The sequence below is a fragment of the Macaca nemestrina genome, chromosome 5, assembly GCF_043159975.1.
Source record: "Macaca nemestrina isolate mMacNem1 chromosome 5, mMacNem.hap1, whole genome shotgun sequence".
Taxonomy (NCBI): Eukaryota; Metazoa; Chordata; class Mammalia; order Primates; family Cercopithecidae; genus Macaca; species Macaca nemestrina.
In genome coordinates, this window is record NC_092129.1 from 31,082,423 (window position 1) to 31,154,511 (window position 72,089).

The 72,089-nt window shown below is 35.7% G+C and overlaps 1 long non-coding RNA gene across 1 annotated transcript; it reads left to right on the forward strand.

Annotated features, from left to right (window-relative positions):
* Window positions 1-5,857: 5,857 nt before the first annotated feature.
* Window positions 5,858-50,480, forward strand: LOC105465561 (uncharacterized). The gene is made up of 5 exons (XR_003014364.2): window positions 5,858-6,023; window positions 10,481-10,636; window positions 11,141-11,375; window positions 12,705-12,747; window positions 48,272-50,480. It is a non-coding gene; the product is annotated as an uncharacterized lncRNA (long non-coding RNA).
* The last annotated feature ends 21,609 nt before the right edge of the window (window positions 50,481-72,089 follow it).

The following is a 72,089-nucleotide window of genomic DNA, read 5'->3' on the forward strand; positions in this document are numbered from 1 at the left end:
GAATCTATAGTGTCTTTTGAGGTCCCAGCTTTAGTGAGGACTGTGGACACAACTCTACTTATTAATATCACCCAGATATGATATTTGCTTCTAAATATGAGACATTGATGGCATTGCAGGGAGATATATTTTAAATACTTCCACGATGTTAAGGATGCAGTTTGGGGTTCAAGCTCCTGAAATATGAAGCACAATACCAAAGATGAACACTTTTAAAACTATTTTAGATCAATGACCTCACAAAATTTTTCACTTTCCTTCAGAATGTTTAAAATCTATTTATTTTTTGTTAATATCTAATCATAACTCCCCTTTTCACCATGTGTCATTAGGCTAAATAAATAAAAATAAATCAGCTGAATTTTGTTTGCTAATAGAAATAAAAGAAAAATAGAACTTATAGATATGCTATCTGATTTCTTTTAGGCATATGGCCTGGTTTCTTTCTGGCCCTAGATTAATGTATTAGTTCACATGGCTGTTATTTATTAAGGTGTATGAATTAATAGTTTACATTGGAGAGTTAGTATTCTAATGCCACATGATGAAAAGTTCTGTAATGGGCATTGAAGCTTTTTTTTTTTTTTTTTTTTTGTATTCATAGGGTGTGACTTGCTAATTGGTAAACTACAGTCAACCTGTATATGAGTCATTTAAAAGTTTTCATTGATTATGCACAACAGAAGGAGGTCTGTAGACAGTAATTTTTATTTTAATGCCAAACTAAATGGCTTATTTCTTTTAAGCAAAGTTTCTTAAACAAATGTGTTTAAAATTGCCTGGCATGAAAAAAGGAAGCTAAATTTGTCAGAAAATTAAAATAGAAAGTAAAGCCAGTTTACACTTAGATATTTCTCAAAATTAATCTTTCCATACCATATGTTCTTATATAAAACAATCAGATATGTCTGTATCATGCTCATTTTTGACTCTGGCCCAGTTGAAATTGGTTTTCCACCAACTCTGCTGAAGGCCAAGGCCATGGCCCTTATAACTTAAGCCAAATCAGACAACAAGCAGCCTCTTTGGCTCCTTGGTTGGTGGAAAGACTTTGTAACGTTATAACCTCAGTTTGAGCAAAAATACAACTTGAAATTATAGTGTCTTCTGGATTTCTTCACCCAGTTTTGTCTACAAATGGAAATAAATTTATATACTCACTAAGTAATGGAGACATACTTTAAGAATGTGCTTTTTAATGTTTCCAAGAATAAAAAATTAATAATTGTAGGGAAGTTACTATAACAATTTTAAGCTCATTGACCTTTTATTTTTTTCAAATTATCAATTTTGGTTTTGTTCTACTCTCATTTTATTCCCATATGGCAGCTAGGGCCTGAAATGTACATTTTCTAGTGTTGAGTGTTTGGTTTATAATGCTAATATTTCTGCAGGGTCGAAAATAAAGTGAAATCAGTTGATAGTAGAAGGTTAGCTTTAGAAAACATTATGCTAATTGTCTCTATTTAAGGAGCTAGTGCTGGAGTGTAGATTCCGTAAATAAAATTAGAATTGAAATATAAAAACACTTTTCTATAGTGAATATTTATTGATCAATTGGAAAACAATGGGAGATTGACTTTTTTTTTCTTCCAACAGAGAGACCTTTAAAATTGCCATGACTTTGTATTATTCTCTCATTATTAGTAATCACCCTGGAAGAAAATGTGATGTTAATGCCCAGTAAAATGTAGTCTCTCTCACTCTCTCTCTCTCCCCCCTTTTCAGACATTCTCTTTTTATTTACTTTTCACATTTTATTTTATAAATTGCAAATTGAATACCTTTCTTAAGCACTTTTCTTATTATATAAACCTAAATTGGGCTTAACAAATTAAGAAACATATATGAAGTATTTCATTTGGCTATAAACCTTAAATAAAAATGTCGCTGAATGATATGTGACCGATTGAAAACTAAATAAAGTTAGGGCTCCAAATGACTAAGGTAAAGTACAGAAAGGGAATTATCTGATCTCAACATGACACAGAAAGAAACCTATTTGTTGATAGAAAAAATTAATCACATATTAACATCTGGACTTCATGTGGATACAGTGTTTGTTTAACAATTAGCAGCAGTGCCTGTTCAGCTACATTCCTACATCTGGGAACAAAACAACATAGGAACTAAAAATAAAGACAAAGAGAAAATAAAAAATTGCCTGCTGTAAAATAGCACAGTTACTCTACATTATAAATTAAAGGGATCTTGTCACCCTCTTTGGGAGTACAAACACAGTTTCTGCAATAGATACACCCCAGATACTACCCAGAGATGCCCTATAAACTGATATTTATTATATATACAGGGGAAAAGATTATAATTTTATATCATGATGAAATGAGTTAGGACTTAAAGATTCATTGAAAATATTTTAAAGCACTTGCATACTGATGCACTTTTAATTAAAAAAAATATAGCAATATCAATTGATAGAATAATTATGTTTCTTTAAGACATAGTACACAAGAACTGTTTAAACTGTATTACATACTTTGAAGAAGGTGGCTTACATAGATACAAAAGAGTATACATTGGTAATTTATGTTTACGAGGAGAAAAATTATGGAATACCAACTACACTGGATGATCTGGATTTTTTTTTCTCCTATTAAGAAGAGCAAAATAAATATTTACTTATGCCTAAGAACAATCTAATACTGGCAGTTTTCCTGAGACTGTAACGCAGGTTTGTATTCTCTGTTAAATTGTAGATTCTATGGAAGATACATTCTATAGTTTCTCCAAAGTATTGTAGAATATGTACCACATGTTTTCTGATGCTGCTTATCTTTTAATTGGCTGGAGAATAAGCCCATATGGTAAACACAAGCATGGCCTATAGTTCATCGTAGGGATGAAAATATTCTCCAGATATTTGAACTTTGCTTGTCAGATGCCTCTGGGCCCACTTGAAAGAGGTTGCTTATTGCCTCTGACATTGGCCCAATAACCTTAGAGCAAGAAGGAAGCCTGAAAACTTTGGCCTATAATACTTGGTTATGCATGCATGAGGGTTTTCTCTGGGACTTCTCAGGGAAAGAGGAGTTTTTTCCTCTTCCTTGGTTTTAGCTATTATTTCTTTATTATATTGAAAAGTTTCAGTCTATCAATCGTTACTGTTGTGAACAACTGATCACTAATATTTGTACATGAATGTTTGTACCAAATTGATTATTTTGCAGTTGAAGATGACTGTAGTTTATCAAAGCTAAGAAACTTTGAAATATACCTGCTTTAGGCCAATGGAGCCAAAGATTTCTAACCACTCTCTCTAGGCTTTCTTATACTTCAGGCCATTTCCGAATTCTATAGCCAAGATCATGGTGTTCCCCTGGAATCATTAAACTACTTGTTCTTCATGACTTTCCATATCATATTCAAACCATTCATCCATAACTTCAAGTAATTCCTAACCTCTACCTTCATCTCTTTCCACACGTCCCTATTTTTTCAGCTCATAGACTTTCACAAATTTTATTTTTCCATTTGATTTATTTACCATTTTGATTGCAAACAGAATTATGAAATGTCTAAGTCAGATCATTTTTGGTAGTCAACCTTTGATGAGCAGATGCATTTATTAACACATCTACTTCTAGAAGACAAAAGTCTCTCACTCTTCATTGGGTCTACTTATATTTAAATGATTTTACATGTATGTATGTATGACTGCCTAGTAAGAAGGAAGAAGAGTTTTAAGGAAGGGGGATTCATTCATAGGTGACAGCGTGAATAAATATAGTTTGTGTAATTTCTTAAGCTCTAAAAGTAGCCATAAGCAATATATAATTTGTATAATTCCTTAAACTCTAAAAGTGGCCATAAGCAATGAACATTGAACTAAAAAGAGAAAAGACAGTATACCTTCCGTCTCAAAGAATGGGAATTTCAGAATCTGACTCTATTGTATTGCAAGTGCCACTGGGGGTTATTATTTCATTAAAAAGTAATTTAGTAACATTTATGTTGTTTTACTCTTTTTAAAAGTAGTATCTAACATATTCTAAATATTCATCAAAATATAATTATTTTTCTTAATTTTAATGAATTTAAAAGGTAATTTAGAATTCAACTATAGATCTAATTAAAGAGTATATGCTAATATATAGAGAACATGTTATAGATGTCTACAGAAAAAAGCATCATATCAAACAAATTGAACAGGTATCTGCAAAATCAACTTATTTTCATAAAGGTCAGAATATAGTGGGGTATTTTAGCAGATATATACCTTCTAAAAAAGTCATCCTTCTGCTATATTTGGCATTAATTAGATAAATTTGATTGTAGGGCCTAGCTTAATAACGTTTTAATGGAGGATTTGAAAGGACTGGAGAATCCTAGTGAAGATGATTAAAGGTATTCAGAAAGAATGGTCCATTTGAGGAGGGTCAGAAGTGTTAGCTATATTTGTATTAGAGAGGGAAAACATAGGTTGCTTTTAAGTACTTTGGAACATAATGGAAGATATTTATTTGAGTTTACCTGGTAAGAATTTGACTCCCTTCTAACATAATTTTTGTACAATAGAAACTAGAAGACTAATGTCACACTTCTCAGAATCCTTTGCAGCATGGCAGATTCTGTTCATGGTCTACATTCTGCCAAGCAGATATACCCAATTAAGATTGGCAGGTGAAAGTGAGCGGTAGTGGTTATGTAAATGAGATCTGATCAGCTGGCAGTCCTGATGGCGCATTTAGTTCTGTTATGGCTAGCAATGATCTAAGTTTCTGGTAACCAGTCCCTGGTGACTTAGGTGTTAAGCAGCAAGATGATAGCTGTTTAGCTGTCATGTGGACACTAGAATAGCCTATAGAAATTTGGGCATTTTTCCTTGGATGCTCTGTTCCTGACTCTAGTAACCAAACAGAATTTTTTGTTCTTCCAGAGATTCTGTAAACTTCCTAACTTCACTCTATTCCCTGTCACAATAATCCCCTTTCTTCTAAAACTGGGATAGTGGATTACTTGAAAAAAAAAGGTTTAAAAATTTCTATAGGTTTTGGGGGAACAGGTGGTGTTTGGTTACATGAATAAGTTTAGTGGTGATTTCTGAGATTTTGGTGAACCTATCACCCGAGTAGTGTACACTGTGCCCAGTTTAGTCTTTTGTCACTCACCCCTCTCCCACCCTTTCCCCCAAGTTCCTAAAGTCCCTTGTATCATTCTCATGCCTTTGCGTCCTCATAGGTTAGCTCCCACTTATGAGTGAGAACATACAATGTATGGTTTTTCCATTCCTGAGTTACTTCACTTAGAATAATTGTCTCCAATTCCATCCAGGTTGCTGTGAATGCCATTATTTTGTTCCTTTCATGGCTGAGTAGTATTCCATGGTATATATATGCCATGTTTTCTTTATCTACTCATTGATTAATGGGCATTCGGGCTGATTCCATATTTTTACAGTTGTGAATTGTGCTGCTATAAACATGCATGTGCAAGCATCTTTTTCATATAATGATTTCTTTTCCTCTGGATAGTACCCAGTAGTGGGACTGCTGGATCAAATAGTAGTTCCACTTTGAGTTCTTTAAGGAATCTCCACAGTATTTTCCTTAGTGGTTGTAGTAGTTTACATACCCCCTAACTGTAAAAGTGTTCGCTTTTTACCACTTCCATGCCAACATCTATTAATTTTTGAATTTTTGGTTATGGCCACTCTTGCAGGAGTAAGGTGAGATCAAAACCACGTTGTGGTTTTGATTTGCATTTCTCTGACAATTAGCGATGTTGAGCATTTTTTCATATGTTTCTTGGCCATTTGTATAGCTTCTTTTGAGTATTGTCTATTCATGATCTTAGCCCTTTTTTTGATGGGATTGTTTGTTTTATTCTTGCTCATTTGTTTTAGTTCCTTGTGGATTCTGGATGTTAGTCCTTAAATAGATGGGACATAATTACACTAAAAGCTTTCTGCACAGCAAAAGAAATAATCAGTAGAGTAAACAGACAACCCACAGAGTGGGAGAAAATCTTCACAATCTATACATCCAGCATGGATTACTTTTCCTGTGAGTAAGTTTTCTGCTTGTTACTGCCATTAATCAAATTTCTTTGTAATAATAACTAATGAATATTTTTTACATGTCGCCATTTAAAATATTATCTCACTTAATCTTTACATCTGCTTTATGAGCTTCTAAGTTTCCCCAAAACACCCCGTGGTTACTTACAAAAAGATAGTCAGATCCAGGTCTCTTTTAATATGACCACTTCTAAGAAGGATGAATAAAGAAAGTGGGTTCAAATGTAAGTCAAAAAGAGGTCATTTTAGGCATAAAAATAAGCAGTTTAATAGAATACTAATTGTATCTATGGAATAGACTAATCAGTGAACTCAAAGTTTTATCACTGAACATCCTTAAAATGACAGGGTTGGGGCCAAGGAATCGTTTGTTAGACTAGACCTCATTTGACATACGTTTTTAGCATTTCGGTTCTTTACTTTTGTACATAGAATTTCTAAATTTCTATTTGATCACTGTGATCTGATGTTATGGTCTTCATAGTGACAATGTAATTTTATGACAATACGATTATTTAATAGAATTATGAGATTTTTATTGTCAGCTGTTTATTTTTTCTAAGAAACAGAACTACAAAATATTTAAAATTTTGTAGTAATTCCTTAACATCATTATATATCCAAAAAGTGTTAAAATTTTCTCAATTGCTTCATCAATTTTTTAAGAATTAGTTTTTTCAAATCAGAATTCAAAGTATATATATTACAATGTTTTGACATGTATCTTGAGTCTCTGTTGATCTTTAAGCCTCCTTTACTCCTAATTCCTCCTTGCAATTTATTTGTAGAAGAAACTGCATAATTTGTCCAGAAGAATTTCTCACAGTCTGGATTTTACTCATTGCATTCCTCTAGAGTTATTCAATATGTTCTTCTTTTCTCTGTGTTTTCTGTAAACTAGTGGGATTTAGAAACTTTTTCAAATTCAGGTTTGATTTATTCTGCATAACAAAAGCACTTCATAGATGGTAATGTGTACTTTTATCAGGAGGCCTGGTTGTTTCTCTTAGATCCTTTATTTCATTAAGGACTGGTGATATTCTAACTCTGTGGTACCTTCATTTATTATCTAACAACTTCTCTAAGGTAATTAGTATGTTTATTCTATTTTCTATATTATCTTTTCTTTCTCCCTGCACTTCTTAATAACTGTGCTATATCAACATTATCATGACATATAGCCATTATATACTATAATGCTTTCCTTGCATTTATTATTTAACCTTGGTTCTATAGGTAAATAAGAATTTAATTATTACTACTGCTCCTTATGTGTGATCCTTATTGCCTACTCTCCAGTCATTTTGGTATCTGAAGTTTGTTCTGCAGTAGAATACTATGGAAGAGCTCTATGGGGCAATATTTCTTGAGTTCTTGTGTGTTCACAAAAAGTTCAACACTTTTATTTGTAGGTCACTTAAACTGCATCTAAAGTCCTTGGCTCACGTTTTCTTTCCTTGAGACTCTCAAATATGTTAAGATATTTCATTATCTTCTATCATAAAGCATTTCTCTTAAAAAACATGACGTCAATCAGGTCTTTTTTTTTTTTATTTTTATTTTTCCTGTATCAGTGACTTGGTCTTTTTGTTTAGACACCGAAAGGATCTTAATTTTTTCTTAAAAGTTGTTTTTACTAGAATATGTTTCCCTGTGTTCTCTTCTGGTTAATTTTTTTCTAGGTATATGGTTTGTTCTTTCTGTATATATGTAGCTTGAAGTTTTTATTTATTTCAGAAAAGTTTTCTTGAATTTACATTTTGGTCTGGATTCTATTCTATTGCTTTAGGTCTCTTCTTTGGAGACTTCTACTACATATGTGTTTGGGTTTTTTTTTTTTTTTTGCCTTCTTCTATCTCTCATTACTTTCTTTTAAGTTGTTTTTCTATATTTACTTTTATATTTTACTTAAATTTCCCTTTTTCTATATTCTGTTTTATAAGGCATTATCCATGTATCCAAATGCTTTTTTCACTATTCAAATCCATTTATTTGTTCTTGTATTCCTTTAGGTTTAGTCATCATTTCTGAAATGATTTTTCTTTTATTTCTAAGTCTTTCTTGAGTTTTGTTCCCTTTCTTTACAAATATATTTTTTTCTTCCCTTCAGCTCATTTCTGTTTCTAATTTTTCTGCTATTCTTTCATAGTTTCTATTATTTTACAAAATTCTTTTAGATTGTTTTGAAATATTAGGAAATATTTTTATCTGTTTTATGGGATGTTTCCTGGCATGCCTCTATTATCTCCATGACTATTATCCTTATTTCCTTACAAAAACTTTACATGTGATCTGTCCACAATACATTCCTCTTGCTGATTTTAAGTGAGAAGTGTTTTCTTGTATTCAAAGAAAGGGAGGGTCAGATGAGCCTTCCCAGTTTCATGGCTCTGGACTTCTTCTCCATACTTCTATCCTGGAGCTTCTCTTTTCTTTGCCATTAATGTTTCCACCCTGCTTCTACTTAGATTTTCCTCCAAGGTATTTCTTCTTAGGTTGAGCATTTGTTTTGAAAGGGTCCTTTCACAACAAATTATGTTGGTCGAGACTCCTCTGCATGATCTTTCTGTTCTGTGGTCCCTTGAACTCACTCATGAATTGTAGCCTTTGAATGCCTTCAAATTGACTCACTGAGCTGTCACCACTAGAGAGGACACTTTATTTTGAGGGTAAATATCTGTTCGGAATTTGGTTTCTGGATCTCAAACTCATCAGAAGTACTTTTCTCTTCTCTGCTTTCTCCCATACAGGAGCTGATACCATGTGGGCCTGATACAAGGTCAAGTTTTGGTATTGCAGGAACACCCTTTTTGTGAATTCAGCCATAGATGTTGACATAACATTTTGTTTTGTCATTCTAGCTTCTTTGTTTTATTGAAGGTTTGGAAAGATTAAAATACCAGGCCAGTGTAGCCTATACTATCCTGCTAGAAATCAGTAATCAGTTTATTCTTAATCTTATTTCATGACTCTAAGAGGATTTGAACTCTTTTCCTTGAAGATTTAATTAGCAATCATTTTGCATATTCAGGGCAGAAGTCTAAAAATTTAACTATCTGCTTTTTTGAGGTCTTTGCCATTGTTATATCCTACTATGCAATTTAGTCACTTCAGAAAAGCAGTTACCTAAATAAATTCTTAATAGAAAATGTGCTCTTTGTAAACATGTATGTATACACAAAAATTTACAGTATATAATACATATCTATGCAGTATATATGTTAATAAAAACACATTAAAATTGACTTAGTTTACAAATTATTTTAAAGAGTTTCTTTAAATTAAAAAAATGTGAATTTATTTTGCTTATAAAAGACTCAGGAATGCATTCCCATTTTAATCGTTTTGCTTTTATCCTAAATGTTTTCTTCTCACCTAATAAAAAGGGGAAGGAATGTTTTGCCAAGCTCAAGACCCATTTGGATATGTGGTTTCTAAACATCAAGCCCAAATTGAACACTTTTGAGTTTAACCTTGTTTGATTTTAGCTAAAATGGCTTCCTGTTTCTAAGAAAGGATAAAAAAAAAAAATTCCAAAACTCAATTGAAACTATCACAATTATTTTCCAAAACCCAGTGGCTCACATGACAAAACACTTCGATGAATTAAGTACAAATGAACTGGAATATGTAAATTAAATTTACCTGTAAAATATAGTTGGTTTTACAAATTCAGAAAGGGAGTAGTAAACTGAGACAAATGTCCTCGGGAAAAAGGCTGCTAGGACTTGGCCAAAGAGTGTTTGAAAAACACTGCTGCTAGAGATATTATAATGAATCCAGAATACGTGCAGTTTTGGTGTTTTTCCTTCGTGTAATTTTGTTGTACTTATTCCCACAGCCAACTTCAAATGACCCCCTCCCTACCCCCCCAAGAAAAAAACAGGGCAGCTGAAAAGTTTGCTTAAACTTCTTAATACTTTTAATCCTTACTTGTTATAATTTGATTACTGAGACAGATTTTCTCTGTGGGCCTCCTATTAAATCACTTTCAAGTTGAAACAAACCAGAAATCCTTTTAAATAACAGAGCTAGTATTCACTTTAAGCTGCTCAGAATTTATACAGAAACTGTAGACTGTCTCTCCTAAAATGTTGTAAATATGCCCAGAGGCTACTGTGATGGGTTTATCCTTCCAACCTAACCAAAAATAAAATAAGTAAATGAAGATACTTGATGTTCTGGGTTATAAAGTAGAGGATGATGTTACTCAGGCTTATATCTGATTTTATTTATTTCCATATTATTAGATATCAACATAGATAAAGTTACTTCAAATTAACATTGTAGGTAGTTTTTTCTCTATGTACTCAATAGTATGTCTGTTTGGTTTGATATTCTGAGGATCTGGTTCAAAACAATCTTTATATTATATATTTAAACATGGAAAATAAACTATTTAATAATGTTTAAATGATTTTTTTTCTCTCTATTTTGGGGTAGCGTCAGATCAGAATATCCAAGTTTGATATTGATCTTATGCCTCTAAGAAGCTATTTTGAACTATTCACCTGGAAGGAGTAACCCAAACTAGAAAATTTATAACAGCTGAGGCCTACCTGCTGTTATAGGGGGACAGGGTGTAGAGTGGAAAGAACAGTAAGTACAGTAATTCTCAACTTTTTGTGTGCGTAGATATTTTCAGGAGGACCTCTTAAAAATACAGAGGCTTAGCTCCAGAGATTCAGATTCAGTAAGCTTAGAATAATGCCCAGGAATCTGCATTTTACATGTGTGATACTGTAAGTTGTCTTCAGACCTTAATTTGATAAATAACTTTATTAGAATTTTAGATGCCAGGTAAATAATCCAAGCACAATTTGTGAACTTTAGTGGTCAGGAGAGAATTGTTTTTTGAAAAAGAAAATTGTCAATTGTGCTGTAAACAGTGGCAAATAGAAAGTTGGGACAAATAGAAGCAAAAATTATGAAAATGACAGGTAGCTTGATGGTTGAAGAAGACTGATTACATACAGAATGGAAGTATGTATGGTAAACAATAAGGAACTCACACTAATTTCACATGAAACAGAAAGAGGGATTTGTAGGTATTAGTACTGAAATAGATACAGTGTTTTAAATGTCCATGTTCACTTCACTCAGTTCTTCCAGGTATGATGTCAGACCAGCCACTACAATATCCAGTTGGGCCTTTGTCCTGAGCAGCTTGCTCTGACTGCTTTACATTTGGCTTGTCATTCCATGTTTCATTTCTCTACCAACTGCTCTGGCTCTATGATTGCCATCCATTGCCTTGGTCAGATCCTGCTCCCTCTATCCACCACTCCCGAACCAAGTAATACCTTGAAGAGCTAGGCCGCCTGGAACTGGAGTCAAGGTTGGTCCTGTTCCTATGTGTTTACAACTACCTCTTATCTCCACTCACTGTTCTACTTCTTGTGTTGCTCCTCCGGGCATTGACTGAAGGAAAACTTTGCTTTCATGAAAATGTATTATTTGCTTCCTGTTCCAGGGTCAGCCCCCTATATATAGCCAGGCGAGTCTCTATTGAATTTTACAGTCTTCAAATTTTTATGTTCACTATAATTATCAGCAGAGTATGTTAAAAATAAGATTGCTCAGATTAGCAGTTATGGAGAGCAAAGGAGATTAGTGTTACCCCAAGTGTCATCCTTAGACAGGTAGCATCAGCATCACCTGGGAGCTTGTTAGGAATGTAAATTCTTGGGTTTGATCCAACACTTACTGAATTAGGATCTGTGGCGGTGCAGCCCAGCCATCTATGTTTTATCGAGGTAAGCCCCAGCCTAACTTACTGATTCTGAGTGATACCAGTGCCCACCTCTGGTACTTAATATGTAGTCTGATCTCAGACCTACTGAAACAGAACCTGTATTTTAACAACATATGTGGGCTTTCAAAAGTACTGGCCTGATAACTGTTTTTAATAAGTTGCTTCCGTGGATTTAGGCATCAGAAAGTTGGAGAACATGTGCACTAACACATGATCTACAATCAAGTATGGGGCAGTACTGTTCAGTCTCAGCTTGATGTTTCTTGAAACATTTTCTGTTTAAATATATTTATCGTAGTGCCCCATGGTTCATAGCAACAACTCTGGGTAATATCCATGTTTCAGAGCTGATCTGAGGCTTGACTACTTAATACCTATAAAACCTGTGGAGATCTTCCGGTAAATCCTAGGGTCAAGGAAGCATCCATATATTTGAAGCTTTGCTGTCACTGGTACTATAATAGGTTTTTTACCATGACATTCATATAACTCCCTGCAAAGGATAAATCCACTCTCAAATCAGGTTCTATGACAAAAGAAATAAACCAAAAAAAAAGAAATAAAACAACACTAAGCCTATACCCACCTGTCTCCCCCAAAAGTAAGTTAAGAACCAATGAAGTGTTCATATATATTCTTTCATTATTCATTCAAACTAAATATTCAAACTTAATGTTCGTTCAAACTATCTTGCTGCTAACCAAGAAGCTCTGCTGTTTGCCATGTCTTATCTGCCATTACCATAAATTCCCAAGCACAAACTATAATTTCTGAATAATAGGTCAACTGATGCCATGTTGTCTTTAGAGATATTAATACAAATATTTACCTCACAATGTATGTAAAAAAACAAACCTTCTTTGATCTCTTTTAAAGATATCTAAACCTTTTATTACATTTTCTTAAAAACAGAAATGAGACCAAATATACTCCGCCTCCACTGGGTGCTGTTTGGGTGAGTAGACATATTCATTTCATTAGAGATGATATTAAAGTTATAACCCTTATCACACCATCTACCTTGTAATGTAATTACTTGTGCATGTATCTGTTTTCTCACTAAATTGTTAGCCTCTAGAGAACAAAAACTGGAACTTATTTATATTTGAAATTCCCACTGTCTAGTGGTGCCTTGCAAAATCTTGATAAATATTTATAGAATGAAAAAATGAATGATCTCCTTACTCCTTCCTAATACTGGAAATTGGTTCATTCTGTGTCTCTTTAGTGTATTGCCAACCAAACTTCTGGCTAACCAGTAAGACAACTCAGAGCTCAAATCTTAAGAAGCTACTTGACTGCTATGATAGGGACCAGTTAATTCCTGCAGATTTATCCATTTTTCTCTGCTCTGTCAGAAGAGACTGTGGATTAGGTGAAACTAGTAAATAGGTTCACAAAGAAAATAACTAAAAAAAAAAAAAAAAAAGAAAATAACTAACATTGATTTTTATCACCAGCACAAACATAACCTTCTCAACTCTTAAAATTAATGACCTAAAAACCTCATAATAATTTCCTATCCATCAGGCCTTCTATAAATATCCTTCTCACAACATAGGGAATAGTACAGAAATACTGAAAAGAATTATGCCAACTAATCTATGGGAAAGGGTAAACTAAAAGAAAATGACCTTAGTTAAACAGTAGGAAATTGCAGTTTTGTAGGTGAAAAATGATTGAATATTAACAATTTCCTATGTTTCAACCTAAAAACTTTTTGCACTTCCCAGCCACATTGTATTTGAAATTTCCACAGTGCCCAGTAATGTTTTTCAAGTAAAAGTAGTTCTTTCAAGTAAAAGATTCAATTTCTGTCAACTCCAACTGTTCAGGAGATTCATGAGTTTTGTAAACCAAGGTTTAAAGAACTGATAGTTAAAAGCTCTGTGGATTAAAAATTGAGTTCTGGTTTTATTTGTTTTCTAATAAAAAGGCTCAAGATAAGACCAAATAGAAATTGGAATATTTTACTATATATTCTAAGTTGTAGCTGTTAAACAATAGGTATTAAATCACTTTTGGCATTTGTTAAAATGTAAATTTGTAAGACTGAGTTACGGAATCAGAATCTTGGGGTAAAGCTACTGAAGTCATAATTTTTACTAAGTATTAAAGATAAATCTTATACTAAATCTGGTGAGAAACACTGAATTATAGAGCAACCTTTCCATCAATGAGATAATTGAAGTTGGAAGACATTAAGTGATATATTCTGATGTCATACAACCAGTAAGTACTAGAGTTGGTTTTCTCATTCAGGCCTTTTGATTCATAGTTCCATCTTTTCTTCTACCACATGAACTAAGCAGAAAAAGGTTTTTGACTTACTGATTTTTCAGATATCCTTTGCTTTTTTTTTTTTTTCATTTTGTTGTATTTGTTACACTCTAAATGAAAATGAGAAGCAACTTACAGAAAGGCATGCTCATGTAGTGATTTTTCCTGTAAAGGCATGGATTTTCCACAGTGTTATTCAAGTTTGTTTACTATTAGATTTACAGAATGTTATATATTAATTTACATAATCCACTTTGTAGTTTTAGTGGCTGCATCTAACAATTGTCAAATTTATTTTTCTCCTTAATAGGTAAGGAGAAAAACTTATAGGTAAATTTTAGAAAAACTAACAAGACAACGTTTAACCTAGAAAGTTTTAATGGTGAATTCTCATGTTCAGTGAATGAATAATTCATGTTATTTGAACTTCAGAAAAATGAAATATATCAAAGACAGTATACAAAGCTGCAACAATTCTATGTAAGCCAGAAGAAAGAAAAGAAAACTATGGAAGCAATTATACTTAAGAGCATAAATGCAAAATTTCTAGTTAACATATTAGTAATTCTGTTTCAGCAAATATTAAGAGAATAAAATGCACCAACTTTGAATGGGCTTAATATTAGGAGTATAGTCAAAGTTAAATATTAGAAATTTTTCTACATCTTTCTTTTAAAATTTAATGGATTCTGCTTTGGAGCACAATAGAGTAGTCACACCCTACCTGTCTCTCCCACTGATAGCAACTGTAAAACTTTGATGGAATGCATGGAAAATAATTGAGTACTCAGAAGGAAATATTAGCAAGCAGAGTAGGAAAGAAGACTAGAATTCAATATACTAAGAAAAAGCCTACAGGTTTATCATTTTTCTCCCATTGGTGTTCTCTGGCCTAAATGTACATCCTGAAACCTGGATGTGGGCATATGTGCAGAAAAAGAGATCTCTAGGAAAAGCCCTGTAGTTCCAGCTCAAGGAAAAGGAAATTAAACTTCTTAATCTCAGAAAGATAATATAAGATTCTTGAGTTATTTGTTCTCTCTTTTCCTGCACACTGGTCCCCAGGCAAGCTTGTAGGGTGGATAAAGAAGCTTCAGTGGGAACCTGCAAGGAGACTAAATTTGGGAGAGAGGAAACTTCTGATCAGTGGAGGCATGACCTCCATGATGGTGGGATAAACACCCCCCCTCCCCTGTTGCTGTCTTCTCCCCTTTCCTCTTGCCACTTAGCTCTACATGTGGTTCAGTCACATAAGTGTGTGACAGAGAGGAGTAAATACAATTTCAGCTTTTTAGTAGGAGGTGTGAAAAGTGGAGCCCAAGAAATTTGGTTAGTATTGTGGCAATCATGGGGAAGATAGAGCTCAGGGAAATTAGTCCACAAGTAGAACATTAATTCCTGAACTCATCTTTGAGATGCACATGTGTGGATCTGACCCTAATAACTATACTAAAGACTTTGAGACATGAACTAACCAATAGGCCACTACCCAGGTCATAGACTGATACTGGTTGGTGCACATGTGGAACAGGTACAAATGGAAATGCAAAGGCTTTGACAACTGAAGTGACATTTAAATCATAGACTGCAGAAAATGGGTTAGAACTTACAGCCTAAACTTAACCAAATTGATTTCCTACTGAAAGAAGAATATCAACATTTTCAATAAGATTTAAATAGAACCTACTATCTCATAGTGTATTATTCAAAACATCCAGGATTTAATTCAAAATAACGTGATATATGAGAAACTAAGAATATTTCAACTTGCATGGAGAAGAACTGAGATTCCAGAACAAATGACACAGGTGTTGGAATCATCAGACAAAAATTTAAACATCTTATTGTAGAAATGCTACAGCAAGCAATTGCAAACACTTCCGCAATGAATGGAAAAATAGAAGATTTTACAAAAGAAATAGAAGATATACAGAAGAACCTATTAGAAATGTTAGAGCTGAGAAAAGGGTAGCAACAACAACAAACCAAACCAAATTCTCAATGAATGGGCTCAAGAACAGAATGAAGATGACAGATGAGAGTCAGTGGACTTGAAAATGGGTCAATAGGAATTATATAAGTAGAACAACACAGGAAAAAGATATTTAAAAAAACTAAGAACAGTCCCAGGAACCTGTGGAACAATGATAAAATGTCTAAAATTTATGCCATCAGAGTGCCAAAGAGAGAAAAAGTGCAGTACTGAAAAACTTTTTGAAAAGTAATGTCTAAAAAATTATCAAGTTTGGCAAATGACATAAACTTGCAGATTTAAATTTAGGCAACCTCAGGCATGATGAAGCCAAAGAAATCCATGACCAGACACATCATAATCAAGCTGATGAAAGCTAAAGACAAAAATTATTAAAATAATCCAGACAAAAATGATCCATTACTTATAGAGGAACAATGACTTGACTCTCTGTCATTTCTCATCAGACACATGACAAGCCATAAAGAAGTGGGACCACTGGTATTTAAAGTGCTAAAAGAAAATAAAGAAAATAATTGTCAACTCAAACTCTTTATTCAGCAAAAATGTCCTTCAGATATGAAATTACAGTAAAATAGACATTCTCAGATGAAGGGAAACTAAGAGGTGAAGAGAAAGCGGCAACTTAGAAAACATATTTGAAGATATCATTAATAAAAGTTTCCCCAACCTTGCTAGAGAGGTCAAATTCAGGAAATGCAGACAACCCCTGTGACATGATATGGAAGATGACCATCCCCCAGACACACAGTCATCAGATTCTCCAAGGCTGAAATGAAGGAAGAAAATGTTAAAGGCAGATAGAGAGAAGGGACAGGTAGCCTACAAAGGGAACTCCCTTCATGGTAACCATGGACCTTACAGCAGAAATCCTGTAAGTCAAAGAAGATTAAGAACCTATCTTCAGCATTCTTAAGAAATTTCATTCAAGAATTTCAAATCCAGCCAAACTAAGCTTCATAAGGGCAGGAGAAATAAGATCCATTTTAGACAAGCAAGTGCGAAGAGAATTTTCTACCACTATACCTCCCTTGCAAGATGTCCTTAAGGGAGTGCTAAATATGGAACAGAAAGACTCTTACTGGTCACCACAAAAACACACTTAAGTACATAGACCAGTGACAGTATAAAGCAATCACACAAATAAGCCAGCATAATGACCAAGTAATGATGTGAGGACAGGATCAAATCTATACATGTTAATATTAAGCTTAAATATAAAGAGGCTAAATGGCTTAATTAAAGGGCACATATCGGAAGGTTGGATAAAGAAGCAAGACCTGATGATATGCTGTCTTCAGTGATCCATGTTACATGCAATGACACCCACAGGCTCAGAGTAAAAGGATGAAGAAAAATCAACCTATCGGGGGAACCAGCCCCCAATATTTCAATGTATGTTTTTTCTATTTTCCCTAAGTGTTGGCTGGTATGAGAAATAAAGAGAAAGAGTATAAAGAGAGGAATTTTACAGCTGGATCTCTGGGGGTGATATCACATATAGGTAGGTCCGTGATGACCCTGAGCTGCAAAACCAGCAAGTTTTTATTAGGGATTTTAAAAGAGAAGGGGGTGTATGAACAGGGAGTAGGTCACAAAGACCACATGCTTCAAAAGGCAATAAAGATCACAAGGCAAAGCCAAAATTAGAATTACGGAGGGTCTATGTCCCACTGTGCATGTATTGTCTTGATAAAAGGGCTTGAGAGCAGAGAACTGGTCTGACCAAAATTTACCAAGCTGGAATTTCCCAATCCTAGTAAGCCTGAGGGTACTGCAGGAGACCAGGGTGTATTTCAGTCCTTATCTCAACCGCATAAGACAGACACTCCCAGACCGGCCATTTATAAACCTCCCCTCAGGAATGCATTCCTTCCCCAGGGTATTCCTTGCTGGGAAAGGAATTCAGCGGCATCTCTTTTACTTGCACATCCATTTAGAGGCTCTCTGCAATAAGAATAATATGGCTGTATTCTGCCCGACTCCCAGGCAGTCAGACCTTATGGTTATCTTCCCTTGTTCCCTGAAAATTGCTATTATTCTGTTCTTTTTCATGGTGCACTGATTTCATATTGTTCAAACACATATGTTTTACAATCAATTTGTACAATAGTGGTCCTGAGGTGATGTACATTCTCAGTTTACAAAGAGAACGGGATTAAGAGATTAAAGTAAAGGCAGGCATAAGAAATTATAAGAATATTATTAGGGAAGTGATAAATGTCCATGAAGTCTTCACAATTTATGTTCAGAGACTGCAGTAAAGACAGGCATAAGAAATATAAAAGTATTAATTTGAGGAACTGATAAATGTCCATGAAATCTTCATAATTTATGTTCTTCTGCCATGGTTCCAGCTGGTCCCTCCGCTTGGGGTCACTGACTTCTTGCAACTTCAGCCAAGCAAAGAGAAAACAGAAAAAAGCAAGGGTTGCAAGTCTAACTTCAGAAAAAAGAGACTTTTAACCAGCAAAGATAAAAAAAAAACAACAACAACAAACAAAAACAACATAAAGAAGGTCACTACATAATGGTAAAGTGTTCGATTCAACAAGAAGACCTAACTATCCTAAATATATATGCATGAGCACAGGAGCACCTAAATTCATAAAGCAAGTTCTTAGAGCCCTACAAAGAGACTTAAATAACCACACAATAATAGTGGGAGACTTCAACACCCCACTGACAGTATTAGGTACATCATCAAAGCAGAAAACTAACACAGATATTTGAAAACAGAACTCAAAACCTGACCAAATGGGCCTAATAGACATCCATAGAACTGTCTACCCCAAACCAACAGAATATAGATTCTTCTCATGTGCACATTGCCACATACTCTAAAAGTAACACATGATCAGCCATAAAACAATCCTCAGCAAATTCAAAAACACTGAAATCATACCAAACACACTCTCAGACCACAGCTCAATAAAAATAGAAATTAATCCTAAGAAAGTTGCTCAAAATGCTAGAATTACATGTAAATCAAACAATCTGCTTCTGAATGACTTTCGAGTAAACAATGCAATTAAGAGAGAAATCAAGACATTCTTTGAAATTAATGAGAACAAAGATACAACATACCAGAATCTCAGGGAGACAGCTAAAGCAATGTTAAGAGGGAAGTTTGTCACACTATATGCCTACATCGAAAAAGTTATAAAGATCTCTAATTGATAACCTAACATTACACCTAGAGGAATGAGAGAAACAAGAGGAAACCAATTCCAAACCTAGTAGAAGAAAATAAATAACCAGAATCAGAGCTAAACTGAAGGAAAGTGATACACCAAAAAAAATCATACAAAAGTTCATTGAATCCATGGGTTGGTGTTTTGATAGAATAAATAAGATTGATAGACCACTAGCTAGACCAATAAAAAAAAAGAAAGAAGATCCAAATAAACACAATTATAAATGATGAAGAGGACATTACTATTGACCCCACAGAAATAAAAAACAACCCTCAAAAGTACTATGAATACCTCTAGGCACACACATTTGAAAGCCTAGAAGAAAAGATAAATTCCTGGAAATATACAACCTCCCAAGATTAAATCAGGAAGAAATTGAATCCCTGAACAGACCAATAATGAGTTCCAAAATTGAATCAGTAGTTAAAAATTCTACCAACCAGAAAAAGCCCAGGACCAAATGAATTTACAGCCGAATTCTAGTGGATGTATAAACAAAACTTGGTACCATTCCTACTGAAACTATTCCAAAAAATTAAGGCATGACTCCCCCCTAACTTATTTTATAAGGCTAGCATCATCTTGTTACCTAAACCTGGCAGAGACATAAAAAAAAAATCAGGAGAATATTCTTGATAAACATAGATGCAAAAATTTTCAACAAAATACTGGCAAACTGAATCCAGCAGCACATCAAAAAGCTAATCCACCATGATCAAGTAGGCTTTACTCTTGTGATGCAAAGCGTTTCAACATATGCAAATTAATAAATGTAATTAATCACAAAACAGAACTAAAACCAGAAACTACACAATCATCTCAATAACACAGAAAAGACTTTTGATAACATTCAGCATCCATTTTTGTTAAAACCCCTAAACAAACTAGGTATTGAAGGAACACACCTCAAAATAACAAGAGCCAACTGTGAGAGACCTACAGCCAGTATCATACTGAGTGGGAAAAAGCTGAAAGCATTTCCCTTGAAAATCAGCACAAGACAAGGATGCCCACTTTCACCACTCCTATTCAACACAGTACTGGAAGTCAAAGCCAGAGTAATCAGGTAAGAGAAAGAAAGATAAGCATCCAAATAGAAAGGGAAGAAGTCAAACTATCTCTTTTTGCAGATGACATGAATCTATACCTAGAAAACCCCATAGTCTCTGCCCCCAAACTCCTAGATCTGATTTTGAAAAAAAACTTCAGCAAAGTTTTTGGATACAAAATTAATATACAAAAATTGGTAGCATTTCTAGATGCCTACAATGTCCAAGCTGAGAGTCAATCAAGAATGCAACCTCATTTACGACAGCCACAAAAAAAATAGGAATTTATCAAACTAGGTGGATGAAAGATGTCTACAATGAGAATTACAGAACCCTTCTCAAAGAAATCAGAGATAACACAAATAAATGAACATTTTATGCTCATGGATAGAATCAATATTGTTAAAATGGCCATATTTCCAAAAGCAATCTACAGATTCAATCCTATTCCTATCAAACTACAAATGGCATTCTTCACATAATTAGAAAAACTTCTAAAATTCATATAGTACCAAAAAAGAGCCCAAATAGCCAAGGCATTCTTAAGCCAAACAAAGACGGAGGTGTCATGTTACCTGACTTCAAACTATACTACAAGGCCACAGTAACCAAAAACACATAATAGTGCTACAAAAACAGACATATAGACCAATGGAACAGAATAGCATGCCCAGAAATGAGGACACACACTTACACCCATCTGATCTTTGACAGAGTCAACAAAAACAAACAATGAGGAAACAATTCCCTTTTCAATAAATGGTGCTAGGGTAACTGGCTAGCCATATGCAGAAGATTGAAACTGGACCTCTACCTTACATCACACACAAAAATCATTTTGAGATACATTAAATATTTAAATAGTAAACCAAAACCATTAAAATCCTGGAAGATAACCTAGGAAATACGATTCTGAACATATACCCTGACAAAGATTTCATGACAAAGATACCAAAAGCAATTGCACCCAAAACAAAAATTGACAAATAGGACCAATCAAACTAAAGAGCTTCTGCACAGCAAAATAAACTATCAACAGAGTAAGCACACAACCTACAGAATGGGAGAAAATATGCAAACTATGCAACTGTCAAAGGTCTGATATCCAATAGCTATAAGAAACTGAAACAAATTAAAAGCAAAAAACAACCCCATTAAATATGGGCAAAGGACATGAACAGACACTTTCAAAAGAAGACATACCTGTGACCTACAGGCACATGAAAACGTGTTATGCACCACTAATTTGAGAAATGCAAATGAAAACCACATATGTGATACCATCTCACACCAGTCAGAATGGCTACTATTAAAAGTAAAAAAAATAAAATAAAATAACGGATGCTGGCAAGGTTGCAAAGAAAAAGGAATATTTATACACTGCTGGTAGTAATGTAAATTAGTTCAGCCGTTGTGGAAAGTAACGTAGTGATCTCAAAAAACTCAAAACAAAATTGCTATTTGACCCAGCAATCCCATTATTGGGTATATACCAATATAGGAGTATATACCAATAAAGGTATATAAATCATTCTCTTATAAAGACACATGCACATGTATATTAATCGCAGCACTATTCACAATAGCAAAGACATGGAATTGACCTTAATGCCCACCAATAGTAGACTGAATAAAGAAAATGTGGTACATATACACCATAGAATACTATGTAGCCTTAAAAAGGAACAAGATCATGTCTTTGCAGCAACATGAATGGAACTGGAGGCCATTATCCTAAACAAACTAACATGGGAGCAGAAAACCAAATACTGTATGTTCACATTTATGAATGGGAGCCAAACACTGATTACACAAGAACACACACAAGGAAACAACAGACACTGGGGCCTACTGTAATTATTCTGCTAATAGCAAGATCTAGCACTCAGAAGAGGCTTTATCAGCTGTCATGACATTCTCTATATTTTTGTGTCTGACCAGGGAGCTCATTTTACCGGAAAGCAAGTACAGCAATGAGCTCATGTCTATGAAGTTAACTGGTATTATCACGAAAACCACCGCTTGGTAGTGGATGGCCTAATGGAAAAGCAAAATGGCTTATTGAAAACTCAGGGCATCAATAGGAACACAACACTCTGAAAGGATGGGGTTCTCTCTTACAAGAGGCAATATATACTTTAACTCACAGATCATTCTATGGTATGGTCCCCCTCATGGTAGAAATATTTGGGCCCCAGAATCAATGATGGAAGCACCATCCAATAATCTAAACTTCAGGCATGGGACTCTCTGTTTATCACCATCATCTGTCTAGCTCTCACCTTCTAGAACCTTTACCTCAACTTACTTTTGACTTCATTGAGAATGCCAGTCTATGTTATCGTCTCATTGTCTTCGATTTCTTCTACTGAGCTTACACTTTCTGGTCAATGATAATCATTTCCTTGGATATGCTTTTGGCTTTCTTTCACTTCTTTTACTTTCCACTTCTGGCAAAACTGAACTTCTGTTTTAATCCAGTTCTCCACCCATTTCCCATCAGCACATGTACAGCTGAATGTGCTGATCTCAGGATAATTAATGGCTATGATCCTCAAAGGGGATCTTACTGCTTTTAGGCAATCATACTATATGTTCCTAGTCAGATTGCTCTCTCACTCTTCCCCCAAAATATTTCATATATTCCCCTCTGTCCTCAAACCACAACAGTTCTTCTTCCTGTTTTTATTCAACTTTCTAATTTACTGAGAATACTGAAACAATTAAATGAGAATTTTTCCAGGCTTCTACCACCACGTCTGCCATTTATCACCATCTATAGTTTTTCTACCAGCCTGTTACCATTGGTGAGCTTTCCATGCCCCTATTTAAGGGTAATGTCTCTATTTGTGTACTGAGGAAGAAAGTAATGAATTTTCAGGAAGACAATGAGAATCTTTATGGAATCAACCTACTGAGGGAATAAATTTGCTTATAATGAATACTTATTAATGACATTGCCTATATCATGATAGAAAGGAGGTCCACCTAGAGAAAGGAGTCATCATCAGTTTGAAACAATTATTAAAGACAACTACATGTAATAATGTAGTTTTTGAAGATTTAAGTAACAGATCTTAATGTCTCAGAGAATTAGAATAATAATAAAATGTACATTATGTGTCTTGCTTAATTTTACATTCCCAGATCCCTTTTGGTCTGTGTAGGAGGTAACAAATGATCTATTTTCTTTACCTGTGTGAAAACCTCCCTACAATTTCTTCATGGACCAGTAAAACTAAGTTCTCTAGGGCATTTTCTCTGATTATTCTAGTATGCAGTCATCTTCATCGTGTCTAAATTTCAAGTTTTATTATCTGTACCATAATTTTTGTCACTTATTTATAAATAATCTTTCATTGTTATTTAATTATTTTGTATCTCACCTCCAATGCCTATTTCTGTTCTGATTTTCATTGATTCAATGCTAATGGATTTTTTAGCTTCTCTGTGACCTGCTATTCTCCATTCAGATTTTTGATTATTATGTGAAGAAACTTTGCTAGAGAGTCTATATTTTAGATAATTACTAACAATGAAAAAGAAAAGAAAGAATTAATAAACTCCAGAATGATGAGAATTAAGGATTGAAAGGTTGGTAATAATTTGTAAATGCAAATACGATTTATCTTAAAATATGATTTACAAAATAAGGTTGGAAAGTATCTATTATAGTTAATGTATTTAAGGCAGAATGACAATTGTTTACCTTACAAAAGGATTTGTAAACACAGAATTCACATAGTAATTTGTGAATTGAGTTATCAAGAAAATATTATCAAAAGTGAAATTATTTTTGAGGTAACACCACTTGGGTAAAATATGGCATGATGTCTTAAAAAGTATCTTGTATATTAGCTTGCAACATTACATATTAGAGGAATCAAATGTCTTGGTGTTTTCAAGAGCAACTCAGTGAATTAGCTGCATTGGAAAGAAAATTAATTTTAAAAATCAGTATTAGAAGAGATCACTCAACGTATCATTAAACAGCTTCTTTTTCTCGCTAACTTTGTGCTCCTCACTAATTCCCTTGTAATTCGGGGACTTTAGGATGGTTATCTCTTAGAATGAAACACTGTTTGTAGTATTAACAACTGTTAGATGTCTCAAAATAATGTACTGACAATGTTTTTTCTTCCTTTTTTTTTTTTTTAAGGAAAGCCCTCTTTCTTTGCTGATTACATTTTAATTATTTGTTTTTGAACAAATAAATTCTATTCTTGTGGGTAATTTTGTGTTTTAAATAAGCAAAGATGCAGGATTGCTGTTCACATTCAAATTGGGGGGAAAAATATACTCAAGTGATGACAATTCTCATTTTAAAGCTTACACCAAATTTTCGGTAACTTAGTTCATTATTTATCTTGAAAGTCTCTAAGCCTGCAACCACATGTGTTAATGTGGAAACAATTTGGATCAGGGGGTGAGGATTTGTTTTAAATTTACTTGAAGAAGAGAGAATCCTGAATCACATTTGGGACCCTTAATTTAAGATTTGTAAGTATTTCCTGTCGAGTACTAATATAAACAATATTGTTCACTAATACTCAAATTAAATTGCTCTCAATTTGATACGCAAATTGATGGTTCTGAGAACTTAGTCTGAAAATCATGGGATTTTTGACTTTATTATTCATGTTTGCACAATTGCTTTCCTGTGTAATGTAAGCACTTTGAAGAAGGAGAGCATTCTATCTTTTTAGACTCAAGTGTCAACGCTGTGCCCTAACATCTTACCCCCTCCTGATTTCAGTGTCCTTAAAAGTGCCATGATTCTCCCTCATCACTTAAGTTATTACTGTGTCCATGTTTTTCTACTTACTAGTGTTAATGAAAACCAGAGCTGGACAGTAGTTAAAGCAGTAAAAATAAATTTTATTCAGAGCTATTGCAATGGGGGAAAAGAGACCTCAGTATAGAACTTGGCTCAGTTTCTAATGCAGCATGGGCAAGTAGGAATTTGTCACCAAGAGAGTGACAAGATAGTATCAAGGGTGGGAAATGGTTTGTAAGCTAAGTTAGCAAGATTTGTACTACAACTGGGCCATGCAGGCCCAACAAGGCAGACATAAATGTTGAAGACTAGAGGGCTTAGAGAAGCCTGACTAAAGTTTAGTCAAGGAGAAAGTCTGTGTCACTAGACAGGGGATGACTTAAAGGCACAGAGTATATCTATTTTCTGTATTCCTAGCTCTTAACATAGTGGCTGGCAGAGAGAAGATGTTCACTAAATATTTCTGAAGTTGTATATTAGGGGGAGGGTGTCAGGTGATATGACCCGATATGGTTTGACTCTGTATCCCCACCTAAATCTCATTTTGTAGTTCCCATAATTACCACGTGTTGTGGGATGGACCTGGTGGGAAATGATTGAATCACAGGGCGGGCTTTCCCATGCTGTTCTCATGATAGTGAATAAGTCTCATGAGATCCGATTGTTTTAAAAATGGGAGTTTCCCTGCACAAGCTCTCTTGTCTGACCTCCCCAGCCATGTGGAACTGTAAGTCCAATAAACCTCTTTCTTTTGTAAATTGCTCATTCTCAGGGATGTCCTTATTAGCAGCATGCAAATGGACTAATACATGTCCCAAATACTAAGTTATTTCAAAGAAAAAGTGCTAGCCTTGGAGTCTTACTGAATGCTAAGTGTGTCCCAAATACTAAGCTATTTCAAAAAAAGAGCACTGACTCTGGAGTCAGACAGAATTGGGTTTGAATCTTGAATCTAACACCAGTTGTAACCATGTGCAATTTTCTGAGGATTAGTCTTCTCATCTTTAAAATGAGAATAGTAATGTTTAGCTAAAAATTTTGATGTGAGAAATAAATATACATAATGCCTTCCAGTGTCTGTATTCTAGTCACTTTACCATATTATGTCTTTTGGCACATTTTCCATTATGTAAGGCTTCTTCCCAAACAGAGAATGATGATACAGCTTTGATGTATGTTGTAAGTAATAATAGAGAATTATAATGCAATGAAAAGTGTTCAATATGTGACATTAAAATAGTCTCTTAATATATAGGTTTTCTCAATTATAAAATTAGAAGGTCCAACTAGATGATCTCTAAGGTTTCTAGTGGTAACAATCCTGAATTATACTCTTTAGGAATCATTGTCTAGAAGTAGGTTCATTTCTAACAACATTGTAAGGTGAGTAAATTGATCAGTAAATTACTTCTCACTAAAATATTAGAAACTTAGTATGCTATTCTCCTACGAGAATTTTTCATTTAAAAGGAAAGTTGGAATATTGAAAACATAGATAGAGTGGATTGTTCATAAATATTGAGATATCAGTTGGGGAAATGATTTTGAGCAGGAAGGACATCTTTCTTTTATCTTTATTTTTTATCATATGTATTTAAGGTACGCAACATGATGCTTTGATGTATTTGTACACAGTAAAATAGTTACAGTCTAGCAAATTAACATATCCATCATCTCACAAGGAAGGACAGCTTTCCAGTGTTCCTGTCATGCCACTTTACTTATGTAACTTATAACGAAGTTTAAACTGATAGACATACAACCCAATAATTTTTAGCTTTTCTTAATATATATTTTTGTGATTTGGTTTAGATTGTTTAGAAAATTTAAGAACATTGTTCAGCTTTTTTTTTTTTTTTAGTTCAAGTAGAAAGCTGAGGAGAAAATGATAACTTTTATCTCTTGTTCCCTCATTTCCTTCACCTCTTCTCTTCTCTCTCCCCCCGTCACACACACACACACACACACACACACACGCACACGCGCGCGCAAGTTCTCTTTCTTTCTTGCGTTTTCCATTCCTTTAACTTACATAGATAGTAAATTCCTTTGAGCACTGCCACACATAAAATAAGACTGTGTCCCAGACTGAGACCAATATACAAAATACTCTACTACACTTAAAATTATGTATTTTAAAGAAAACAGCAATAATTACCCTTCTATTGTAATATATACAGGCATTGGTGTCTTTGCCTGTGACTGATGTAATGAGCTCAGCTATGTGGCAGACTTGAAAGGACAAGTGCTTATAAAATCCACTGCTGGATTAACTGGCTGATGTGTATTTAAATAGACAGCCTATGATTTGAAGGCATAAAATACAATTTTTAAAATTTGATAATTTGTATTATTTTGCAAATTAGAATATTGATTTATCTAAAGCATGTCATTTTGGAGTAGGATATTACATTTAGTTCATGCTATGACAGCTTAATGGGACAAGTTTAGAAAATAGCATAATATAGTGAAAAGAAGATTAGGTATAAAGTCTGGAATCATGAGTTTTAACTGTGGCCCTGTTCCTAATTTACTGCATGACATTATACAGACACATTCCTCTCTCATGTTAAATTGCATGATCTTTGAATCCTTTTCTTCACTGACATTATTCTACATGGGAGTGCACCCACAAGAAGACCAAAGTCCTGGATGTTTGTAGAGTGGTTTGGAGACCCTAGGATATACCTAGAAGCAGGGAGGCTATCTATAAATTATGAAAAATGTGTCTTCTTTTTGATGAAATAAATCTGACTTTTGGAATCACAGTTTAGGAAATAAGGACGAGATAAACCATTTCGTTTAAAAGACTATAGATTGTTCATTCCCATCTTAAGGAAATGAAAATGTAATAATTAAACCCAAATTAAGCAAAACAAAGAAAATAACATCAGAGAACAAATCAATGAAATAGAAAGCATAAAGACAATAGAGAAAATGAATAAAACCAAAAGCTGATTCCTTGAGGAGGTAAATAAAATTGATAAAGTCAAACTAATCAGGAAAAAAAGGAGAAAACATAAATTACTAATATCAGGAAAGAGAGAGATTATATTACTGTGATTTACTGATCTTAACAGGATAAATACTTGAGCAATTTTATGCCAATAAATTAGACAACTTCAAATGGATGCCTGTGAAAGACACAAATACCAAAAAGTCACTCAAGAAGAAACAGAAAACAAGAATAGCCCCATACCTATTACACAACTGGATACTGTAGTTAAAAACTTTCCATAAAAACCTTCGGGTCCAGATGGCTTCACTGGTGAATGTCACAGAACATTTAAGGAAGAAATAGTGCCAATTTTTCATAAACGCTTTCAAAAAGTTTTAAATAGAGATACTTTTTAACAGAATTCTGGCCTATTCTATGAAGTCAAAATTACCATTATATCAAAACTAGACAGATATTGTAATATCTTTCTTGTAAGAAAAACAAACTACATATTGATAACTCTATCAACATATATGTTATTGTTATCAAATTGCAAACAAAATTTTAGCAAAATCAAATCCAGTGATATGGTAAAAGGATAATATATCACGATAAAGTGGGATTTACCCTAGAAATGTAAGGTTGGTTTAACATTTAAAAACAATCAGTACAACTCTCCATATTAAAAGTTACAAAAAGAAGACCACCTGAACATCTCAATAGGTGCTGAAAAAGCAGTTGTGATGTGAAATGTCATATTTATGCCTGATGAAAAACTCTCAAAGAATAGAAATGAATTTTATCTGATAAAGGGCACTATGATGGTTAATATTGAGTGTAAACTTGATTGGATTGAAGGATGCAAAGTAATGTTTCTGGGTGTGTCTGTGATTAAAAGAGATTAACATTTGAGTCAGTTCTCTGGGAGAGGTAGACCCACCCTCTGTATGTGTACTAGAATTGAACAATTAAGTAAATCTATGGTGAATAGTGGAGACCAGATTTCTCATTTTTGGAATTGAGATTTATGGATAAGCAGGGCAGGAGATAAGAATTATCCATGTGGTAATGGTATAAAGATGGAGCCATTGGTATGAACTCATGTTTAATTTAATATAGATACAGACATTTTCATATAGATGTATTTATAGGTGTGTGCATGTGTGTGTGTGCACATCCATATATTCCTTTGGGTTTTACATTTAAGTCTTTTATCCATATTGAGTTGATTTTTGGATGTAATGTAGGGAAGGGGTCCAGTTAAACACCATAGTCTTGGCCCAAAATTTCCTTCAGCTGATAAACAAGTTCAGTAAAGTTTCAGGATGCAAAATCAATGTACAAAAATCACTAGCATTTCTATAGACAAACAAGAGTCAAACCAAGAGCCAAATCAGGAACTCAATTCTGTTCACAATTACACAAAAAGAATAAAATACCTAGGAATACAGCTAACCAGACAGGTGAAAGATCTCTACAATGAGAATTACAAAACACTGCTCAAAGAAATCAGAGATGACACAAGTGAAAAAACATTTCATGCTCATGAATTAGAAGAATTAATATAATTAAAATGGCCATAATTCCCAAAGCAATGTACAGATTCAGTGCTATTCCTATCAAACTACTAATGACATTTTCCACAGGCTAGAAAAAAACTATTTTAAAATTCATTTGAAACCATAAATGAACCCAAATAGCCAAGGCAGTCCTACACAAAAAGAACAAAGATGAAGGTATTAAGTTACCAGACTTCAAACTGTACTACAGGGCTAGAGTAACCAAAACAGCATAGTACTGGTACAAACCCAGGTAGATAGACCAATGGAACAGAATAGAGAGCCCCAAAACAAGGCTGCACACTTCCAACAATCTGATCTTCAACAAAGCTAACAAAGCAATGGGGAAGGTATCTCTTATTCAATAATGGTGCTGGGAAAACTAGGAAGAAGAAAATGCTAAAAAACTTAAAAACAAACAAATAAATACCACAAAACCCAGAAAGATGGGAATATGTCAAAGAGAAACAAGAGCCTACTGAAAAAGTTTCCAGTGGCCAAAGCCGGAACAATTTGATCAGCGAGACAAAGTACATTGGATTATAATGTAAATGTAAATTAAATATTCATGAGTCTATATTGATAAAAATGATTGAATAAATAAATATATGTGGGAGATGAGACAAATCTCCCAGATAGAAAAAATGTAAATAATTTATGCAGATACTCCAACTTCAAGGGGCATAACTTGTTAAGGTGGGTTGCACACAGCGACTTTCTTCCAAAAAGTACAGTATAAAAAGGGGCAAAAATGTAATTTTATAGTGGGGAAATCTGACAAATATTAGCTCAACTGTTGATCAAAATCGACACCAATAGTAAGTATGTTGATAATACATACCCTTGATACAATGTAATGAAAATTGTCCTTTACCTGTGTGATTTTCCTCCCCCAAACCGCAATATAATTATAAGAAAAACGTGACAAATTCCAATTATGAAACATTGTACAAAATACACAACCAGTACTAAAATGTCAAAATGTCCAGGTCATCAAAATCAAGGACACTCAAAAAGAAGAAACTGTCACAGCCAAGTGGAGTCTAAAGAGATAGGGCAACTAGTAAGAAATGTGGTAACTTGGGCCTGGCACTGTGGCTCATGCCTGTAATCCCTATGGGGGATTACACTTTGGGAGGCTGATGGGGGGGGTGGGCAGATCACCTGAAGTTGGGAGTTTGAGACCAGCCTGAACAACGTGGAGAAACCCCATCTCTACCAAAAATACAAAATTACCTGGGCATGGTGGTGCATGCCTGTAATCCCAGCTACTTGGGAAGCTGAGGCAGGAGAATCACTTCAACCCGGAGGCAGAGGTTGCAATGAGCTGAAATAGTGCCATTGCACTCCAGCCTGAGCAACCAGAGCTAAATTCCATCTCAAAAAAAAAAAAAAAAAAAAGAAGAAAAGAAAAAGAAAAAGAAAAAAGAGAAAGAAATGTGGCCACTAAATATGCAGTATTTTAAATAGAATCCTGAAACAGAAAAGTAACATTAGAGAAAAACTAAAGAAATCTGAATAAACTATGAGTTTTAATTAGTGATAATATATCATTATTAGTTTATATAATATAATAAATGTACCAAACTAATGTAAAGATATTAATAATAGGGGAAACTGGATGCAGAATGCCTGGTAACTCTATACTATCTGCAATTTTTCTGTAAATTTAAAATTGTTCTAAAAATTATTATTTTAAAAATACAGTGAGATATTGTAAGACTTACACTGGAATAACTATAACGTCAAGATGGAATATGGTATAAATTGTTGCTGAAAATATGGAGCATATCCTTTTTTATTTCTTGAGGTGGAGTCTCACTCTGTCACCTAGACTGGAGTGCAGTGGTGCGATCTTGGCTCACTGCAACCTCCACCTCCTGGGTTCAAGTGATTCTCCTCCCTCAGCCTCCTGAGTAGCTGGGACCACAGGCATACACCACCACACCTGGCTAATTTTTGTATTTTTAGTAGAGACAAGGTTTTACCAGTCTGGTCTCAAAGTACTGAACTCAAGTGAGCCACCCACCTTGGCCCCCCAAAGTGCTGGATTACAGGTGTGAACCACTGCAATCAGCCAAGCATTTCTATATCTATGGATCTATGATATATCGTTTGGCTCTGTGTCCCCATCCAAATCTCATGTCAAATTTCAATCCCCATATGACAAGGGAGGGACCTGGTGGGAGATGACTGGATCATCTGGGCCATTTCACCCATGCTGCTCTTGTGACAGTGAGGGGGTTCTCACGAGATCTGGAAGTTTAAAAGTGGCAGTTTATACTGCATGCAGGCTCCCTCTCTCTCCTGCTACCTTATGAAGAAGGTGCCTGTTTCCCCTCCATCTTCTGCCATGATTGTAAATTTTCTGAGACCTCCCCAGACATGCAGATCTATGAGTCAGTTAAACCTCTTTTGTTTATAAATTATCCAGTCTCAAGTAGTATCTTTATAGCAGTATGAAAACAGACTAATACAGAGTATTGTTACTAACAGAGTGGACTTCTACTACAAAGGTAGCTTGAAAATGTGGAAACAACTTTGGAACTGGGCAATAGGAAGAGGTTGGAACAGTTAGGAGGGGTCAGAAGAAGACAGAAAGATGTGGGAAGTTTGGAACTTCCTGGAGACCTGTTGAATGGCTTTGACCAAAATGCTGACAGTGATATGGACAATGAAGTCCAGGCTAAGGTGGTCTCAGATGGAGATGAGAAACTTCTTGGGAACCAGAGCAAAGGTCATTCTTGCTACACTTTAGCAAAGACAATGGCAGCATTTTGCCCCTACCCTAGAGATCTGTGTAACTTTGAACTTGAGAGAGGTAATTTAGAGTATTTGTTGGAAGAAAAGTCTAAGAAGCAAAGCATTCAAGAGGTGACCTCACTGATTTGGAAAGTGCTCAGTCATATGCATTCACAAAGAGTTGGTTTGAAATTGGAACTTATATTTCAAAAGGAAGCAGAGCATAAAAGTTTAGAAAATTTGCAGTCTGACCATGAGGTAGAAAAGAAAAACCTATTTTCTGGGGAGAAACTCAAGCTGGCTGCAAAAATTGCTAAAATAAGGAATCAAATGTTAATTGTCAAGGCAATGCAGGAAATGTCTCCAGGGCATTCCAGAGATCTTCAAGGCAGCTCCTCCCGTCACAGGCCTGGAGGCCTAGGAGGGAAAAATAGTTTCGTGGACAGGGCCCAGGTGCCGGCTCCTCTGCGCAGCCTTGGAACTTGATGCCCTTCATCCCAGCCACTACAGCTCCAGTTGTAGCTAAAAGGGGCAAACATACATCTCAGGCCATTGGTTCAGAGACTGCGAGACCCAAACCTTGGCAGCTTCCATGTGGTTTTGGGCCTGTGGGTGTGCAGAAGATAAGAGTTGAGGTTTGGGAACCTCGGCCTAGATTTCACAGGACGTATGGAAATGCCTAGATGTCCAGGAAGAAATCTGCTGCAGGGGTGGAGCCCTCATGGAAAACCTCTACTAGGCAATGCAGAGGGGAAATGTGGGTTTGGAGTCCTCACACAGAGTTGCCACTGGGGCACTGCCTAGTGGAGCTGTGAGAAGAGAGCCACTGTCCTCCAGACCCCAGAATGGTTGATACGCTGACAACTTGCCCTGTGCATGTGGAAAAGCTGCAGACACTCAACACTAGCCCATAAAAGCAGCCACAGGGGCTGTGCCCTGTACAGCCAGAGGGGCAGAGCTGCTGAAGGCCTTGGGAGCCCACCTCTTGCATCACTGTGTCCTAGGTGTGAGACATGGAGTAAAAGGAGATTATTTTGGAGCTTTAAGATTTAATGATGGCCTCACTGAAGTTTGGACTTGCATAGGGCCTGTGGCCCCTTTGTTTTGGCTGATTTCTCCCATTTGTAATGAGAACATTTACCCAATGCCTGTACCATCATTATATCTTGGAAGTCCCCACTTGCTTTTGATTTTACAGGCTCATGGGTGGAAGAGACTTGCCTTGTCTCAGATAAAACTTTGTACTTGGATTTTTGGGTTAATGCTGGAATGAGTTAAGAATTTGGGGGACTGTTGGGAAGGCATGATTGGTTTTGAAATGTGAAAAGGACATGAGATTTGGAAGGGGCCAGGGACTGAATGATATGATTTGGCTCTGTGTCCCCGCCCAAATCTTATCTTGAATTGTAATCCCATGTGTTGATTACTATAAAATTACTACCTGAGACTGTTTTTTATAAAGGAAAGTCTCATAGTTCTGCATGGCTGGGGAGGCCTCAAGAAACTTACAATCATGGCAGAAGACAAAGGGGAAGCAGGCGCCTTGTGGGAGGTGATTAAATTGTGGGGGCCATTTCCCTCATGGTATTCTTATGATAGTCAGGTAGTTCTCATGAGATCTGATGGTTTAAAAGTGACAGATTCCCTGTGTGCACTCTCTCTCTCTCCTGCCACCATGTGAAGAAGGTGACTGTTTCCCCTTTGTCTTCTGCCATGATTGTAAGTTTCTTGAGGCCTCCCCAGCCATGCAGAATTATGAGACTTTCCTTTATAAAATACAGTCTCAGGTAGTAATTTTATAGCAGTGTGAAAATAAACTAATACACTGTGTATCCTGAATACATGTCATCAAAATATGTGTACCAAAATGTACATAGCAGCACTATTTTAAATGTCCAAAAATTGAAAACGATCAAAATGTTCATCAACACTGGAATGGATAAATATATATTCTTACCATTGAAAACATGGTAATCAGAATAAACAGTCTAGAACTAATCACAAAAATATGACAAATCTCAGAAATATAAAGTTGGTAGAGAAAACCAGATATACGAAAAGGTACATCCCATGTTATTTATATATTGTACAATAGGCAAAACTACTGCATGGGGAAAGGGCACAATAATTGGGAGGAAGCAAGAGGGGAACCTATGACGGTTTGGTAATGTTCTGTTGCTTGATCTGGGAGTGCTCATCACATGGGTGTGTTCAAGTTTAGAAATTTTTTTATCTGTGTAAATTGGAATATAAATATATTTTGCACATGAATCTGATGTCAGTTATTGGGCTATAAATCCCTTTGCTACATTTGTGTTTTCAATTTCTTTATATTTTTCAACAAAAGCTCATTTTAAAGTAACTATTAATAGTAAAATTTTTTCAAATATACCCAAAGGGAGATAATATGATGAAACCTGTGGACCTATCATAAAGCTTCAATAATTATAACCTTTGCCAATATTATTTAACCTTCCTTTTCCCCTGGTATATTTTTAAAGCTCTTTAGTATGTTACAATTGGCTTACAAGAAATTGCACATAATTGTTGTATAAAATTTGATAAGTTTTGACATATGTATACACCCATGAAAGCCATAATACATAATCAAGAAATGTAAGTTTTCCTCACCACCCTAAATTTTCTTGTGCCTGTTTAGAATTTTCTCTGCTCTGGCCCAACCATAACAGTTACTACGGATTTGCTTTCTGTCACTGTAGATGAAATTGCATTTTCCACAGGTTTATATTAATGGAATCATATAGTATGTACTCTTTCTTTGTCTGGCTTCTTTTACTCTGCATAATGAATTGTGATTTACCCATGCTAGTGCATGTATCAATAGTTCATTCCTTTTAATTAACAAGTAGCTTTCCATTGTATAGAAATGCCAAAATTTGCTTATCCATTCATATGTTGAGGGACATCTGGATTGTTTCCAGTTTGGGCCTATTAGAAATAAAACTGCTATGAGCACTTTGTATACACATAGATTTCCTTTTTTCTTTGATAAACACATAGGAGTAGAATGAGTAGACTATATTTACCATATAAATTTAAATCTATACACATTTAAATCTATAAGAAACTGACAGACTGTTTGCCAAATGTTTTACCACTTTACAGTTGTTCAGCATATGAGAGTTACAGTTCCTCCACATCCTTGCCAACACTTGGTAAAGTCAGTCTTTTATCATATTAGTCATTCTACTAGGGGCACAATGTTATCTCTTCATGATTTTAATTTCTATATCCTTAACTTTAAAAAAATCAACAAAAGATTTGAGTAGAATTTTTACCTAATAGAATATGCTAGCGGCAAATAAATACAAGAAAGATGCTCAACATTATTAGACATGTAATTGAAATACTGTAATATTCCTCCTTTTCAGATTGGCTTCTTTCACTTAAGCATTATGTGTTTGAGATTTCTCTGTGCCTTTTCATAGCTTGATAGTTCATTTATTCTTATTGTTAAATAGTAGTTCATTGTATGGTTATGCCAAACTTGCATATTCATTCACCTACTGAAGGACATCTTGGTTGTTTCCAGCTTTTGGGAATTATAAATAAAACAACTATAAATGTTCACATGTAGGCCTTTTTGTTTTGGTGGATGTAAGTTTTTGAATGAGATTGCTGGATTGCATAGTAAAACTATGTTTAGTTCTATAAAAAATTGGCAAACTTTCTTCCATAGTGAATATGATATATGACTTTTAAATTATAGAATTCTAAGTATTTTTATCTTAACTTTTTTTCCTCTTTAACCCATGCTATTTAGAAATATCTTTATAGGCCAGGCACAGTGGCTCATTCCTGTAATCTTGGCACTTTGGGAGGCTGAGGCAAGTGGATCATCTGTGGTCAGGAGTTCAAGACCAGCCTGGCCAACATGGTGAAACCCGTCTCTACTAAAAATAAAAAACTAGCTGGGTGGTAGTGGCACATACTTTTAATTCCAGCTACTTGGGAGGCTGAGGCAAGAGAATCGATTGAGCCTGGGAGGCGGAAGTTGCAGTGAGCCAATGTCACACTACTGCACTCCAGTCTGGATGACAGAGTGAATCTCTCTCTCTCTCTCTACATACACACACACACACACACACACACACACACACACATATATACACACACACACATATGTATTTATGGTCAGTCTTTTATCATTTTAGTCATTCTACTGGGGGCACAATGAGAGTAGAATATTTTATATATATATATAGAGAGAGAGATATATATACACATATATATCTTTATAATTACTATATGGACTTATTTTTTTTCTTTTTCTCATTAATTTTTTATTTAGTTAGATTGTGGCAACAGAACTTGAAGCTTCTTTGAAATTTATTGGGAAATGTTTTACAAAATAGTATGTGGTAAATTTTTATAAATGTTATGTGTGTGTATATTCTAATCATTTATATAATTTTATATATTCTGATCATTTGGTATAGAGTTTCAATACCATTTAGTATATATATATGGTGTTGAATCAAGCTTGGTACACCATATAATATTATATGTGTTGTTGAATCAAGCTTGGTACTTACGTGTTTTCATTTTTTATATGCTTACTAATTTCTAAAATCTATGTCATCTATCAATAATCAGGAGATGTGTTTTGAAACCTAATACTATAAAGGTAGATTTTTTAATGTCTCCTTAATGTCTTTTACTATTTCAGTATTACTAATTTATTTCAAGCTATTTTTACTGGTGCACTCTAGTTTAGAGTTATTGTATTTTCTGAGGAGCTGACCTTTAAACATTATATAGTGAGCATATATTTTTCTAATATTTTTTCCTTAGTATTTACTTAGATCAGCAATGTAGCCAGTTTGGCTTTCTTTTTGTTAGTATTTTCCTGTTATATGTTTTCCTACTTATTTACTTTCAAATATTTTATGTCCTTATATTTAATGTATCATATGAAAGCATATAAATGGATTTTTTCACCTTAACTAATAATTCTTCTTTTCAAATGTAGTCAATTTATAATTTTTGTGGCTATTTACATATTTGGATGTATCTTCTATTTGTTGTTTCTTTTTTTTTTTTTTTTTTTTTTTTGAGACGGAGTCTGGCTCTGTCACCCAGGTTGGAGTGCAGTGGCCGGATCTCAGCTCACTGCAAGCTCTGCCTCCTGGGTTTATGCCATTCTCCTGCCTCAGCCTCCCGAGTAACTGGGACTACAGGCGCCCGCCATCTCGCCCGACTAGTTTTTTTTGTATCTTTTAGTAGAGACGGGGTTTCACCGTGTTAGCCAGGATGGTCTCGATCTGCTGACCTCGCGATCCGCCATCTTGGCCTCCCAAAGTGCTGGGATTACAAGCTTGAGCCACCGCGCCCGGCCTTTGTTATTTATTTCTATGTTGCTCTCTCTCTGCTACAGTATTGTTGTTTATTTCTTTCCTTTTATTCTGAATCAATTGCGTTTTATTTTTAGTATGTCTATTCCCTTTTTCCTCCATACTGGTTTAGAATTTGCACTTTATTTCAGTCCTTTTCATGGACACTATTGAAAATTTACTGTGCATATTAAAGACTCTGGCCTAATCCAGGGGTGTCTCAGGTCCAAGGCTCAGTGTCCTAATTGCTCTGTTGCTACAATAACTGTGGTTATTGTTCACTACCCCTAGCTCAGGCCTCAGTTTATAGAATTATCTTGGACTAGTTATGACACATTATTTGCCCAGATTTTTTTTTAAAGAAAAGAGAATATCTTATGAAGGTGAGTATGGGATCTTGCCAATTCCCCTTGAACATTTGATACCATTCAGAAGAACATTTACTCTGAGCAAATGAAAACTCAAGCAACCATACCTCAGCAAAACTGGTAAGCAACATTGCATTCTGCAGTGTTTCATTAGTTAAAGGTAGTTTTATTAGGGACTGACTCTTGGGCAAGCCACCATGTGCTACTAGAGATAGAAGCAATTAATAGATGCTTTATTACATGGCGTTTGTGCCCTTCTCAATTAACTGTAGACATTCTTGATTGAAGAGAACTTGGTCATTAGCTGTGAAACCACTTGACTTTTTTTCTGCCAATATTTATAGCGTTTATTTCTTTTTCTTGTCTAATTATATTAACATTTCCAAAGCAATGTTAAATAATTGTGTTGATCATGAGTATCTTTGACTTGTTCCAGATTCTAGAATTATCATTGATATATATACTGTTGGCTCTTGGCTTTAAACTAAATATAATATTAAAAATGTATGATTTTTAAGTAGGAGACCATTCTTGACATTTATTTTTGTGCTACTTTGGTTACTTTTTAATTAAAAAAATCAATTAATTGATTATTTTTATTGTGGTAAGAACATTTAACATGACATCTACCCTTTCAACGTATTTTTAAAAATATAAAACAGTATTGTTAACTATAGGCATGATGTTGTACAATGGATCTCAAAAATTTATTCATCTTACCTAAGTGAAACTTCATACCCACTGCATAGTATCTCCCTGTTTACCCCTCTTTCCAGCCCCCAGCAACACCGCCATTCTACTCTCTCCCCTAATTCTACTCTCAATAGACTCTATGAGTCTATTTTATTTCACATATAAGTGGAATCACATTGTATGGGTCCTTCTGTGACTAGCTTAGAATCATGTCCTCTAGGTTCATTCATGTTTTTGCATATTATGGGATTTTCTTCACTTTAAGGCTGAATAATATTCCTGTATATGTATGTACCATATTTTTTAAAATCAATTCACGACCAGGTGGTTTCACTGGTAAATCTACCAAACGTTTAAGGAAGAATAAACACCAATCCTTCTCAAACTCTTCTAAAAATATTGAAGGATAGAGAATACTTTCAAACTTATTTTATGAGGCTAGCATTATCCTGATACCAAAGCCAGATAAAGATACTAAAAGAAAACTATAGGTCAATATACCTGACTAACATAGATGCAAAATACTCAACAAAATATTAGCAAACTAAATCCAATTGCACATTAAAAGGATTAGGCACCATAATCAAGGAAGATTTATCTGAGGGCAGCAAGGATTCTTCAACATAGGAAAATCAATTAATATGATATACCACATTAATTGAACCCCAGAACTACTCATTAGCTCAGTATATGCAGAAAACATTTGAAAAAATTCAACACCCATTCATGATAAGAAGGAAAACCTCTCAATAAATGAGAAATGGAAGAAAATTACCTCCGCTTATAAAGACCATATATGAAAAGCCCACACCTGACATTATACTCAGTGGTGAAAAACTGATGGCTTTTCCTATAAAGATTGGGAACAAGGCAAGAATGCCCATTTTCATCACTTTTATTCAACATGGTACTGGGAGTTCTAGCCTAAACAATAAAGCTCTTGTTTTTTTGTTTTGTTTTTACATTTCTTGCTAAGGATTCAGAATAATAATAATTTTCCCCATGTAAACCTTGTGGGTTTAAAGGGTCAGAAATTTAGAGAGGGCTTGAACCAATTACTGGGCACCCACATTGTGACCTGAGGTTCTTTCATATTCCTGAGGACATGGAGGTTTGCTTATATGTGACCAAGGGCAAAGAGGTTTAGAATATTTTAATAACAGGTAGTTCCCAAAAGAATTATTAGGGCCAATGGAAAGTTTTCATCTTTTATCTACTATGACAATTATCTCTCCGAGGTTCTACTTCTGCTGTAAGCCACTATCATTCTTAAATTGGCCAGAATATTTTGTCACCCTTTGAAGCAAATACTTTATAATGTAAATCATATGCAAACAATATCATTACCCTTCAGCACACCAGATCTATTTCCTCTTATTCACTGGTTTTACTCTCAATTCACCTGTGATCTCTATCCCAGGGTGGAACATCAAGATTTCTAAAAGTAAATGTGGAATCCATTGAAGATTTTATTAGTTTTTGCCAATAAAATAAAGTAGTTTGAAATAACGACACTGTATCATCCAGTTCCATAAATTTTACTTTGCTACATATGAAAGCAGATTTTAGGTGCCTGCTATGAAAAGAAAGGTTGTATTACAACAGCGTGTATGTCTCACAAGGCTCATAATCACATTACATGTGCATGTGGAAGGTAAATACTTTGAAGCAGCCACCAGTTAGCTCTTTTAAACTTTTCTTTCTGGAAAAAAAAAGTTAAATGTTCTGAATTTAAAGATCTTTAAAATTTCTTATTTTTATTTCTAATTTAAATTTTAATAACTTTTTTTTTTGAAAATTCAAAACTTGAGTGTCACCCCAAAAATAACCAATTATGTAGACAGTCACCTTTATATTAGTTACAATTATTACCAGGGGATTTTATATCAGGGAATAAAAAGTTGCTTCCAAATCTTAGCTATTGTGAACAGTGTGGATAGTGGATTGTTTGTAACTCAAATTATAAGTGTTTGAGGGGATGAATACCCCATTCTTCATGATTTCACATTGCATGCCTTTATCAAAACATCTCTTGTGCCCCATAAATAGATACAATTTAAAAAATTTTTAAATAATAAAAAATTATAAAAAAGGTTATATGAATTTATGAATTTCAGTTCATTTTCATTTTCTCAAAATATGAAGGCAATAATATTCATTTTTAGTTAAGTCTTATAAACAAACCATAACCTGGGTAAAATATTTGGTTTGTTGAAAAGAACAATGACTTTGCATCTAAGGGTCTCAAGTTTAAAGCCTGGTTTTGCTACTTACCAGTCATCTCTGGTAAGTCACTTAACCTTTCTTATGTTTACATTTCCTCATTTGTAAATGTGGATGATGAAAACTACTCTGCAAATAGTTTAAAACTTTATAATAATATATGTAAACATTGACATAGGGTCTTTGAAAACACTGAAAAATACTGTTATTATATATGTGTTTATAATATCTGAGGTTGCTTATGCATTCTTCAGTTTACACCACTCTTGGTAAGTTTGACATCTTTATACATGGAATGCCAGCCCTAAAAAAGACCTTCAAAATTATTGAGTTGCCACTAATCCCTAATTTTTCAGTTGGGGAAACTGTCTCTATCTCATCAGAGCTATTGAATGGCACTTATAGTGAATTAATGCTACTGCTAGTAGTAGTAGTAGAACTCAAATCCCTGGCTCTAATTCCTCCACCCTTTCTACCTGACTGCCAGTACATTTTTCTAGTTTTCCTATAGAATAAAAAAAAATCAGGTGATTAACTTTTTCCCCTCATAGCCTCCACTCTTCCTACCTAGTGGAATTATGTTCAGGTCACTCAGTAGGGACAGTTGGCTATTAGCTAGAAGATAGTTTTGTGTTTGTTTCATTGTTTTGTGTGTTGTGGTCAGTCAAAGCTCAAAGATTACGTTTTGTGATCATTTTCTTAGTTTTACTTTTTCTTAAAATATTAATTTGGAAGAATTTAAACATGACGAAGATCAGTATGCCCTCTAGCTTTCTACTGAAAAAGCATTAGTGATCAATTTTCTAAAATTTCACTTTGAACTGAAAATCATGAGAAAATCAGTGCTTTTATTCAAGATCTTTAGTGTGGCTCATCTAGAGATAATACTTTATTACTGTGTGTTTGATTTCATAAAGTTAAACCTGCAATGAAAATACAGTTTGTCCTTTTAGTAGAGAAGTCACATTATGTGTTGAGTATTACAAAATGGCTTTTGTTAGAACCCTATTTCTATTCTGAAAGACCTTGTAATTCTGATTTGAGATTGTAAGGCTTCCCATCTGTTTGCTAACTCATTGGAACACTTGCAATATCTATGTATGAGAGAATATCATTGCATATGAACCTTTTTTGAAGGAGACATATCACAAATTAGATAATCATTTCCCATTTATAAAGACAGATGATCTGAGAGGTTGATTGTAGCTGTCCTTATATATCCAACTGTGTGATCATAAAGAGAAGAACTGTGGAAGTGTCCACTAGATGCATTAAAGAATGTGAACTGAGTCTTACCAGTTTAAATGGGTGACTGTTCTAACTTAATTCTCCATATATAGTAAATGAGTAAAGGAAATATACTTCATTAAAAAACAAACAAATCTAAGTTTATTAGAGAAATAAAAGCTAAAGAAATTAATATTACCACATTCAAAGCATGAGGATAACACCATATTGGAATTCAGGGAAAATTCAAGTCTAGCATTAATAATTTGGATCATATTTCTTACATTAACCTTAATTTTGCTAACATACTCTGTCTCCAACATATTATTGAAGAAACACCAGTTGCCTATTAACATTAACAATGTTAATATATAGTTTGCTTACTTCCTAATAGTATCACTGATAGAATCAAAAACTAGATCAATGGTAACTATTAACATTAATAATATGACAGAACTGTAAATCGTTATAACCAAAAGAGGTTGGCATGAGAACAAATGTAAAAAGAGCTTGAACAAATGAAATTTTAACAGGGTTTTTTAATGCTCTAATTTTAGCCTCTGAACTGATGACAATCACATTCACCTGAGAAAATTTATAATAGATGTTGAACCAAGCATTTTTAAGAGATCTCTGCCAGCAAATAATGTATTAATCTCATTTAATTCTCACACACTCTGTGATAAGCACTATTCTACTTTACAAATAAAGGAACAGACTCAAAGAGCTCAAATGATTTACTCAATTTTGTGCATGTAGGATTTGAGCAAAGTCTAATGAGCTCTGTAGCCCAAAGAGTAAAAGTTTGAATTATGTGAAGAAAATAACTGTGATAGTAAGATGGCAAGAAGTTTAGTTAACTTTTAAGTGATAGCTTTTTAAAATTCCCCCAAATTCCAGCAAATTGTCTTGTTATCTTTAACATTCTTTTTGCATTCTTTTCTTTCACGTCTAAGCTTCTAGATTTCAGAACATGTCCTGTCTAGTATTGTTTTCACTTCCTCACCACCAGTTTACTCCTCTTCTTATTGCCATCTGTCTTTTTGCTTCTGCCATGACTTGAAACTGCTTCATCTGCAGATGAACAGTGATCATTAATTTCTGAATTCTACCAGCTCTTTTCAATTCTTATTCTTGCCTAACTTGACCCAGGTAGTACTTAACTCTTGAGATCCAACTTCCTCTGGCTTCACCAGACTGTGGACACCAATTGGTCAAATTTATGAGAATAATCTGTACTTCATTTTTATACATTTTATACAGAATTTCTTCTCCCTTATTCTGATTACACCAAAGCTATTTCTTTGGTGGAATAGCTTCTCCCTGACTTCATTGACTTAGGGAGTTGAGTTTACCCAATCAGACAATCACAGTGATTGGTCTAAGAAGTGGGCAATCTGAGTGAACTGGTGTTTTCTTTGAGATTTTTAAATAATGAAGCAAAAAGAGAAGCACCTCATTTTTCCTCCAGGCCACTAAGCTGGAAAAAAAGTCTAGGTCTGCCAACAGTCATCTATCACCACTCCCTCCAAATAGAAGTCTTTCTCTCTCTCTCTCTCTCTCTCTCTCTCTTTCTCTCTCTCTCTCTCTCTTTCTCTCTCTCTCTCTCTCTGGGTGTAAGTATAAAGAAAGCCATTTGCAGATAAACAAATTGAAGCCAACATATAGAGAAAGCTGAAACTAGAATTGTAGGGAGAGTAAAAAATGTGCTTTGGACACAGTATTTGGCCCTGAATCCTTTTCTGTCCATCCCAGTTTTGTCAGTGACAAAGCCCATATTTGTTTAAACTGGCTACAGTTATGTTTCTTTATTTGCATTTTGAAGAGATTTGACTTCCCTACCTACTACTCACTGCTATTGGTGTCCTTCTTAGGCCCTTGATATCTGTAGGAAGGTGATAGTCCCAAATATCCTAGAACACTGGAACTGCTAAAAATGATGCCTCACAGCTATGCTGTGATGTGTGAAGGAGTAGGAGAATCTTCTTGGCTCTTTCCCACTCTCTTACCTAGACACGAAAAAGAAACAGCTGGGTTCTCCTGTTTTAGAGTTCCTAATGAAGAAAACTTTGGCTTCTGTAGCTGCCTCTCTTGATAGGGTGCATTTGTGAAGAAAGACTTCTTTAGCCAAAGTCTTGGATAAGCCTTCTCATATACCTCCCTACCAGACTCCTCAGAGAGTCCTGCATACATTTGAGTCCCGGTCCTGCTACAAAAAAATTTATTCTTTTCTCCTTCTTTAAGCAATCCTCCTTATGTTTATGTGGCACATTACTTGGTTTTATCTCTTTGTTCTCTGGGTTCTTCTTCCTAGGGAACTATAATCTGTTCTTTCGTTGCTTTCCTTTAAAGGCTGTTGTCCCAGGGCTCTATGTCTTTAATCCATTTTTATTCCCACTTGGCCTCCTAGCCAGGCAAACTCATTGTGCTCTGTGTTATTAGATACTACCTATAAACAAATATCTTATACATTTTTATCTACAACTCAGGTCTGTGTCCTGAGCTCCAGACCCTAAAATTTACCTACTTGCTGTACATCACCTCCTGAGTATTCTATGAGTACCTTGATTCTACCCTCATTAAAAATGAGATCATCTTCACCTTCTTTCTGTCAACTTCCCCCTCCCACCAGTAGACCATACAATTCATTCGAAACAAAACAAAACTTGAGGGACACATTCTGGATTTTCTTTCTCCCTTCAGATTCGTAGTCTATATGTCTCAAAAATGCATCTTTTTCCTGACTATTCTTCAGCATATTAAGAAAGGCTGGTGGTGTGGGAGGTAAGGGATCACAGATGTCTTTCACATATATTTTTAAATCCCATTTTCTAGATTAATTTTCTTTTTAGCAAGCAAGTGTTTACATTTGGATCTTTAATTTCTCTCAGTTTTTGCTATAATATATAACCTTCCACTTGTTATATGAGAACACTATAATTTTAAGAGGCATCTTGCAGATTCTATTGTTTTATTTTGCTTTTACTCTTTTTTTTCTTAACATTCTGGGAAAATTTTCCCAATGCTTTTCCTAACTGCTTACATAACCACTTAATATATGGCTTTCCATGTCTTAAAAATAACTACTCTTCTAACCAAACTGACCTCCCACCATTCATGGAGGACATGGGTGTGAACCAGAAGCCCAACCCAAGTGTATAACGTTTAGTGCATGTTATAGTGCTCTTCCCACCCTCTTACTTCCCCTTGCCATATTTATAGTACAAAATTTGGGCAAAATACATAGTTTATTATTTAACTTTGTTTTTAAGAGTCTTTTATCTACACACACACACACACACACACACAGAGAGAGAGAGAGAGAGAGAGAGAGGAGAGAGAGAGAAATAAAATAGGAATAATGTTAATATAAGAAATTCTAGAGGGTCAAGGAAAGGGTTAGAGGAAATAAAAAATGTTATTTTACTTTGCAATACTTAATTTCATCATTTTGGGTTATGAGGCTTGGTGGTGTGGTCTATGAACATCGGACAGAGAATAAGGAAAGTTTCTTAACTAATGCTGGCTTTGAAAATGAACTCTGTGGGTGGCCATGGACAAATTACCTGATATCTTCATTTCACTTACTTTATGACTTCTAGTCTACTTGGAGATCATTAATTTAATTGACAGTGCAGCTAAATAAATAATACACCAAGGGTTAGTTGGAAATCCAAGAAATGCTGAGCTTTTTAGAATCATAACATATTTAATTTGTTATTAATAGATCACCTCAAATACCACAAAATGAATGGGAAGATGAACACTATGCAAGTACCCATTAAAAACCTCCCAAAATGCTGGAGGAAATGCCATGAAACTAAGGAATAACTTCTTTGTGGTAGAAAATTTTTATTTCAGAGTATAGACACTGCTTGTGCTGGGTTTCTTAATTTTACTGGATATTATAATTTTCTTGGGCTGTTAGATTTTCTCAATGCAACATTTCTGAGAGCAAATATGATCTGCTCAATTAAATATCTTCTAAAGCTAGATAAATACCTTCCAGCAAGCACATTAACATTCAATATGCTATATTTTACCAGAGGTAAAACATTTGTATTCTAAAACATTTTGTTCTAAAACTTTTTACCCCAGGGAAAAGAAAATACCAAAAATCTGAACTACCACACACAGCTTTGGAATAAGATCAATGGGCAAATGGAATCAGCTTCAGTTTGCACTAATCCTACATATATGTATTAAGGATATGTCTAATGAACTTTAGTCATAACAAATTATAACTAATTTATTTTATCAGTTCACTACTATATTTCTTTCTTGTTTGCTTCTCCTCTTGTCTTCTCTTAATATTTGGTAGAATATATGTTACTGAATATCTAGTTTCAGATTACCTGAGCTCAAACATGGAATTTTTACTGTTGAATACTTTTGATTGTATAGTGTATATAACTAAGCACTTGTTTTCTTATTCGGTGCATATTTAGAATGTAATTTCTGGATCTTTTGATAGGCATATTGTTTTAGTTTGTTTTCTGCTGCTATAACATAATACTGTAGACTGGGTAATGTATAAAGAAAAGAAATGTATTTCCCTCAGAGTTCTGTAGGATGAGATGTCCAAGATCAAGGGGCTGCATCTGGTGAAATCTTTCTTGCTGGGTCCTACATGTTGGAAAGCATCACATGGCAAGGAAGCATGCTTGTGACAGAAAGAATGAGAGCTGAACTTCATCTTTTTATCAGCAACTGACTCCAGCAGTAATTAACCCAATCCCACAATAATGGCCTTAATGTATTCATGTGGGCAGAGCCCTTATAACACAATTATCACCTCTTGAAGGTCCAACTCTTAATGCTGTCACAATAGCAATTACATTTCAACATGAGTTTTGGAAGGAGTATTTAAACCATAGCATATATGTTTGCTATAAAAATGCCAGTTTTCCAAGTGAATGTACTCATTTTTTAAACACCCACCAGAATCATTTGAGAGATCTAATTGTTCAAAATCTTACTACACTTGGTATACTCAATTATTTTAATTTTAGCACTATAATGAATAGTGATACTAAATTTGGTATTAATTTGCTTTAGAACAAATGATATTGAACTTATTTCCAAATGCTTATTGATCATTTGGATATATTACTTTGTGAAGTTCCTTTTGAAGCCTTTTGACCATTTTTTCTTTGTGTTGTATTTATTTTCCATACTCATCAAAAACGTCCCAAAATGCTGGAGGAAATGTTCTATAATTCAGGAATAACTTCTTTTGTGGTAGAAAATTTTTATTTCAGAGTATAGACACTGCTTGTGCTGGGTTTATTAATTTTACTGGATATCATCATTTTCTTGGGCTGTTTGATCAAGTTTGATTTTCTCAGTGCAACATTTCTGAGAGCAAATATGATCTGCTTAATAAAATATCTTCTAAAGCCAGATAAGTGCTTTCCAGAAAGTACAATTTTCCTTCCAGCAAGTATAATGCCCGGTTTATAGGCATTACATATATTAATATTATTATTTTGTCAGATAGATATAAGTTTAATATGTCAATCTTTTATGATAAGTGCTATTTATATACTGTTTAAGAAAGAGGCACCCATCATGACAATAATGTTCTATATTTTCCTATGAAAGTCTTGTTTTACATTTCACATTTAGGTTTTGATTGTCCTTAAATATAAGATTTTTATACATGATATTATATATGGATTTAGGTTAATTTATTTTTATAGGGATATCCAATTGACCCAGAACCACTTATCAAAAAGACATCCTTTATACATTGAATTGCAATAGTGTTTTATCAAAACCAGATAAGTATTTTTGAGTATATTTCTGAACTCTCTGTTTCATTTGTTTACCTTTTGTTGTATTATTTCCTCGCCATCTTAATTATTTTTAGCCTTATAAAAGCTTTGAAATTTGGTAGTATAAGTTTTCCTGTTTAGTTTTTCTTCTGTAATATTTCCTTGACTACATAAAGTCCTTGCATTTCTATGTACATTTTAGAATAAAACTGTCAATTTGCACAAAATAACAGGCTGGGATTTGGATAGAGATTATGTTGATTTGAGAGAGATTGGCATTTTATCAATATTGTGTCTTTCAGTCAACGATGCCCAACTTGTCAAATGGTGCATTCTTCATCTTCTACAGGAGGAGTTAATCCTCGAGGATTGGAACCCAATTCTCTTTGGCAAATGGATGTCACACATGTTCCCTCTTTTGGGAGACTAACTTACGTACATGTATGTGTGGACACCTTTTCTCACTTTGTCTGGGCTACATGACAATCAGGAGAGTCTTCTGCCTGTGTTAAACATCACCTTTTGCAGTGTTTTGTGGTTATGAGCATTCCAGCTTCTATTAAAACAGATAATGCCCCAGGCTGTACTAGCCAAGCTCTAGCTACATTTTTCTCTATATGGAATATTAAACACATTACTGGCATCCCATATAATTCTCAAGGACAAGCCATAGTGGAAAGAATGAATCTCTCCTGAAAAGACAATTGCAAAAGCAGAGGGGGGAAATAGAGACTATGGGACACCCCAGATGCAACTGAATCTAGCATTATTAACTTTAAATTTTTTGAGCCTGCCTGAAGGCCAGATGTTATCAGCAACTGAACAGCATCTAAAGAAACCAGCTGCAAAGACAGACGCAGAACAACTGGTTTGGTGGAGAGATCTGACAATGAAAAGTTGGTAAATAGGTAAAATAATAATTTGGGGTAGAGGTTATGCTTGTTTCTCCAGGACTGAATCAGCAGCCGATTTGGATACCATCAAGACACCTGAAACCTTATCATGAGCCAGATGCCGAGGAAGAGATTCTGGGAGGATTCTGAGGACCCCCCTGGTTGCAACCATGTTAAGACTGACACTGAGTAGGACCCCAACTGTCACAAGCAAAACCCGTCGAACACAACCACCCACCTGGGGACAGATCAAGAAGCTGTCACATATGGTGGAAGAAAACCTGAGGAAAGTGGGACAACCAGTCACAATGAATAATCTAATTGCAGCTATGATAGTGGTGATCACCATTGCCGTGAGTTTTCCTTCAACAAGGGCTGACACAGGGAACAATTATACTTATTGGGCATATTTATCAATCTTGGCTGGCAATAATGCCTTGATGTAATTGCTCTATGACACATTTATACATTCTTTCTGATTTACCATAATAAATCTGCTCCTATAATTGAGGCATACCACCTTCAAAAACCTATTTGTAAACAGAATTGGACCTGGCCAGAAAAAATGAACATGCTTGTTTAGGAAGATTGCATTGCACAACAGGCAGAGGTGCTGCACAATGATTCCTCTGGAATCATTATTGATGTGTCCCCTAAGGGGATGTAGCTTCAATTGCACCTCTCAGTCTGCATGCCATAGCCACACTATGTTCAGCTGGTCTGAACAAAATGGTCAGATGGTAGAAATGGTAAGAAGTATGGCAAGAGTTTCTGTTATCTGGAAACATGGCAGTATAGTGGCACCTCAACCTCAAATGATATGGCCCATTGTAGGAGCTAAACATAAGGATTTGTGGAAACAATTAATGACTCTTACTAAGATCAAAATTTGGGAAAGGATAAAAAAGCATCTAGAATGATACTCTACAAACTTGTCTTTGGATATTGCAAAATTAAAAGAACAAATATTTAAAGCATCCCAGGTACACCTGACCTTAATGCCAGGAACTGGAGTGCTTGAAGGAGCTGCAGACAGATTAGCAGTTAGTAACCCATTAAAATGGATAAAAACACTTGGAAGCTCTGTGATTTCAATGATGATTGTGTTATTAATCTGTGTTGTTTGTCTTTATGTAGTCTGCAGATGCAGATCCCAACTCCTGCAAGAAGTAGCTTGCTGGGACAAAGCTGCCTTTGCTTTTATCACTTTACAAAACAAATAAGGGGGACATATTGGGAAGAGTCCCCAAAATATGGCCATAAACCACCCCCAAAACTGGCCATAAAGAAAATCTCTACAGAACTGTGACATGCTTGTGATGGCCTTGATGCCCACGCTGGAAGGTCGTCAGTTTACTGGAATGAGGGCAGAGTACACCCAGGGCAGAAAACCGCTTAAGGTGTTCTTAAACTACAAACAATAGCATGAGAGATCTGTGCCTTAAGAACGTGTTCATGCTGCAGGTAACTAGTCAGAGACCATCCCTTTATTTTGGCCCATCCCTTTATTTCCTATAAGGAATACTTTTAGTAAATCTTATGACTGGCTTACTGTCAATAAATATGTGGGTAAATCTCTGTTCAAGGCTCTCAGCTCTGAAGGCTGTGAGACCCCTGATTTCACACTCCACACTCTGTATTTCTGTGTGTGTGTCTTTAATTCCTCTAGCACCACTGGGTTAGGGTCTCCAAAAACGAGCTGCTTTCAGGACACACACACACACACACACACATACATATATATATTATTTATTCTTATGTATTTCACAACTTATTATACCAATAATGTAAGGATGGTTCAACTTTAGCAAGCATTTATACTAAAACCTTTCACAATACATTAAACGAGAAAAACCATATGATTCCTTCAATAGATGCAAAATTTAAAAAATAAACTTCTACATTTGCTTAGATTAGGAAAAAAGCTTTAAATTAGGATTAAATCAAAACTTTCTTAATCTGATCAATATTTATCAAAATCTACAAGAAACCATTATATTTAATGATGAAGCATTAGAAACATTTTCAAGAACAGAGCTCTAGGCAAAAACAAGGGTGGGATTCTTGCTGTCATTTTTTCTATAAATATTGTATTATAGGTCATAGCTAAAATAATAAAAGAAAAACAAAGCAAATAAGGAAACATAGGAAATACAAGAAAAAGCTACATAGAAGATACAAGAGAACTTACAACAAGTGCAGAAACCTAATAAGGGAGTTCAGCAAGATTGCTATATGTAAGATCAACATTAAAAAGAATCAGGATTCCTAAACACTAGTAATGATTAATTAGAAAATGTTATAGGTAAATACAGTATTCACAGTAACAACAAAACCTCAAGATATTTTATAGAAAAATTTTAAAATACTATTGAGAACATTAAAGAAGACCTGAGCAACTGGAGAACTATATTATTTTGACAAATTGGAACACTGAATATTCTAAAGATGTTAGTTTTCTCTATATTAATATAAACTTAAGGTAATTTCATTTAGATCCCAAAAGGAGTTGTTTGGGGAAAAATGATAAGCTAATTTTAAAGTTTATAGAGCTAAGAATGAGGAATAGCTAAAGCAATTTTGAAAAAAAAAAAAAGAACCAGGTCAGGATACAGCATGATAAAATACCAAGAGTTTTATGAAGGGATTCTTTAAAAAATAATGTGAACCTAAAATATTAAAACTTTTGACAAATACAAGAATAACACCTTTTTAAAAATTTATTTATTATTATTATACTTTAAGTTGTAGGGTACATGTGCATAACGTGCAGGTTTGTTACATATGTATACTTGTGCCATGTTGGTGTGCTGCACCCATCAACTTGTCATTTACATCAGGTATAACTCCCAATGCAATGCCTCCCCCCTCCCCCCACCCATGATAGGCCCCGGTGTGTGATGTTCCCCTTCCTGAGTCCGAGTGATCTCATTGTTCAGTTCCCACCTATGAGCGAGAACATGCTGTGTTTGGTTTTCTGTTCTTGTGATAGATTGCTAAGAATGATGGTTTCCAGCTGCATCCATGTCCCTACAAAGGACACAAACTCATCCTTTTTGATGGCTGCATAGTATTCCATGGTGTATATGTGCCACATTTTCTTAATCCAGTCTGTCACTGATGGACATTTGGGTTGATTCCAAGTCTTTGCTATTGTGAATAGTGCTGCAATAAACATACGTGTGCATGTGTCTTTAGCAGCATGATTTATAATCCTTTGGGTATATGCCCAGTAATGGGATGGCTGGGTCATATGGTACATCTAGTTCTAGATCCTTGAGGAATCGCCATACTGTTTTCCATAATGGTTGAACTAGTTTACAATCCCACCAACAGTGTAAAAGTGTTCCTATTTCTCCACATCCTCTCCAGCACCTGTTGTTTCCTGATTTTTTAATGATCGCCATTCTAACTGGTGTGAGATGGTATCTCATTGTGGTTTTGATTTGCATTTCTCTGATGGCCAGTGATGATGAGCATTTTTTCATGTGTCTGTTGGCTGTATGAATGTCTTCTTTTGAGAAATGTCTGTTCATATCCTTTGCCCACTTTTTGATGGGGTTGTTTGTTTTTTTCTTGTAAATTTGTTTGAGTTCTTTGTAGGTTCTGGATATTAGCCCTTTGTCAGATGAGTAGATTGCAAAAATTTTCTCCCATTCTGTAGGTTGCCTGTTCACTCTGATGGTAGTTTCTTTTGCTGTGCAGAAGCTCTTTAGTTTAATGAGATCCCATTTGTCAATTTTGGCTTTTGCTGCCGTTGCTTTTGGTGCTTTAGACATGAAGTCTTTGCCCATGCCTATGTACTGAATGGTACTACCTAGGTTTTCCTCTAGGATTTTTATGGTTTTAGGTCTAACATTTAAGTCTCTAATCCATCTTGAATTAATTCTCATATAAGGAGTGAGGAAAGGATCCAGTTTCAGCTTTCTACTTATGGCTAGCCAATTTTCCCAGCACCATTTATTAAATAGGGAATCCTTTCCCCATTTCTTGTTTCTCTCAGGTTTGTCAAAGATCAGATGGCTGTAGATGTGTGGTATTATTTCTGAGGACTCTGTTCTGTTCCATTGGTCTATATCTCTGTTTTGGTACCAGTATCATGCTGTTTTGGTTACTGTAGCCTTGGAGTATAGTTTGAAGTCAGGTAGCGTGATGCCTCCAGCTTTGTTCTTTTGACTTAGGATTGTCTTGGAGATGCGGGCTCTTTTTTGGTTCCATATGAACTTTAAAGCAGTTTTTTCCAATTCTGTGAAGAAACTCATTGGTAGCTTGATGGGGATGGCATTGAATCTATAAATTACCTTGGGCAGTATGGCCATTTTCACGATATTGATTCTTCCTATCCATGAGCATGGTATGTTCTTCCATTTGTTTGTGTCCTCTTTTATTTCACTGAGCAGTGGTTTGTAGTTCTCCTTGAAGAGGTCCTTTACATCCCTTGTAAGTTGGATTCCTAGGTATTTTATTCTCTTTGAAGCAATTGTGAATGGAAGTTCATTCCTGATTTGGCTCTCTGTTTGTCTGTTACTGGTGTATAAGAATGCTTGTGATTTTTGCACATTGATTTTGTATCCTGAGACTTTGCTGAAGTTGCTTATCAGCTTAAGGAGATTTTGGGCTGAGACAATGGGGTTTTCTAAATATACAATCATGTCATCTGCAAACAGGGACAATTTGACTTCTTCTTTTCCTAACTGAATACCCTTGATTTCTTTCTCTTGCCTGATTGCCCTAGCCAGAACTTCCAACACTATGTTGAATAGGAGTGGTGAGAGAGGGCATCCCTGTCTTGTGCCAGTTTTCAAAGGGAATTTTTCCAGTTTTTGCCCCTTCAGTATGATATTGGCTGTGGGTTTGTCATAAATAGCTCTTATTATTTTGAGGTACGTTCCATCAATACCGAATTTATTGAGCGTTTTTAGCATGAAGGGCTGTTGAATTTTGTCAAAAGCCTTTTCTGCATCTATTGAGATAATCATGTGGTTCTTGTCTTTGGTTCTGTTTATATGCTGGATTATGTTTATTGATTTGCAAATGTTGAACCAGCCTTGCATCCCAGGGATGAAGCCCACTTGATCATGGTGGATAAGCTTTTTGATGTGTTGCTGAATCCGGTTTGCCAGTATTTTATTGAGGATTTTTGCATCGATGTTCATCAGGGATATTGGTCTAAAATTCTCTTTTTTTGTTGTGTCTCTGCCAGGCTTTGGTATCAGGATGATGTTGGCCTCATAAAATGAGTTAGGGAGGATTCCCTCTTTTTCTATTGATTAGAATAGTTTCAGAAGGTATGGTACCAGCTCCTCCTTGTACCTCTGGTAGAATTCAGCTGCGAATCCATCTGGTCCTGGACTTTTTTTGGTTGGTAGGCTATTAATTATTGCCTCAATTTCAGAGGCTGCTATTGGTCTATTCAGGGATTCAACTTCTTCCTGGTTTAGTCTTGGAAGAGTGAAAGTGTCCAGGAAATTATCCATTTCTTCTAGATTTTCCAGTTTATTTGCGTAGAGGTGTTTATAGTATTCTCTGATGGTAGTTTGTATTTCTGTGGGGTCGGTGGTGATATCCCCTTTAACATTTTTAATTGCGTCGATTTGATTCTTCTCTCTTTTCTTCTTTATTAGTCTTGCTAGTGGTCTGTCAATTTTGTTGATCTTTTCAAAAAAACAACTCCTGGATTCATTGATTTTTTGGAGAGTTTTTTGTGTCTCTATCTCTTTCAGTTCTGCTCTGATCTTAGTTATTTCTAGCCTTCTGCTAGCTTTCGAATGTGTTTGCTCTTGTTTCTCTAGTTCTTTTAATTGTGATGTTAGAGTGTCAATTTTAGATCTTTCCTGCTTTCTCTTGTGGGCATTTAGTGCTATAAATTTCCCTCTACACACTGCTTTAAATGTGTCCCAGAGATTCTGGTATGTTGTATCTTTGTTCTCACTGGTTTCAAAGAACATCTTTATTTCTGCCTTCATTTCGTTATGTACCCAGTAGTCATTTAGGAGCAGGTTGTTCAGTTTCCATGTACTTGAGCGGTTTTGATTGAGTTTCTTAGTCCTGAGTTCTAGTTTGATTGCACTGTGGTCTGAGAGACAGTTTGTTATAATTTCTGTTCTTGTACATTTGCTGAGGAGTGCTTTACTTCCAATTACGTGGTCGATTTTGGACTAAGTACGATGTGGTGCTGAGAAGAATGTATATTCTGTTGATTTGGGGTGGAGAGTTCTATAGATGTCTATTAGGTCTGCTTGCTGCAGAGATGAGTTCAATTCCTGGATATCCTTGTTAACTTTCTGTCTCGTTGATCTGTCTAATGTTGACAGTGGAGTGTTGAAGTCTCCCATTATTATTGTATGGGAGTCTAAGTCTCTTTGTAAGTCTCTAAGGACTTGCTTTATGAATCTGGGTGCTCCTGTATTGGGTGCATATATATTTAGGATAGTTAGCTCTTCCTGTTGAATTGATCCCTTTACCATTATGTAATGGCCTTCTTTTTCTCTTTTGATGTTTGATGGTTTAAAGTCTGTTTTATCAGAGACTAGTATTGCAACCCCTGCTTTTTTTTATTTTCCATTTGCTTGGTAAATCTACCTCCATCCCTTTATTTTGAGCCTATGTATGTCTCTGCGTGTGAGATGGGTCTCCTGAATACAGCAGACTGATGGGTCTTGACTCTTTATCCAGTTTGCCAGTCTGTGTCTTTTAATTGGAGCATTTAGTCCATTTACATTTAAGGTTAAAATTGTTATGTGTGAACTTGATCCTGCCATTATGATATTAACTGGTTATTTTGCTCGTTAGTTGATGCAGTTTCTTCCTAGCCTCGATGGTCTTTACATTTTGGCATGTTTTTGCAATGGCTGGTACCGGTTGTTCCTTTCCATGTTTAGTGCTTCCTTCAGTGTCTCTTGTAAGGCAGGCCTAGTGGTGACAAAATCTCTAAGCATTTGCTTCTCTGAAAAGGATTTTATTTCTCCTTCACTTATGAAACTTAGTTTGGCTGGATATGAAATTCTGGGTTTAAAATTCTTTTCTTTAAGAATGTTGAATATTGGCCCCCACTCTCTTCTGGCTTGGAGAGTTTCTGCCAAGAGATCTGCTGTTAGTCTGATGGGCTTCCCTTTGTGGGTAACCCGGCCTTTCTCTCTGGCTGCCCTTAAGATTTTTTCCTTCATTTCAACTTTGGTGAATCTGGCAATTATGTGTCTTGGAGTTGCTCTTCTCGAGGAGTATCTTTGTGGCGTTCTCTGTATTTCCTGGATTTGAATGTTGGCCTGCCCTACTAGGTTGGGGAAGTTCTCCTGGATGATATCCTGAAGAGTGTTTTCCAACTTGGTTCCATTTTCCCCCTCACTTTCAGGCACCCCAATCAGATGTAGATTTGGTCTTTTTACATAATCCCATACTTCTTGCAGGCTTTGTTCATTTCTTTTTCTTCTTTTTTCTTTTGGTTTCTCTTCTCGCTTCATTTCATTCATTTGATCCTCAATCGCAGATACTCTTTCTTCCAGTTGATCAAGTCGGTTACTGAAGCTTGTGCATTTGTCACGTATTTCTCGTGTCATGGTTTTCATCTCTTTCATTTCGTTTATGACCTTCTCTGCATTAATTACTCTAGCCATCAATTCTTCCACTTTTTTTTCAAGATTTTTAGTTTCTTTGCACTGGGTACGTAATTCCTCCTTTAGCTCTGAGAAATTTGATGGACTGAAGCCTTCTTCTCTCATCTTGTCAAGGTCATTCTCTGTCCAGCTTTGATCCGTTGCTGGCGATGAGCTGCGCTCCTTTGCCAGGGGAGATGTGCTCTTACTTTTTGAATTTCCAGCTTTTCTGCCCTGCTTTTTCCCCATCTTTGTGGTTTTATCTGCCTCTGGTCTTTGATGATGGTGATGTACTGATGGGGTTTTGGTGTAGGTGTCCTTCCTGTTTGATCGTTTTCCTTCTAACAGTCAGGACCCTCAGCTGTAGGTCTGTTGGAGATTGCTTGAGTCCACTCCAGACCCTGTTTGCCTGGGTATCAGCAGCAGAGGCTGCAGAAGATAGAATATTTCTGAACAGCGAGTGTACCTGTCTGATTCTTGCTTTGGAAGCTTCCTCTCAGGGGTGTACTCCACCCTGTGAGGTGTGGGGTGTCAGACTGCCCCTAGTGGGGGATGTCTCCCAGTTAGGCTACTCAGGGGTCAGGGACCCACTTGAGCATGCAGTCTGTCCCTTCTCAGATCTCAACCTCCGTGTTGGGAGATCCACTGCTCTCTTCAAAGCTGTCAGACAGAGTTCTTTGCGTCTGCAGAGGTTTCTGCTGCTTTTGTTGTTATCTGTGCCCCGTCCCCAGAGGTGGAGTCTACAGAGACAGGCAGGTTTCCTTGAGCTGCTGTGAGCTCCACCCAGTTCGAGCTTCCCAGCAGCTTTGTTTACCTACTTAAGCCTCAGCAATGGCGGGCGACCCTCCCCCAGCCTCGCTGCTGCCTTGCCAGTAGATCACAGACTGCTGTGCTAGCAATGAGGGAGGCTCTGTGGGTGTGGGACCCTCCCGGCCAGGCGTGGGATATGATCTCCTGGTGTGCCTGTTTGCTTAAAGCGCAGTATTGGGGTGGGAGTTACCCGATTTTCCAGGTGTTGTGTGTCTCAGTTCCCCTGGCTAGGAAAAGGGATTCTCTTCCCCCTTGCGCTTCCCAGGTGAGGCAATGCCTCGCCCTGCTTCAGCTCTCGCTGGTTGGGCTGCAGCAGCTGACCAGCACCGATCGTCCGGCACTCCCTAGTGAGATGAACCCAGTACCTATGTTGAAAATGCAGAAATCACCGGTCTTCTGTGTTGCTCGCGCTGGGAGTTGGAGACTCAAGAATAATACCTTTTTAATATTCTGTACTGAGTATGGAAGCACACACTTGAAAAATATCTTGAATTTAAAAAATTTTTAAATGCAACGGCCGGGCGCGGTGGCTCAAGCCTGTAATCCCAGCACTTTGGGAGGCCGAGATGGGCGGATCACGAGGCCAGGAGATCGAGAGACGATCCCGGCTAACACGGTGAAACCCCGTCTCTACTAAAAAATACAAAAAAAAACTAGCCAGGCGAGGTGGCGGGCGCCTGTAGTCCCAGCTACTCGGGAGGCTGAGGCAGGAGAATGGCGTAAGCCCGGGAGGCGGAGCTTGCAGTGAGCTGAGATCCGGCCACTGCACTCCAGCCTGGGTGACAGAGCAAGACTCCGTCTCAAAAAAAAAAAAAAAAAAAAAAAAATTTTAAATGTATTTGATGAAAAGTATAATAAACACACTTAAGAGAAAAGCCACAAACTCTAGAAATATATTTATAATACATATAACCAAACAGGAACTATTACACAGGATACACAAGGAAATTCTTACTGAATTGTCCCTTGGAAAACAGCCAATAATGTGGGAGTTGGTGGTGGGCCAAGATGGCCAACTAGATGCCGCAGCAATAGGAGGCTTTCATTGAAAAGAATCGTAACAGCCTGCAAATCCTGCACTGGCAACCAAGGTATCCAGGTTCTGTCATCAGAACTGATTAGGCGGATGACTTGATCCACAGAGAGGAAGGAGGAGCAGCATGGTACAGAGGCCCACCTGAGAGCCACATGGGGCAGGGGAGCCCTCACCCCCCAGCCAAGGAAGACAGTGAGTGAGCATGCTACCCAGCCTGGGAAACTGTGCTTTTTCCATGGAACTGTGCAGCCCATGGATTAAAAGATCCCACTTGTGAGCCCATGCCACTTGGGCCTAGGGTCCCAACCATGGAGCCATGCAGATTCTCAACAGCTGCTCAGCTAGAATCTGCTTAATTCTGCAGAGTTCCCAAGAGTGAAGGATGACCAGCACCACAGCTGCAACTGCTTGCTGTCTAAGCCATTTGAGCTCCTTGGGGGAGGGGTAGCAGCCAACACTGGGATTGATAGCTGCCTAAGATCCCAGGGTGGGGAAAGGGTGACAGCCATCTCTACAGCTCCAGGCCATGCTTTTCCCCTGCTGGAGCCAGTGAGGCTAGACAGATTGGTCCCAAGAGGTATCCTCCACAGCCCAACACACTGGCTGTGGCAGACTGTGACCAGAGGGCCTCTTCAGGCCCAACCCTGACCCATCCCTCCTTACTGGGCAGGGCCTCCCTGCAGGAACTTCAACAGCTCCAGCCAGGGACACAGGGACAGAACTCTGATCTCCCTGGGCATGAGCCTATAGGGGGAAGGTTGGCCATCATATCCACAGACCAGCATAGTTAGTCTTTCCTCCTGCTAGTTCTGAGGAATCTGGGCAGCCCAAATGACTGGGTTCCCCCCCACCCCCCGCTGAGTGAAGCATACCCCCTCCACCAAGGGATAGGCAAAGTGCTTCATTAAATGAGTCCTGCTCCCATGCTACCCACTGGGTGAGACCCTCCAACAGGGGTTGTCAGACACCCTATATAGGAGCATTCCTACTGGCATCAGATCAGTGCCCCTTGAGGTCAGGGATCCCAGAGGAAGGAGCAGGCACCCATCTTTGCTGTTCTCCAGCCTCCTCAAGTGACATATCCACATGCAGGAGTGAACCAGATGAACAGGACCCGAAGTGAACCCCCAGCAAACCAGTAGCTCTACAGAAGAGGGACCTGACCATTGAGAGAAAAACAAACAGAAAGCAGCAACAGCAGCATCAACAAAAAAAGTCCCCACCAAAACTCATCCAAGGGTTGGCAGCCTCAAAGGTTGAAACTAGACAAACTAATGAAGATGAAAAAGCGTCAATGAAAAAAACACTGAAAACTCAAAAGGCCAGAGTGCCTCTATTCCAAATGATCACAACACCTCTACACAAGGGTGCAGAACTGGACAGAGGATGAGATGGATGAAATGACAGAAGTAGGCTTCAGAAGGTGGGTAATAACAAACTCCACTGAGCTAAAGGAGCATGTTCTAACTCAATGCAAATAAATTAAGAACCTTGATTAAAGGTTACAGGAGCTGCTAACTAGAATAACCAGTTTAGAGAGGAACATAAATGACTTGATGGAGCTGAAAAACACAGCAAGAAAACATTGTGAAGCATACACAAGTATCTATAGCCAAATTGACCAAGCAGAAGAAAAAATATCAGAGTTTAAGACTATCTTGCTGAAATAAGTCATGTAGACAAGATTAGAGAAAAAAATAATGAAAAGGAACAAATGAAACCTCGGAGAAATATGGGACTATGTAAAAGGTCTGAACTTATGATTGATTGGAGTATCTGAAAGAGACTAGGAGAATGAAACCAAATCGAAATCACATTTCAGGATATTATCCAAGAGAACTTCCCCAAGTGAGAAACACAGGCCAACATTCAAATTTAGGAAATTCAGAGAACACCACTAATACTCCACAAGAAGATCAAACCCAAGACACATAATCATCAGATTTTTTAAGGTCAAAATGAAGGAAAAAATGGTAAGCAGAGCCAGAGAGAAAGACCAGGTCACCTACAAAAGGAAGCCCTTCAGGCTAACAGCAGACCTCTCTGCAGAAACCTACAGCCAGAAGTTAGTGCAGGCCAATATTCAACATTCTTTTTTTTTTTTTTTTGTAGCTCAGAAATTTATTTTTCTCTCAGTTATTCCATATATTTTATGCAGCATTAACTGAGAAAATGTTGATCTCAGTAAATGACAAGTAAAAATTAAAATATATTTTATAACTGACTATACAGTATACAAAATTATTTAAGTTTTGAAATGTTTAGCTCTACTAATCAGATGGTATTATTTGATAGCAATAGGAATAATATAATAAAGTTCATAGGTTTTTCTATAATATGATGCTATTACTTATTTATAAAGAAATTTACACACGTTTTCAAGAAAGATACGGCGTGAGCTTGCATAGATACAGGCAAGAAACGGGTGGTCATATAATTCAATATTAGAAAAGGCTAAACTCTTAAACAATTAATGTGTGCCCTAACTTACAGATTATATTTTTCAGAAATCAAAATAGAAGGTATGCTAAATAATATTTTTATCTACTGACAATAGATTTAAACACAATGTGTATTTATGTCTTTTTTCCTTTCTATTTTTTCCCTTGAAAAGCTCAGGAGAGAGGCAATACAAATTTTGTACAAGTTTTATGGAAATCACAGAAATGTCTATCTTCACGAAAGTCTCCTGATATTTGTAGTTTAATATTTATTGGGCATGTCAGGTACATATTCAATTATTCATTTTAAATAATAGTTTATTTTGATGTTATCCCAAATAAATATTTAAAGCTAGACAATTTGTGAAAATTTAATGTATCAATCGTTAATACATCATAGTTTTATGTTATTATTTTTTCCTTTTAATTAACATTTTTCAGTAATTTTTACCAGCATTTATTCTATTTACTAAGTTGACAAAAATTCTAAGACTTTTAAAAATCTCATATTTTCAAAAACACAATTGTAAAAATAATCAATTGCTATTAGTACCCTAAAGTAATATTCTTTGTAAAGGTGCAATTTTCTTTATTGTTTCTTTAAGGTTTTGGAATGTAATATATAATAATGCATGAGTATCAATTTGGAAGTGTTAGTGGCTCCTGGCAATCTTGATAATGAATTATGCTTCATTGTTCTCCATAATCCAGAGAAAACCTGAACACTGAAGCAAAAGAATGTAACCTAGTACCTGTTCACACAGATATGATCTATTTTTCCTTTTTTCTGTAACAATAAATTCTCATGTAAAAACCTGCTATAGGGGCTGGGTGCAGTGGCCCATGCCTGTAATCCCATCACTTAGGGAGGCCAAGGCGGGTAGATCACCTGAGATCAGGAGTTTGAGACCAGCATGGACAACATGGTGAAATGCCATCTCTACTAAAAATACAAAAATTAACTGGGTGTGGTGGCGGGCACCTGTAATCTGCTCAGTAGGCTGAGGCAGGAGAATCACTTGAACCTGGGAGGCAGAGGTTACAGCAGTGAGCTGAGATCATGCCATTGCACTCCAGCCTGGGTGACAAGAGCGAAATTTTGTCTCAAAAAAAAAAAAACAAAAACAAAAAAACCCTGCTATAAGTTTAGTATCATTCTTCATAGAATCTTTAAACTGAAAATATTTCATGCTCTTTATCCTTTTCACATTACAAGCAGCCTATTAACATTTCATATGAACTGAGAGTAAGCTATATTTTCCTCTGAGGATATTGAAGTTTATATATTATTTGCATATTACCAAATAATAAAACAGTTTTATAAATTAGCAAGCATATAATTAATAAAGTAAAAATATCTTAGTAAATTATGCAATGACAATCCCATAAAACATTGAAGAGGGATAGTGATTGCATAGTAAATGTGATTTTACTTTTTGTTTTTACTGAATATGAATGAAATTTTACTGTATTATACACTCATGGTTTGATTACATCAATATTCTGCAAGTAAAGAAGTAAAAAATCTAGTTTGCAGTTGGTTTGTACTGCTTTTTTTTTTTTTTCTTACATAAATGTCCTCTCTGTTTTGTTTTCGAAATCAGCGTGTGAGACTTGTATTGGCAAGTAAGCACTATTTATTTATTAATTAATTTATTATTTATTTATTTATTTTATTATTATTATACTTTAAGTTCTAAGGTACATGTGCATAACGTGCAGGTTTGTTATATATGTATACTTGTGCCATGTTGGTGTGCTATACCCATCAACTCATCAGAACCCATCAACTCGTCGTTTACATCAGGTATAACTCCCAATGCAATCCCTCCCCCCTCCCCCCTCCCCATGATAGGCCCCAGTGTATGATGTTCCCCTTCCCGAGTCCAAGTGATCTCATTGTTCAGGTCCCACCTATGAGTGAGAACATGCGGCGTTTGGTTTTCTGTTGTTGCCATAGTTTGCTGAGAATGATGGTTTCCAGCTGCATCCATGTCCCTACAAAGGACATAAACTCATCCTTTTTTATGGCTGCATAGTATTCCATGGTGTATATGTGCCACATTTTCTTAATCCAATCTGTCACTGATGGACATTTGGGTTGATTCCAAGTCTTTGCTATTGTGAATAGTGCCACAATAAACATACGTGTGCATGTGTCTTTATAGCAGCATGATTTATAATCCTTTGGATATATACCCAGTAATGGGATGACTGGGTCATATGGTACATCTAGTTCTAGATCCTTGAGGAATCGCCATACTGTTTTCCATAATGGTTGAACTAGTTTACAATCCCACCAACAGTGTAAAAGTGTTCCTATTTCTCCACATCCGCTCCAGCAGCTATTGTTTCCTGACTTTTTAATGATTGCCATTCTAAGTGGTGTGAGATGGTATCTCATTGTGGTTTTGATTTGCATTTCTCTGATGGCCAGTGATGATGAGCATTTTTTCACGTGTCTGTTGGCTGTATGAATGTCTTCTTTTGAGAAATGTCTGTTCATATCCTTTGCCCACTTTTTGATGGGGTTGTTTGTTTTTTTCTTGTAAATTTGTTTGAGTTCTTTGTAGGTTCTGGATATTAGCCCTTTGTCAGATGAGTAGATTGCAAAAATTTTCTCCCATTCTGTAGGTTGCCTGTTCACTCTGATGGTAGTTTCTTTTGCTGTGCAGAAGCTCTTTAGTTTAATGAGATCCCATTTGTCAATTTTGGCTTTTGTTGCCATTGCTTTTGGTGTTTTAGACATGAAGTCCTTGCCCATGCCTATGTCCTGAATGGTATTACCTAGGTTTTCTTCTAGGGGTTTTATGGTATTAGGTCTAACATTTAAGTCTCTAATCCATCTTGAATTAATTTCCGCATAAGGAGTAAGGAAAGGATCCAGTTTCAGCTTTCTACTTATGGCTAGCCAATTTTCCCAGCACCATTTATTAAATAGGGAATCCTTTCCCAATATCTTGTTTTTGTCAGGTTTGTCAAAGATCAGATGGCTGAAGATGTGTGGTATTATTTCTGAGGAGTCTGTTCTGTTCCATTGGTCTATATCTCTGTTTTGGTACCAGTACCATGCTGTTTTGATTACTGTAACCTTGTAGTATAGTTCGAATTCAGGTAGTGTGATGCCTCCAGCTTTGTTCTTTTGACTTAGGATTGTCTTGGAGATGCAGGCTCTTTTTTGGTTCCATATGAACTTTAAAGCAGTTTTTTCCAATTCTGTGAAGAAACTCATTGGTAGCTTGATGGGGATGGCATTGAATCTATAAATCACCTTGGGCAGTATGGCCATTTTCACGATATTGATTCTTCCTATGCATGAGCATGGTATGTTCTTCCATTTGTTTGTGTCCTCTTTTATTTCACTGAGCAGTGGTTTGTAGTTCTCCTTGAAGAGGTCCTTTACATCCCTTGTAAGTTGGATTCCTAGGTATTTTATTCTCTTTGAAGCAATTGTGAATGGAAGTTCATTCATGATTTGGCTCTCTGTTTGTCTGTTACTGGTGTATAAGAATGCTTGTGATTTCTGCACATTGATTTTGTATCCTGAGACTTTGCTGAAGTTGCTTATCAGCTTAAGGAGATTTTGGGCTGAGACAATGGGGTTTTCTAAATATACAATCATGTCATCTGCAAACAGGGACAAATTGACTTCTTCTTTTCCTAACTAAATACCCTTGATTTTTTTCTCTTGCCTGATTGCCCTAGCCAGAACTTCCAACACTATGTTGAACAGGAGTGGTGAGAGAGGGCATCCCTGTCTTGTGCCAGTTTTCAAAGGGAATGCTTCCAGTTTTTGCCCATTCAGTATGATATTGGCTGTGGGTTTGTCATAAATAGCTCTTATTATTTTGAGATACATTCCATCAATACTGAATTTATTGAGAATTTTTAGCATGAAGGGCTGTTGAATTTTGTCAAAGTCCTTTTCTGCGTCTATTGAGATAATCATGTGGTTTTTGTCTTTGGTTCTGTTTATATGCTGGATTACATTTATTGATTTGCATATGTTGAACCAGCCTTGCATCCCAGGGATGAAACCCACTTGATCATGGTGGATAAGCTTTTTGATGTGCTGCTGGATCTGGTTTGCCAGTATTTTATTGAGCATTTTTGCATCGATGTTCATCAGGGATATTGGTCTAAAATTCTCCTTTTTCATTGTGTCTCTGCCAGGCTTTGGTATCAGGATGATGTTGGCCTCATTAAATGAGTTAGGGAGGATTCCCTCTTTTTCTATTGATTGGAATAGTTTCAGAAGGAATGGTACCAGCTCCTCCTTGTACCTCTGGTAGAATTCAGCTGTGAATCCATCTGGTCCTGGACTTTTTTTGGTTGGTAGGCTATTAATTATTGCCTCAATTTCAGAGGCTGCTATTGGTCTATTCAGGGATTCAACTTCTTCCTGGTTTAGTCTTGGAAGAGTGTAAGTGTCCAGGAAATTATCCATTTCTTCTAGATTTTCTAGTTTATTTGCATAGAGGTGTTTATAGTTTTCTCTGATGGTAGTTTGTATTTCTGTGGGGTCGGTGGTGATATCCCCTTTATCATTTTTTATTGCGTCTATTTGATTCTTCTCTCTTTTCTTCTTTACTAGTCTTGCTAGCTGTCTATCAATTTTGTTGATCTTTTCAAAAAAGCAACTCCTGGATTCATTGATTTTTTGGAGGGTTTTTTGTGTCTCTGTCTCCTTCAGTTCTGCTCTGATCTTCATTATTTCTTGCCTTCTGCTAGCTTTCGAATGTGTTTGCTCTTGCTTCTCTAGTTCTTTTAATTGTGATGTTAGAGTGTCAATTTTAGATCTTTCCAGCTTTCTCTTGTGGGCATTTAGTGCTATAAATTTCCCTCTACACACTGCTTTAAATGTGTCCCAGAGATTCTGGTATGTTGTATCTTTGTTCTCATTGGTTTCAAAGAACATCTTTATTTCTGCCTTCATTTCGTTATGTACCCAGTAGTCATTCAGGAGCAAGTTGTTCAGTTTCCATGTAGTTGAGCGGTTTTGATTGAGTTTCTTAGTCCTGATTTCTAGTTTGATTGCACTGTGGTCTGAGAGACAGTTTGTTATAGTTTCTTTTCTTGTACATTTGCTGAGGAGTGCTTTACTTCCAATTATGTGGTCAATTTTGGAATAAGTGTGATGTGGTGCTGAGAAGAATGTATATTCTGTTGATTTGGGGTGGAGAGTTCTGCAGATGTCTATTAGGTCTGCTTGCTGCAGAGATGAGTTCAATTCCTGGATATCCTTGTTAACTTTCTGTCTCGTTGATCTGTCTAATGTTGAGAGTGGGGTGTTGAAGTCTCTCATTATTATTGTATGGGAGTCTAAGTCTCTTCGTAAGTCTCTAAGGACTTGCTTTATGAATCTGGGTGCTCCTATATTGGGTGCATATATATTTAGGATAGTTAGCTCTTCCTGTTGAATTGATCCCTTTACCATTATGTAATGGCCTTCTTTTTCTCTTTTGATCTTTGGTGGTTTAAAGTCTGTTTTATCAGAGACTAGTATTGCAACCCCTGCTTTTTTTTGTTCTGCATTTGCTTGGCAGATCTTCCTCCATCCCTTTATTTTGAGCCTACATATGTCTCTGCATGTGAGATGGGTCTCCTGAATACAGCAGACTGATGGGTCTTGACTCTTTATCCAGTTTGCCAGTCTGTGTCTTTTAATTGGAGCATTTAGTCCATTTACATTTAAGGTTAAGATTGTTATGTGTGAACTTGATCCTGCCATTATGATATTAACTGGTTATTTTGCTCATTAGTTGATGCAGTTTCTTCCTAGCCTCGATGGTCTTTACATTTTGGCATGTTTTTGCAATGGCTAATACCGGTTGTTCCTTTCCATGTTTAGTGCTTCCTTCAGGGTCTCTTGTGAGGCAGGCCTGGTGGTGACAAAATCTCTAAGCATTTGCTTATCTGTGAAGGATTTTATTTCTCCTTCACTTATGAAACTTAGTTTTGCTGGATATGAAATTCTAGGTTTAAAATTCTTTTCTTTAAGAGTGTTCTTTAAGAGTGCTTTTCAGACAAGCCAATACTGAGGAATTTCATCACCTCTTGCCCTGCCTTGCAAGATATCCTGAAGGAAGCAATAAATATGGAAATAAAAACCATTACCAGCCACTGCCAAAACATACCTCAGTATAAAGACCAAAGATATTGTAAAGAGACTGAATCAACTAGTGTGCAATATAATCAGATAACATCATAATGACAGAATCAAATTCACACATAACAATATTTACCTTAAGTGTAAATGGTCTGAAGGGTCCAATTAAAAGATATAGACTGGCAAATTGGTTAAGAATCATGATCCACTGGTGTGCTGTATTCAGGAGATCCATCTCATGTGCAAATACAACATTGGCTCAAAATAAAAGGATGGAAGAAAATTTGCCAAGAAAATGGAAAGCAGAAAAAAGCAGGGGTTGCAATCCTGTTTTCTGACAAAACAGGCTTTATACCAAGAAACAGAAAAATAGACAAAGATGGGCGTTACGTATTGGCAAAGGGATCAATTCAACCACAAGAGCTAACTATCCTAAATATATATGCATGCAACACAGGAGCACATTTAAAAGAGCTAGAGAAGCAAGAGCAAACAAATCCAAAAGCTAGCAAAAGACAACAAATAACTAATATCAGAGCAGAACTAAAGGAGAGAGACACACAAAAAAACCCTTCAAAAAATCAATGAATACAGGAGCTAGTTTTTTGAAAAAAATAACAAAATAGACACTAGCTAGAATAATAAAAAAAGAAAACACAGAAGAATCAAGTAGACACAATGAAAATGATAAAGGAGATACCACCACTGGTCCCACATAAATACAACATACCATCAGAGAATACTCTAAACACCTGTGTGCAAATAAACTAGAAAATCTAGAAGAAATGAATAAATTCCTGGACCCAAACATTTTCCCAAGAGTAAGGAATAAGTTGAATCCCTGAATAGACCAATAACAAGTTCTGAAATTGAAGCAGTAATTAATAGCCTACCAGCAAAAAATGCCCAGGACCAGACAGATTCACAGCTGAATTCTACCAGAGGTACAAAGAGGAGCTGGTACCACTCCTTCTGAAACTGTTGCAAACAATTGAAAAGGAGGGACTCTTCTCTAACTCTTACTATGAGGCCAACATCATACTGATACCAACACCTGGCAGAGACACAACAAAAAAGAAAACTTTAGGCCAATATCCCTGATGAACTTTGATGTGAAAATCCTCAATAAAATAGTGGCAAACTGAATCCAGCAGCACATCAAAAAGCTTATGCACCACGATCAAGTTGGCTTCATCCCTAGCAAGGCTGGGTAACATATACAAATCAGTAAATGTAATCCATCACATAAACAGAACCAATAACAAAAACCACATGATTATCTCAATAGATGCAGAAAAAGCCTTTGATAAAATTCAACATCCATTCATGTTATAAAAAAAAACTCTCAATAAACTAGGTATTGATGGAACATATATCAAAATAATGAGTTGTTTATGACAAACCCACAGCCAGTATCATACAGAATGGGCAAAAGCTGGAAGCATTCCCTTTGAAAACTGGCACAAGACAAGGATGTCCTCTGTCACCACTCCTATTAAATATAGTATTGGAAGTTCTGGCTAGGGCAGACAGGCAAGGGAAAGACCTAAAATGTATTTAATAGGAAGAAAGGAAGTAAAACTGTTTCTATTTGCAGATGACATGATTCCATATTTAGAAAACCACATGGTCTCACCTGAAAAGCTCCTTAAGCTGATAAGCAACTTCAGCAATGTCTCAGGATACAAAATCAATGTGCAAAAATCACAAGCATTCCTTTTCGCAAACAATAGACAAGCCGAGAGTGAAATCATGAATGAACTCCTATTCACAATTGCTTCCAATGGAATAAAATACCTCAGAATATAGCTAACAGGGATGTGAAGGACCTCTTCAAGGAGAACTACAAACCACTCCTCAGGGAAATAAGAGAGGAAACAAACAATTGTGAAAACAATCCATCCCCATGGATAGGAAGAATCAATATAAAAATGGCCATACTGCCCAAAGTAATATATAGATTCAATGCTATTCCCATCAAACTACCATTAACTTTCTTCATAGAAGTAGAAAAACTTTAAATATCATATAGAACTGAGAAAGAGCCTATATAGCCATGAAAATTCTAAGCAAAAAGAACAAAGCTGGAGGGATCATGCTACCTGATTTCAAAGTATACTACAAGGCTACACTAACCAAAGCAGCATTGTATTGGTACCAAAACAGACATGTAGATCAATGAAACAGAATAGAGACCTCATAAACAATACCACACATCTACAACCACCTGATCTTCCACAAACCTGACAAAAACAAGCAATGGGGAAAGGATTGCCAATTTAATAAATGATGCTGGGAAAACTGGCTAGCCATATGCAGAAAACTGAAACTGGTCCCCTTCCTTACATCTTATACAAAAATTAACTCAAGATGGATTAAAGACTTAAATGTAAAACCCCAAACCATTAAAACCTAGAAGAATACCTAGGCAATTCCATTCAGGCCATAGGCATGGGCAAAGACTTCATGACTAAAACACCAAAAGCAATAGCAATGAAAGTCAAAATTAACAAATGAGATCTAATTAAACTAAAGAACTTCTACACAGCAAAAGAAGCTATCATCAGAGTGAACAGACAACCTACAGAAAGGGAGAAAATTTTTGCAAGCTACCCACATTACAAAGGGCTAATATCCAGAATCTACAAGGAACTTAAACAAATTTAGAATAAGTAAACAACCCCATCAAAAAATGGGCAAAGGATGTGAACAGACACTTCTCAAAAGAAGACATTTATGCATCCAACAAACATATGAAGAAAAGCTCAGCATCACTGATCATTAGAGAAGTGCAAATCAAAGCCACAATAAGATACCATCTCATGTCAGTCAGAACAGCAATAATTAAACAGTCAAGTAACAATAGATACTGTCGAGGCTGTGGAGAAATAGAAACACTTGTACATTGTTGGTGGAAATGTAAATTAGTTCAACCATCGTGGAAGACAGTGTGGCAATTCCTCCAGTATCTAGAACCAGAAATACCATTTGACACAGCAATCCCATTACTGGGTATATACCCAAAGAAATATAAATCATTCTGCTATGAAGACACATGCACACGTATGTTTACTGCAGCACTATTTACAACAGCAAAGACATGGAACCAACCCAAATGCCCATCAATGATACACTGGGTAAAGATAATGTGGTACATTCATACCATAGAATACTATGCAGCCATAAAAAGGAATGAGATCATGTCCTTTGCAGGGACATGGATGAGCCTGGAAGCCACCATCGTCAGCAAACTAACACAGGAACAGAAAACCAAACACCACATGTTCTCACTCATAAGTGGGAGTTGAACAATGAAAACACATGGACACAGGGAGGGGAAAAACACACACAGGTGCCATTCAGAGGGTGAGGCTGGAGGGGAGGGAGAACATTAGGACAAATAGCTAATGTATGTGAGGATTAAAATCTAGATGATGGGTTGATAGGTCAGCAAACCACCATGGCACACGTATACCTATGTAACAAACCTACATGTTCTGCATTTGTGTCTTGTAACTTAAAAAACATTTTGTTTAAATGGGCAAAAGTATATGAGCAAGCAATTAACAAAAAAGATAATCTGGATAGCTAATAATTATATTAAAATATGCTTAATTTCATTGGTAATCAGGAAAAGACTAATTTAAATGATTGGTGGGACTAATATGTCCATTAACTTCACGTATTGGTAAAAAATATAAAGTATCTCACACTCAGAGGAAGATTCTGATTTAATAAACCAAATATACACAGAAATAAGTCAGTTTTTCTGAAGTTAATATTAGGACACTAATTTAATATGCTTGTACCTTTTGTTATTTTGAGTTGAAGCTAAGGCATATAGTTACAACTATTTTCCGAAATAAAATGTCATGTATCAGTTAGAATTCATATATTCAAGATGTAAGATTCAACCTGGAAAATAATAAAATTATAACATGTACAAAAATTACAAAATAAAGTTGAAGAAATTATATAGTTTACTGAAAATTCACAAATGTATAAGCATGCAGAGGGTCACACTATTAGGCTGAGAAATGCAAATAACTCTGTGTAACTGGTATATCCCTCCATTTATTCAGATCCACTTCTATGCCATTTTTAAGATTTTAAATTTTTTCTCTATTAATATTTTTGCTAGATCAGTTTGCAGATTTTTTTGTTGCACTAGAGAGTGGCATAATATTTTCTGTTATATTTTTAGGTGATAGAAAGGGACATTAATAATTGTGACTTGATTAATTTTTAAGCTATCTGCACTATCTCTGTTGATTCACTTTAATTTCCCCAAATCAACTTTTGCTTGTATTTGTTTCATTAGATTTATTATTCTTTTAATGGCTGTGTTTGTAGACATCTTCTAGTTTTTCATTTTGTATTTTGTTAATTTGGATTATTTTGTTCTCTATTTCTAAAGTACATTGTTTAGTTTTCAGTGATTGTAATTAATGGCAAACAGTCTTTATTAAAAATATTTTAATTTTGCATTCAATAGTAGATGATAATTTATTTGGATGCAGAATTCTAGGTTGGTAGGGATTTTATTTCATTGCTATAAAGCTACTTTTATAATCTTCTGTTCTATAGTGTTGCTATAAGGAATTGGTTATTAGTTTAAATGTTATTTTTAATGTATAACCCTTCTTTTATCTTGGGCTTGTTTTTAGACCTTTTTATTTTTGGTCTAGAAAGAAATTTATTTATTATTACACTATGTCTAGAAAGAAATTTAGTTGTATTTATCTTATTTAGAGCTTATGATTCTTCTCAAAACCAGGCTATTATCTAATTGTGTACTGTCTTTCCTATCATTTGTCTATGCTCTCCTTCTGTAAGTCCTATCCAAAGTTGGCCATCTTGTCTTACCCTTTATATCTCGCAAACTCTTCTTTTTGCTTATCATTTATTAATCTTTCTATACTTCATTCTGTGTAAATTTTCTGATACTTTTTTTCTAGTTTTTTAACCCTCGTTTTACTCACATCCATTCTTCTATTTGTCCTTACATTTCAATGACCATATCTTTCTTTTGTAGAGTTTTCTTAGTTCTTTTCACATCATATTGCACCAATGTCTGACTCACGTTATGCGTGTGTACTTTATTTTGCTATTTACTTACTTAAAACATATTTTATATCAGATTATTTTGCCTCCTTAAATTCTTGGGTGTGTAATCCTCTTGTTTGTTTTTTCTGCTAACTCTAGCTTCTGATAAATTGTTTCTTCATACATTTTGTAA